The sequence below is a fragment of the Pteropus vampyrus genome, unplaced genomic scaffold (genome assembly GCF_000151845.1).
Source record: "Pteropus vampyrus isolate Shadow unplaced genomic scaffold, Pvam_2.0 Scaffold4, whole genome shotgun sequence".
In the NCBI taxonomy this organism is placed as follows: Eukaryota; Metazoa; Chordata; class Mammalia; order Chiroptera; family Pteropodidae; genus Pteropus; species Pteropus vampyrus.
Window position 1 is genome coordinate 4,082,326 of NW_011888785.1, and position 72,089 is coordinate 4,154,414.

A 72,089-nucleotide genomic window follows, 5' to 3' on the forward strand; every position below is an offset into this window, starting at 1 on the left:
ATTAAAATTAATAACCCTTTCCTTACCTTGCTCAGTTTAGACTTGATGAGTTATTGATAGAGAGAAGCTTATCCTAAGCTGGCAGAGAAATCTTGTTATGCTAGCAGGAATGCTTCATTTTATCATACATATGATATATCAGGCATTGGAAGCATAAATTATCTCTCATAAATGTGTGGGTATATGTACGTGGGTATGTGTATTCATATATGTCTGCATATGTACACATAAATATCTGTGATGCATGTATGTATGTGTATATTCACAAACATAGACACAGGCACACAAAGACACACACAGAGTACGCATCTCTACAATGCCCTCAGTGATTCCTATCTCCTGGTTTTCATATACTTGTGTAATCAATCCCCTCTCCTTGGACTTATGAAAACACATCCAATGAACAGAATATGACAGAAGAACATGATGTCACTTCTAGAGAGTATAAAATGCATATTATATTATATAAATTTAAATTAAAAATATACAGGAGACCAAAAAGGTACATTTCTCTGGTCAGACTCAGTCCTTCTCAATGGAATTCCTGTTCCCATCACCACGCATAGTAAAAATTTGACAAAATTCCCATCCTGACAATTTCCAGATTAATATTTAAATGTGGAAAGACATATTTATTCTTGGAATATTATCTACATGCAAACACATGTTTAAATGTAAAAATAAATTCAATTCTTATCATAATAGCAAATAATTTAGTTGGAGAATTACTTTAAAAAGATGTTAAAGAAACTACAACTTAATCTAAGTTGTGTTGATTTAAAAAATCATTTCCAAATATTACTCAGCCATAAGAAGAGATGAAATATTGCCATTTGAGACAACATGGATAGACCTCAAGGTAATTATGCTAAGCAAAATAAGCCAGACAGAAAAAGTTGAAAATCACATGATATCACTTATATGTGAGATATAAACCTAAAAGCAACAAATGAACAGGACAAACAAACAGAGACTCATGGACATGGACTATAGACTAGTGGTTACCAGAGGGTAAGGGGTTGGGGGAAGGGAGAGGTAGATGAGGTAAAGGGGGTCAAATATGTGGTGACAGAAAGAAATCTAACTATGAGAGGTGAACACAGTGTAAATATATATATGCCTACTGTTTAAGGGAACAGTTGAAACATTGGATTTTGTTAATCAATGGCACCATAAAAATAGTAAATAAATAAAAATTTAAAAAATTATTTTCTAGAATAAATACTATCTCAACTCCTAGCATTAAGGGTAGGCATGTGATCCATGCCATACTAAGCAGAATAATTCCTCCTAGATGTTTCAAATTTAAACTAAGGGGAAAGGAGAGGTCCATTCCTTGTGATGAAGCTGTGTGATCTAAGGTGCAAAATTATAACTTTGTGCCGCCTTAATATCTGAAACTGGGAGGGCCTCAAATGACCTAACTGCACGTTCCTCTCCCTACTCTGCTTCCACAGATAAGCACCCCTCCTTATCGAACAGACCAAATATAACTGATGCTTATCCCTGAGTAACAGGTTTAAATTCCCTGCCAGCCCACAGAATTATTCAAACAATCCAAGCACATCCTTGTGTAGGAACCAAGGCACCCCACCCTCTTATTACTACAAAGCCTGCCTCCGACTGCTCTTGGCTGTTCCTTCCAAAAGCCGCTGGATGTTCACTCTGTTCCAGAATGTAATCTTTACGGGGTCCTGCATGGCATGCAGTGTCTTCCTTTACCAAGCTGAGACTATAGGTGACTAATAAACTGTTGCCAATCTTATCTTTCCAACGTGAGGTGTCATGAATTCAGTCATCCCCATAAGCCTATGGTGGAAATTCCTTCCTTACCAATGGGGTGAAGAGGAGGTGATTAAAACCAACTATGATATAAACTGAGTGCTGCCAGGAATGTTTCTAGTGGCGTAAAGGAGCTGGGCTGAGAGCACAAAGCCATCACATAGAGTCATAGAATTAGGAGAGAAAAAGAGAGGAGACCTTAGGACTTAGAGTTACTATCTCCAATCACCACTGGGGTTCTGCCTTTCCTACATTTTTTCCTCCAATTCCACTTTTTATTTCTACTAGTTTGATTAGGGTTTCTTTCAATGACATTCAGGAGTTTGAATAAATGCAGGCAACAAGAGAAAGGAGCGGACAGAAGGAAAAAAATGAAAGGAAAGTTGTATATAGTCATTTGGAATAACAGTTACTTCAGCATTTGTGAAATCAATGGTATTTGGTTGCCTTTTATTTGAATTGACTAATTAATAGCCTTTTATTTAGTAAGTACATAATTATGTGACTTACATATTCCTTTTAGGATGAGAGAGTAGAAAATAGGTATAGAAAGCTAGTAGAAGTTTGAGATGAAAAACTGAAGATATAAAAGGCACATTTTGTAGTAGGACAAGGAAGACATCACTTAAAAATTACCCCTATGAAGATCAAGTATTAAGAAATTAAAATATTACCCATAAAGTAGTATTTATGTTTAAAAGCACTAAAATTCTTTTTGAAGGTCTGTAGTTTTTCTGTCTAGAAAATGAGAGGGTCTTAAAGTTTATGTGCTGATGATCTTTGAAAAAATTTTTTATTGAGGTGCAATTCACATAACAAAAATTAACCTGGTAAAGTGTACAATTCAGTGGCTTTTAGTACACTGACAATGTTTTGCAAACATTACCTATATCTAGTTTTAAAACACTTTCATCACCCCTAAACAAGACCCCATGACCATTTGTTCCCCTTTCATCCCTTCCCCCAGCCCCTGATAATCATGAATCTGCTTTCCATGTCTATGGATTTACCTGGTCTGGATATTTTGTATAAATGGAACCATACAATATGTGACCTTTTATGTCTAGCTTCTGCTGAGTGAACTCAGCAGAATGTTTTTGAGGCTCATACATGTTTTAGCATGTATCAGTAACTTACTCCTTTTTAAGGCTGAATAATATTCCATTGTATGGATATGCCACATTTTGTTTATTTATGCATCCGTTGATGAACCCTTGGGTTGTTTCTATCTTCCAGCTATTGAGAATAGTGCCGCTATGTGCATTTACTGAGAAGATCTTTGTCTGAACACTCGTTTTCAATACTTTTAGGTATATGCATAAGATTTGAGTTACTGGGTCATATGGTAATTGTATTTTAACTTTTTGAGGAGCCACCAAACTGTTTTCTACAGCGACTGCTCCATTTTACCTTCACTAGCAATGTATGAGGAGTTAAATTTCTCTACTTCTTTCCAACTCTCTTTATGATTTCAATTTGCATTTCCCTAATGACTAATGATTGAGCATCTTTTCATGTGCTTGTTGGCTATTTAAATATCTTTCTTGGAGAAATGACTGGTTACAACTTTTGCCCATTTTAAAATTATTTTGTTTGTTTTTTGGTTGTTGAGCTGTAAGAGTTCTGTATACATTCTGAATATTAAACCTTTGCCAGATACATGATTTGCAAATACTTTATCCCATTTTCTAGGTTGTCTTTATAAGCTATTGATTTCCTACAGATTGTTTACTTCTTCTCCAGTTAATGCTAATTAGAATTTATCCGACAGGTATCCTTTTTTCTACCTTATCCACATAATGAGAACTTTGGTTAAAGAGCCAGTGAATTAGAATAGGGCCTGTATTAGAATAGGTGAGGACCTAAACTTAACTGGACCTCACAACCCTAGCCACAACTACGTGTCAATCACACAAGCAGGCCAATCAGAATCTTTCCTTTACTATCTTATCACTAAGCTGTTAGTGTAGGACTCTAGAAGCTGCCATCAGCCATGTTTCTTCCTATATAGAAAGTGCATCTACAGTAGAAAGAAATAAAACTAACATACAGAGCAAAAGAATATCAAGTCTAATAGTATTTGAGTCTTGGTTCCAGCTAGCTCCACACTTGCAATTTGTGAAACTGTAATTTGGCTATGCAAGTCAATAATATACTTCCCTTTTGGTTTAAGCTAGTTTGCATTAGATTTCTCTACTATAAATCAACAGTCTGATCAAGTCAGTCGATGTGGTAAAATTATCTTGAGGGTATACCTCAAAATATCATGGCATTTTCAAATATACATGTCATTTCTTGGGTTTACATCCAGCCCACACTAACTCCAATTTTCACTGTAACACTTACCCAGAGCCTGTGTCTATTGACCTCCCTGTCTGTCCTCCTACTTCCAAATCAAGAACTAATAGGAAAATCTGAAATTATTTCTAGTAGAATTCCCTCTCTCATTCCCACTCTCTCAAACTTTACATTAAAATTATTAGACAGCAACCAAGAGCTTAAAGTACAGCTGCCTTTTGTGAATGAATTAAACATCATAACCCTGTTTGCATTTTCTATCAGTAACTGGAATGAATGTTATAAAAAGAGCATTTACTAAAAGTAATGTGTTGTGTAATTTAATGTATGCTAAATGCAGGTGGTCTCAAAACTATTTTCCCACATTCCTACTTTTGCTCATAAACTTTTAAAGTACTGTCACTAAAGTGTGAGTACCATTTGACAAAAGGAAGTCAGTTGAGCCCTTTACACGATATTATTTTAAGTGATCTTTTCTATATTTTCCAAGTCACTTTGTGTAGTTAGTTAATCCACCTACCTATTGTAATATTAGGTGGTGAAAAATGTCATGCATCCTGTCTTTGGTGTAATTACATACATTCCTTTTCAATTTCCTTCTGTTGACTTTTGTTATATTTTGTATCATAGCTTTAGTAACTAGGATGCCTTTTGGGTGAAGAAAATCCCTTATTTCCGATCTTTGTCATTTACAAATTAATGACTCAAAAGTATTACATGTTTGCTCCTCTATTTGTTTATCTTGGTGTGGCCCATGCCGAAAATTATTTCTACTATCAAAATTATTCTGTTCTTTGACATGATCTCTTGGTATTTTTTTGGTTCTGTTTTCTCTAAAGGTTCAGGGATTGCATGTCGGAAGTCCCTTGACAAGAAAATTTACCAAGAACATTATTGGATTGGTAAACTTGACAGTTTCTTCGCTAAGAAATATTATAGTTTCCATAGCTTAACTTCTTCCTACCCTACAGCTATTTTTTCTCCACCTCATTCTTTTTTTCAAATACTACTCTTATTTGAATAAACTATTTTTTTTATTCACTTCATTTTGTTACTTAGATATGGATCACACCTCAACTGCATAGTTATGGTAACATAAATCCACACTTTGTATTAAGAACATTTAAGAAACTTCAGTTAACTGTGGAATGACCCTGAGGCTCTTTGTGAAGTTCTACATAGGAGAGACATATTGGGAAACCATAAAGTCTGGACTTTCCTAGGGCAGCTTCTAATCCCTGGCTCATATATTATTTATCTATAAATGATCTTGGTTGCTGCCCTCAAGAACCCAGAGTATATGTCCCTCTGATTCATCATGTACAGAATTACTAGCAGACTAATCGGCAATGATAGGTGCTTTGGAGTAAAAGTACTGTTATCAGGCTATTTTTCATTATAATGTCAGGACACTAAACTCTTCTTGTTTAAACAGTAAAGAAATGTCTTGCTTCCACTAACAAGAATCCAAAGGGAGAGCAGTTCCAGTCTCCACAGGGCCAGGGCCAGAGCTCAAGATCTCTGCTGGTTTCAGATCCACAGGACAGCAGTAGCAGTTCCAGGTTTCATACTCTGACATCACTATTGAGAGGACGGAGAGGGCCTGCCTTCCATTGTCACCTTCTTACCAGAGGAGAAATCTTTCCTGAAACCTTTCCCTGAATGCTTTCCTTCATGTATCCATGGCCAGAATGGTCATATGCCCCCAAAACCACCACTGGCAAGGAAACTCGTACTGCTATGATTGGTAGACAGTCAGATCCACTCCGACGTGCTGAGCTAGGCTGCCCCGCCAGGTGGACGCTCCTTCACTCCGAAGGCGAGCAGCCCACACATGTTTGCCTGTACTCCCACTTGGATGCCCGCCTTCCATGAGGACATGTTCCTCACCTGCTTGAACTCTGACGTTGCACCCAGTTGTCCTCCCACCTCCAACCCCCATGGGCTGCTCCGGCAAAGTGCTGAGGCCCTGATTCCCCAGTACACACCACTCCAAGCATGGACCCCTTCTGCATCCACTCATCTGACATTCATGCCCTCCTTTACGCCACTGAGACTGATTGCTTCCCCAGCAGTGGTCTGTTCCATCACGAGTTAAAACCTTGCTCAGATGCAACTTTTATAACAGTCTATTTAAAGGAGCAAGTTGATACCCAAATAGCTATGTACAAAGTTAAAAAAAAAAATAAAAGCTATGTGAGATTTTTTTTTCCATTCATATACAAAAAAGGGGAGTCATCAGAACAGAAAGCTGTGATGGTACATGCACACTGCTGCTATGGTACATACAGCTAGTAAGTGTGGTTTCATAAATGAAAAAATATATTTATATAACTATTCTTCCATCCCATCAGCAGTATTTCAAGTTACAGACACAGAGAATAGCGATTTCAAATGACATTTTAACTTTTAAAACTGTGTAGTGATACTTATGAAGTGCAAATGTAAAAATAAGAATCTGGCCCTGTTTAGCAAGAAATACATTTAAAATAGAATCAGAGCTTTGCAAGAGTTAATGTCATGGTACTTCTGATCAGTCCCTACCACAAATGAATCACTCGCGCCACCAGAAGGCAATTTAGAGTGACATAACCTTTTATGTTGCTGAATTAGCTACTAGATTTCCATAGCAGGCTCATTTTGCAGATGACAAGACTGAGGCACCGAGAGTTCAGTAACTAGTCCAGGGTCACACAGCTGGTAAGAGAGGGAGGCAGGACCCACCCCCCATGCCCTTATGCTCTTTAGTGTGTGCTGATCTGGGAGAAATAAACACATGACTGCAGCATTATCTTTAGCAGGAGAAAACTAAGGAATAAGTGTAAAGGAGAAAGGATTTATCAATCCTTATCCATGTGTCCTGTGGAAATTAAATAGCTGTTAAAGAATGATGTGATAAGAGTCACATTTACTGACAAGGAAAGATATTTAATTGATCACACAATGTTTGCTGTAAAAACTGAGTCAAGATCACCTATAGATTATAAAGAGAGTGTTCATATAAACCTACAAATGCCCAAAACAGTACTGGAAAGATTCCAGGAGAACTGTCCACAGTGTCATTCTGGTGAGGAGAGTAGAATTTGAGATTTGAGATGAGGAATCTTAGGGAATGGAGGAAAGTTGACAGTACAGAAAGGGAAGAAGGTCAGCCAGGCCAGCTGAGAGAGAGGAATGCTCAAGAGGATGGAGTTGGATCCTAAAGACCAGAGAGGGGGGCCTCCCCTGTCTCAGCTCCCTGCAGGGAAGGCAGCTGCCCAGGCAAGCTCCTGGGCGTGGTCAGGCATACCTAGGCCAAGGGCACTTACTTGGGTCCCTCACGTTTTCAGGTTTAACAGGCATCTTCTGCCTCCCAGCCCACCCCAGGTAAATACTGGATGGAGCTCTGGTCCATGGAGAGTCCTTTCCTAGAAGGAAAAGGTCAGAGGGGTCCAAGAGACCCAGGGATCCCTTCTGGAGCTTCCTCTGGAGGCTGATCAGCCCTCAGTCATGAATGATCTACTCAGAACATCCTGACCTGGTTTCTGTTTAACTCCCTTCAGAAATTCAAGAACCTCCATCATGTTTTAGGAAAGATGCTGATGCTGGAGGTGCACACAGGAATGAGAGTCAGTTCTTGGCCCGAGGAGCTGAGTGGCCAGGGTTAATCTGCCAGTCCACTGCCTTTGAAACTTGTGTCATCCCATTTGAGAGGCCATGTTTCCTTTCTGACAATGAGTGAGGCCCAACATCCAGAATGCTGAGCTAACTGGTTATGCCCAGGAGACTTGAAACCTTTCTGTCATAATGGCTTCTTCTATTTTATGCCAGCCATCATATGACATTACCTGTCATCATATAAGTAAAATGGCCTTACCTGTGGGACTCAAACTGTACGATGGCCAATCCTGTCCCCATACAGCCCGGACTCTAGGCCCAGGATTAGAGGGAAGACACAGCCTGGCCACCCGGGCAGCTCTCTCTAACTGGTCCCAGGTCCTGAGGGTCTTGGGAGAGTCCTGGGTCCTAGGAAAGGGGAAGGTCCCCTGGCCTGGACCTAGTGTAGGAGGGGAGAGGGCCCCAGGGCTCCTCCTAAGATGGCATGGCAGTTATGTTCACATGGTTTTTATTTCTTGGCAAATTCACCACTGGGTTTCAGAGGGATTGAGCATTTTCCTAAACCAATCTGGCTGTTTAGCAAATAGTGAAGACTTTTTGAGTGAAATTTGTGACCTATGAAAGTTAGGAACTTGATGAAATTAAAATGGGAATAGTTTTATGGAGAAACAAGTTCAACTGGAATTTTGACTGGTTTTCATTAAATTTATAGATTAATTTAGGGAAAATTCAGATGAATATAAATGATTAAGACATTTAGTATACGTTACTCTATTTATTGAGATCAATATCTCAGAGGCCAAGACCACTTTCTTTGCCTTCTTCCTTTTTATCTTAAGGCTGACTTGGCTATTTGTGGTTAAATATGTGATATTGGGCATAGTCGATGACAGGTTTGTACTTGATCTGAATTGAGATAAGGCTTCTGGGACAATCTGAGGAAGTGGTGACAGCATCATTCCAATACAGTAGGTGAATCACTTGACTATGGAAGTTTCTTACTTGGCGATTAAAAACAGACTTCTAGTGAAATTGCTTCTACATTTATTCTTCTTGAATAATACACGACGGTTATCTTACAATTTATTTAGGCAAACAATATTGTTCGTTTATGAGAAAAATACCCAAGCAGTTGAATGCTTCGTAAACAGGCTCATCTTAAGGAGAAGGTAACCTGAGTTCACCAAGATATTGTACCTCAGTATTGTCCTTTCAGGGTGTGTTATGTGTAAACGGGTTATACATTAAAGTTGCATAAAGGCACTCTGTAGGCTGGTTCAGCATTCTTTTCCTTTCTCCTCCTAACATCTGATTTTTACCCCCACGTTCTCTTCTTTTCTCATTTTTTCCTTTGCCTTCTGCATTTCTTAGGCCCCCTGCCTATCAGGACCACTGCTACCACAAGACCAGCAGCAGACAGTTCTTACCCCAGCCCCTGCTCATTTATTCCATTTCTTCAACACCAGCCTTTATTGCCACTGGTGTCTATTCTCTAATCTCAAATCCTTGCCTTTGTCAGGAGGCCTTTCCTAAACTGTGTGACCTCCTTTCGCTGCTGCCTCCACGAGACCCCCTGCGGAGCCTGAAGCTGCAGTCAGATCTCTCTGGGACTCCTTTCTGTGACTTACCCAGTGAAGTTTTGTTTAGCGTTCCCAAGAAATGAGTCACTGAGCCCTCTCTGTTTGGGGAAAGCTCCTGCTTGCCTAAAGGGGCTGACAGAGTGGCTCAACGCTCCCCGAACCAAAGTCTACAAACTCCACTTGAGAGTTTCATTGTTTCCTCAACTTGATCCCCTTGATTTGGATCCAATATACCATCTCCTTGTTTCATCTGTTCCAGCTGAAGGCAGACTCGGCCAGAAATCTGTCTGGGCACGATTCTCTTGCCGCTCTCTTTCTGTGTCAAGTAGTGGGGAAGTGGCCGGGTTTCAGGTTGTAAGGTTGGTGGTATTCTGCCTGTTTATTCTGCCTGTTTCTCACCTTCCTCTGCTCCTCTGTCTGCTATTTTTCTTCATCCCCCCTCCCGCCCCATTAAACAGAGACTCTCAACTTAATGCTGGGGGGTGGGCTGGAAGGGAGGACAGAACATCTCAGAAATCTCTGGAGATGGGAAATAGTTTAAAAACACCTTTTCATTATTATAAGATCTTTGTATATTTTTAAAGTTAACAACTAAAGATTTTGCTCTTTTTAAAAGTTGTGCTCAAGTGACCTCATACTGGTTAACTGCAAAATTATTTAAAGATAAATTATTTTTCTCAAAACAGGGCTAATTCTGTTACTGTTCAGTGTCAAATTCCTTACTGGGTTTACATTTATTATAAAATAGATTATGAAATACTTAATGTGATATTAAAAGATACCTCCCTTATATACAATATGACTTCAACATAATTTTTCAACATATTCCTATGTACTGACTTAATTTTTTAAGTATAACATATTTTAAAGCTAACAAACTGTTGTCCCCCTATTCATTATCATGTGTCTTCCTTTATCATCACCACTCCCAATGACATATTTTCTATTCTTTTTAAACTTCTTTTAATAAAAAAAATCAAATATATGTATACGTTGGAAAGAAATCTTGCTAATCTTGCTTTATCTCTCCATGTATTTTTTTCTAGAGTATTTCAAAACAAATCTCAAATATCATATCATTTCACCTTTGGCATATAAGAAATAAGGACTTTAAGAAATTTAAATATAACCACAATGTTATTTAAAATAAAAATTTTAGTAATTGCTGTATATCATCTAAAATTCATTCCATGTTCAAGTTTCCACAATTGTCTTAAAAATGTATTTTTACCACTGATTTCTTTCATGCAGGATCCAAGCAAGGTCCACAATTTGTATTTGGTTAATGTGTTTCTTATGTCTCTTCAATCTACTTCCACTTACCACCTTCCCCCACTTTAATATCTCTTAGTTGTGGAATGAACCAGCTAACTGGCCCTGTATAATGATAATGCCCTTTCTTCTGCATCTGTTTGCTTGCTTCCTCATGGTACTATTTATATTGTGCTTCTATCTCCTGTATTTTTTTGTAAATTGGGAGTTAGAGCTTATCAGAGGTTGATTTGGATTCCAGTATATATATATTTTTTGTCCTAGGAGGAATATTTTCTAGATGGTACTATAGAAGAATACTTATTACATCTTTCAGGAAACCTACAAAGTCTTCTGCCCTACCTTTGGTGATACTAAGATTAGTGAGTGGATTAGGAGTTTCCAGCCTGATTATCCCATTATTACATTCCCTACCCACCTTTCACCTAAAGGTTTAGCAGTCTTTGATGTTTCTCTAGTTCCTTTATTTCATTAGGGGCTGCAAAATGGGGACTTTTCTTCCAGACTCTATATTTATTAGCTGTAATTCTATAAATCACTTCCTCTCATCAATGATTTATTTATCGAGAAATATAGTCTATACAGAAAAAACAATGACAACAACAAATGCCTTATTTTTCTCAATTTATTGATCCATTTTCAGAACAGTGGATTGGTATTAGAAATCTCCAACGATGACCAATGGAGTTTTGTTTAAGTTTTATTATAAACTCATGGATTTTCACATGTTCAATCATGTATTGTAGTCATCACTATTTTTTTTAAATCTACTATTACTACAATTCAAATCACAGAATATAAAGGTTTTCCAAATTTATTTGTCTGGTGGGGACACACAGATGACACAGCAGAAATTCTCAAGGTGACCTGTGTGTCACACTGTGGGGAGGAGGGAAAGATAGCTGTTTTATATTCATTAAAATTGGTCTGGGTATATGGTAAAAGATTTATGGTGAGGTTATAGTAAGAGTTTGTGGATATATAGGTTTTTATGGTTAAATTCTTTGAACTTGGCTATAAGTTTGAAATTTTTTACAACTAACAAAATAAAGAAGCTAGATTTTAGAAATTAAGACTCACTGAGATAGACAAATGGGATATATCATACTAAAAAGCTTCTGCACAGCAATAGGAACCATGAACAAAATGAAAAGACAACCTACCGAATTGGAGAAAATGGTTACAAATCATGTATACAAGAAGAGGTTAATACCCAAAATATATAAAGAACTCAATAGCAAAGAAAACCCCAAACAATCCAATTAAAAATGGGCAGAAGAACTGAACAGACATGTGTCCAAAGAAGACAGACAGAGGGCTAACCGAAAAGGTGCTCAATGTCACTAATCATCAGGGAAATGGAAATCAAAACCATGATGAGATACTACCTCACTGGAATGGCTGCCATCAAAAAGACAGAGATAACAAATGCCAGCGAGGATATGAAGAAAAATAACTTTGGGCACTATTGGGGGAATATAAATTGATGCAGCCACTATGGAAAACAGTATGGAGGTTCCTCGAAAAATTAAAAATAGAAGAACTACCATATGACAGTATTTTTTTTTTTTTCTTTCACTCAGGAAAAAAAAAATAGTAAATAGGTGAGGTAATGGGTATGTTAATTAACTTGGTGGGGAGAACCCTTTCAAAATGTATACTTATATCAAATCATAATGATGTCTACTTTAAATATCTTATAACTTTAGTTGTCCTCAATATAGCTGTCCTCAGGTATACAAAGCTGGTGAAAAAAAAAGACTCACTGAGTGAACACGTTAAAAGTTATAGCACCAGACAGGGAAAAAAGGAGTTAAAAAGTTTCTAGATTTTGAGTATAAAAAATTATGTATATTATATCTCTCCATTAGTTCAATAACATTTTTAACAGTGGCACTTTGACATCCACAATTTCTGTTGACCTGTGATATGTGACATTTTTCTCAAATTAAATCAAGATTATTTAGCTATGTAGGGATAAAAGAATCTTGATTTGTTTGAGAAACAGATTTGGAGACGTTATGATGAACTTTAATGGAAAACACACTTGTATAGAAGCCGGGGCATAAGGTTGAAATTGATCATCACATTGTTTGTTTAGAAAAGAAAACATAACATTCAAAGAATATGTTGGAAGCATTGGATTTCTTCACATGAGAACACACACATTGAAAATGACGAGGCTTGGATAAAGCCGATATTACAGACCACTTTTTCCTTTACTTAAAAGTGTTGAACTTAAAAATATGCATATTATTGGATATATTAAAGATCAGAATATTTTTGCATGTGGAATGCTTTTTGGGAAATGATGCAAAATGATAGATTTTTTAAAATTAATAATAGTAATGACCAGACATTGAAAAGAATTTTACAAGTGGAAGAATAAAATGACAGACAATTCACAGCAAGCCAAATATGTAGATTTTAGGCAGCAGCCTTATCGTTGCTCGCCTGGGTGGTCCCCCATTTCCCAGAAGAGGGGATCACTGAGCTTCATAATGGAGTCATGAGTACTCGGCTCCCAAGGGGCCTTTGTGTGTGGGGAGGGTGAAGGGAGGGGAAATAACTTTTTAAAAAGTCAAAGAAAGGGGTCAAAAAATCATAGGAGAAACTTTGAGAGTTATACAAACTAACCCATTTACCCCCAAGAAAAACCACACCTAAATTCTTCCAGACAGATTAGAATCTTTCCTATTTCCAAAGACCTCCTGAGGAGTTTCCACTTCCTCACTTTAGTATTTAACAGACTTCCTTCTCAAGAACACCAGTCTCTTGCCTATGTGAAATCTTTCATAATACTGCCAAGACTCTTATTTGTTCTTACAATATCCTCTGCAGGGAAGGAGGACAGCTGAGTGAATTGGCTTCAGGCACTCTGTGTCCCTCTTTCACCCTTGGCCTTGTTTTCTCTACACTTATAGTTTCCATTACTTAAAGGTAGGGATTGCAGGAGCCTTTAGGGGTCAAGCCAGTAATATATAACTTGTAGAATGTAAGCCTGTAGGGAGTGGTGGCAAAGTGGAGAACCAATGCTCCTCTAAAGGAATTTAATTACATATTCATTTATGCAGTGTGGGCCAAGCCAGATATGACTTTGGGGTGAATTCTGCTTGAGAGCTGGCCACTTACATCCTTGCTTTAGGCCCTTCCTAAAAGGATAGGACATGATAAGTTGTATTTGCTTGTGTCTACAAATGAAAAACCAAGGCTTAGTTTAGCTGTGCTGAAAGAGGGTACTTGAGATGTAATAAATGCTTATTATTATTTTAAGCCACTAAGTTTTAGAGGTGATTTGTTGGGCAGCAATAGATGACATGGCAAACAGAGGTGTGTATCCACAACTGCCCGCATTTATCACTTAGAAGGAGTAGAATAATCAATCCTGGTGACTCGTTGCTCTAAGTTTCTTTTAAAAAAGGTTTTTCAGCTTTATTGATACAATTAACATATACCATTGTGTAATGTTAAGGTGTGGCACAAGATTTGATATACGTATGTACATGGTGAAACAATTACCACAGTAACGTTAGTTAATACATCCATCACCTCCTATGTCCTCTCTGTTTCTTTGGCAATGGGAAAGGCGATGTAGTGTTCTTCCTCAGATACGTGGAGCGCAGAATAATGTAGAAAACAGTATGATTTTATATGGACATATGTCATATTTTTTTTCCATCCCACACTGGCTTTTAATGATCATTCAACAATCGCTAATATTAATTGAACTTTTACTATGTGGCAAGACTATGCTAAGAGCTCTCTACCTGAGTTATCTTCATAATATCCCTAGGAAGTAGCTGTTTTATTTTGCCAGCTTACTGCAAGACAACGCTAAAGAACTGATGAAATGAGCCGATGTCCAAGTACCTGTGATCTGAAAAAATGCTACAAAATTTTCCTGTTCCCAAATATCTCTACAAATCAGTTATCACAGTTATTTCAATTTCATACATGTTCAATTTCATACATGTGCCTCTCCCTGTGAAAGCTACTGTGTAGCAACTGCCCATGAAACAAGGTCTCCAAGATCTACCACTGCAGAGACCCCAGGTGACCAAGGGCACTAGCTCCCATTATGTGACATCCATACTTGTCTGCACTGAGACCACACTTCCCATGAGCTGTTCCTGGTCGATGACTGAGTGTAGCAGAGTCACTAATGCAGAGTGCAGGACTCCTGTGAAGGACGACTCCCTAATAGCCCTGAAAGTTCTTAAAACTGCACTGCAGTCTAAGACTCTTCGACCCATCCTTTTTCCTTGCCTCTCTCATTTACCGGTGGTCTGACCTGCATCACAGTCAGCTCCCGCTGTCCCCCGGTCCCTCCCATGCATGCCTGTACTAGCCTCTCCTCCTTTCCCTTCTCTCTCCCTGCTCCTTCACTCCCACTTCCTGTGATTGCCCTTCAAATAAATCTAAGTCTTGGGATCCTCATTTGGGGAAATCTAAATTAAGATAACATTTTTATGGAGAGAGACAAGTATAAGCAATCCCTTTCCCCCAAATAATTTCAAGTACCCAGAAATCTGAAAAATTAGTTTGCAGCAATAAATGATTCCCTAATTACACGAAGACATAAATTTAGATGCTAAGTAAATAAAAAATTGGGCAATTTACATTTTATGAAGGGACATTTTGCTTATTTGACTATAAACAAAATAAACCACTTGCTCCTATTGATTTACAGTAAAAAATTTTTTATGTTGAAATCAGTAACCCAGTAGTATATATGAAGTGAGTAACTAGAGCTAATCAAATCTGTTTCCTAGTATATTGCTTTAAAGGCAATAAAAGTTTTGTTTAAAGAAGTAATAAAAACATAATTTGTATAAGAATGTCTGCAGTGGATTTGGGAAGTTTGTGATTATTAGTTTTCAAGTACTTCTGTTCATCAGTATAAATATTGTGATACTTTTTAAGAGTTACATTCATTTTTGGCAGTGTTTAGCATTTTGTCAACCACAGATTTCAAGTACTTTTAGAGTGTGCAAGGTTCTGCATAAAACAATCAATCATCCCTGTTTGACTGTTTGGCAGAGGCGGCCAATGACTTGTTCTGTCATGAACTGAATTCATATATATATTCATAAAGCACAGAGAAACACCTCATTGTTTCAAATTGTTTTGTTATTTTAGAATAAATCATAAAGACACCATCCCACCCATAGTTGGTAAAAAAAAAAATTTGTCCTATGATCCTTACCTTTGTGGTTTGTAGTGTTTTAACTTGCAGAATTTAGCCCACATTACATGTTATCTTTTTACAGTAAGTTGCAACTATTTTTTTTAAAAAGTAGCATGTTTCTGTTACCTTGTATCAGCAAAAACTGGAAACATCTAAAAACTGAAATGACATCTCTCCTAAATTTGAGTGATTTAATTATCACAGACTGAGGGATTCCTGGCAGAATAAATTTCATACAGGTAGGTATTGTTAAAGCTCCCACATTCCATCAATCTCAACCTTTTTAGTCTCTCATCGATTTGTGTGGAACCTTCCAAGAATCAGTTGTAATTGCCAAATTTTGTATCCTGCAAGAATGTCTATGAAAACATCAATAAGAATGATAATAGCACAAGCATCATGAAAACAACTTACTGAGAAAGCTATTTTAACTCCTCCGATAAATGAAAAAAGAAGTGAATATTTATATTTAAAGCCATCCAAATTTCTCACTTTGTCTGCCTTTCCTAATCAGTCTAATCATATCCTGCTAAAATCTTATAAAATCAGAGGAAATAAAATCCAGAGACAACAAATTCTAGAGACATAAAAGCCATTTGAACATTTTGATCACCACCAACATGGTTCTTAGAAAAGACAGTTTACTGGATCTTGCCTAAGAATAATGTTTTCAGCACCAAGACTTGATTCAAACACTTACTGTCCTGGATTCTAACAATGGCTATTTGTTTAGGTGGCACAGTGCCTATTTAGAACTTAGTTAAATTCTTGCCATAGGGAACAACAATATTTAAAAGGACAAATGGTAATATAAATGTGGCTCCATACAGGGTTGGAGTCAGACTGCTTGGGTCTGAGTCCTGGCCCTTAGAAGTATTACCCAGTGAAACTCAGCCAACTTATTTGATTTTTAACCCTAGATTTTCTCCTCTGTATCATATAGAGAATAGTGTTTAGCTCACTATTATGAGAATATGTGCTGGGCATTGAGTAAGAACCTATTAATATTAATGTTATTACTACTACTATTACTATTATTATCAGTTGGTGTGCTTAGTCACAAAGAATAGAACCCACCCCAGCTAGATTAAAGAGAAGAGGAACCTTAAAGGAGACCAGGTGGCTCACAGATTCTGGAGGTAGGAGGGACAGTGAATCACACTTGAAAATGACATAAAAAGGGCAATGCCTAATTCATATTGTGGAGGTCGCTGAGGGACACACACTCTGGAGCTCACACAGAGCCTACAAAAATTGTGGGGATTAGCGCAAAATGAAAACATAGGGCTGCTTGTTCAGAAAGTAAGCAAATTTCCACTAAAGACATTAAAATATAGAGCTCTTGCTTTCTTTTCTGCCGTCTCGCAACTTGACCTGATGTTCTTTATTTGCTATTTCGTGTTGTTCTAAGTCAACGAAAACTAAAATTTGAATATTTTAGTATGAATTTTTCATTCACCTTTCTGTTGTACGATGGTGATCTAAAATGCAAATCATAAGACCACTTGACTTACATGCAGAATTACTGAAATTACCACAATTCGTGTGTCATAGTTTGTACGTGCACATGCTTCATTTTTACCAGAAACATAGAGACACTGCACAAAACTAACTCGACTATTTTTATTTCACTTCTTGATATATACGCATTCTACCAACAGTCTCTGCCTGGGGCATACTGATGTGTAAGGAAGAATTGAAAAGAAAAGGAGATATGGCTTGCCCTGACTTCCTTTCCTACTATGTCATCATTTTCAGTGCGAGATGGGCTACTACAGCGGAATAAAAAGAATAAGAAAAAACTACAATAATGTTCTTTGCTTGTTTGTGTTTCTTAGAATGACAATCCTTTTTTTTTTTTTTCTGTGTTGGAAGCAAGTTCTAGTTCAAATGGGAAAGTGTGGCCTCTCAGGGCTATCGGTGTCCCCAACCTCCTCTCCTATTGCTTTGCAGTAGACGTTAATGTGTTTATTTTGAACTCTCTTTGAGCCTTACTGAACTCCCACACATCATGTGTCTACAGGAATGCTCATGGGTCAGTAAACGTTACATACAAATGGGGGTAAGAAACTGGGGCGGACATGCATACTGTGCAAATTATTACATTTAGTATAATCTGGCTGGGCTATGCCTTGGAAGATTTTATTTTTATCTGAGAAGGGCATATATTTTACTGTCTAGATATTCTAAGAAAGTAAATGCTAGTGTCAGAAAATGCATATACATAAGGAAACACACATATAAGCTATATGAGGCTTAAGCAGAAGAAACCTGTATACAAATTCATCATTGTCCTGTTAAGTGCAAAGAACCAAAGGACAGAAGTCATCTGGTATAACATGTTGCATGATCATGACCCAGAACTAAAAAAAAAAAAAAAAAAAAAAAAAATCCCTATCGGAAAATTGTTCAGGAGCCTAAGCCATTTGTGTTATCCTATAAAGTCAACTTAATAGAGAGATATGCTTTGTCACTAAGTTCCCAAGGACGTTCTCTAGTGATCTGTCATCAATATACACCCTGAATACACACTGATGACTTGAACTAGTATCAAGAAAATGTCCCCTCAATTAATGAGGATTAAATATATAAATTTATCATGATAGACAGGGTGTCTTGTATTCTTGAAGTCATTTTCAAACTCATTTTTTTCCATTTTAACTTTGTATCATTCCTTCAAGAAAAATTTGCTCTTTAACTTTTAAGACAGGTTAATTTTGGTGTGTAACATTTTTCATTCTATCAGATGCATTACTCAAATAAATTATGTGAAAAATTTCTTGGCTATTAGTTTGTTGAAATATTAATCTTCATTTTGTTTTATTTCGACATTGTAAGACTAAAGGCCTTACATTCTGAATCCTATAACAAAATGTTAAATGAAGTCAGAAATACACGAGTATTAGTTATAATATTTAAAACTCTATCTTATGAAGTAATTTGCCTCAATTCTTTACTTGGTTTTGGGGCTCCGATTTTCCTCAGCTCTAAGTCCCTGCCCAGGCCACCTCTGGCCTTGCAGGGTCTTGGGTGCTAATCAAGGGGTCCTAAAGAGCTTAGAGCTAATTTTCTATACCGACGTGGAAACACATAAAGACATTGTTAAGAAAAGTAAGTTCCAAAATAATGAATAAAGTATAAACCCATTAGGTTAACCAGCATAAAAAATAATTGTATATATATTTGGTTTGCATACATGCAAACTCATGTGAGGGTCTATGTATGCATATGAATGTTTAAATTAATAGAAAGCACGTTGTAAGGATATATGGAAAATTGTTAATAGTAGTTACCTCTGGAGAAGGGCAAGCATTTGGAAGGGAGTGAGGTGAAGGTGAAATTTAACTTTTTAGTTCATATACTTCTTTTTGTTTAAATGCTATATAAGTAATATGCACTTAGAAATTATTCATGAAGTTTTTATACACACAGATGCTTCTGGACTTACAATGGGGATATATCCCGCTAAACTCATCATAAGTTGAAAATATTTTAAGTCAAATATACATTCAATGCACCTAAACTGCTGAACATTATAGCTTAGCCTATCTTACCTTAAACGTTCTCTATAATCACATTAGCCTCCAGGTAGGCAAAATCATTTAGTGCAAAGCCTATTTTATATTAAAGTGTTGAATATTTCATGTAATTTATTATGCATATTGCTTCCACATTATTATAAAAGTTGAAAAATGGTAAATCAAACTATTGTAGGGTAAGGACTGTCTTTATGTATATGTGTGTGTGCGTATGTGTAGGAAAAAAGGAAGTTTGGTGGAAAAAAATGTAGATAATGTTTTAAATATTCATACTTTGTAAGTGAATTCAGGAGAGTTACAATTAAAAATGATTTATAGTAAATATAACATTATTCATAAATTAATTAATAACATTATGGAACATAAAGAAGATATAATGAAAGACTTCTATTTATAATAGAGAAATAAATAAGAGCAACAAATACAAGAGAACAAGGAAAAACCTAAAAAAGAAATCTATAAATCCTATATGAAGAGAGGTTTGTAAGGAATATGTAGGAAGACTTGAATAAATTTAGAGAAATCATGTGTTTCTAAATGGAAAACTGAGTATTGAGAGTCAGTTTTTCCCAATTAATTAATAAGTTTTGTATTATTGCAATCAAATTTGTTGCAGGTTGAGTTCTCCAGAGAAAGAGATTGAGATGGAATTCAGAGTATAAGACATTCATCAGGGATTGATGTTTGAGAAAAGAAGGGGAAAGTAACAGGATGGAAAATGGGAGAACTGAGATGCAGATGCAGCAAAGCCTCAGCCAACCTTCTGGGAACTGGTTGCCCCATGGAGTCATCCCAGGGCAGCTGAGATGACTGATTTTTTTATTATAATTTCTCCCAGTTACCTGATGGATGTGGCCTCTGGAAGAGCTAGACCCTGAAGAAGCTGACAGCTGGAAGTTGTCTATGCAGTCCTCACCGCTGGGCAGCAAGCCTTTCCTTGGAAGGGCATCTGGGTGACGTATCTCTGTGTCTGCTTCATTTTTGTGAGAACTAGGCAAAGTGATTTTTAAAGTTCAACAGGAAGAATGAGCAAACAAGAAGAGTCAACAAATTTTTGAAAAAGAATAATGACATGGGATTTGCTCTGTCAGTTATTAAAACATAGTTTAAAAGCTTCAGTAAGGCCTGGTAGTACTGTCATAGGAATAAACTGAAAGCTCAGTGACACAGCTCTGAACAGCAAAAACAACTTCTTGTACACGTAAATATTTAGTGCATAATTGTGAGGCAAAAGTTTGATTTTGTTTTGTTTTGAGATACTTGGAAGATTAAGGCAATGATATCATTCATGAATACCAGGGTACTATCTGTTCTTACAGCCCACCCTCATGTGGCTGTGGTTTCACTGATAACTAGGTTTGTTAAAAAAAAAAAATTTAGTGTTAATAAAAGTGCCCATAAATGGAAGCAATTAGATTGTTGATGTAAATTCTTTCAACATAAGGATATTTAAGACTCATGGTAAAGCTGTTTACTCACGTTGGCTGTTTACTCTGCTGTGACAAGCCTCTATGTGCAGTGTCACCTGTGAGTCCAGTTAGGAAACCAACAAAAAGCATCCACAAATAATGCATCTGCTCCTACCTGTGGATATAATTATCGCATGTGTGAAGAAGAGTAGGAATATGAGGATTAGTCTCTTCTTGTTAATCTATAACTCTCCTAAAACTCTGAAATTTTAAGAGACAAAATCAGTGAGAAAAGATTAAATGTTCAGTAGACTTTATTTAAAAATTTATTTATTTAAAAATTATTTTGGAAAAAAACACAAAAGATCACTACATTACACCCTATCTCAAAAAATCTTTATGAGAAAATTAATCATAAAGAACTAAAATGTGTATATACATTTATATGACCCTAGTGATAGGAGAAGCCTTTATAAGCATGAAGGTATAGTCAGAAACCATATTAAAATAAATGAATTATATATGTGATTATATATACCCATGCCCACACACAGACATAGATAAACCTTACATGTAAAAAGCATGTATGACTTAGCCTCAAAACAGACTTAATACAAAAATCCATGTGTGGGTTGTTTATTTGAGAATGTGATCCCAGACAGCAGGAGTGAGTTATAGGAGGAGGGAAATAGATTAGCAGAAAAAGTCAATACAGGGATACATTATCCAGTTGGCAACCCTCTGGGCATTGGGTTACTCTATCCCCAGAGATGTCCTGAGAAGACTCAGAATATCCACTTGAAGGCATAAGGAAGAGGCTCCATTGCCCCTCCCCCCATCCACTGACCTTATTAGTCAAAGGTAGCAGTAACCAAAGAGTGTCGATTCTCCAACATTTTCAGGTTGCAAAAATGAGTACAAGCGAGATCCTGAAAGTATCCTACTGTGAGGTCAGAGACAGCCCACAGCACGAAGAAAGTGGTTTGAGACAAGGTCTTCAGGTAAATGCTCTCACGTTGCACCTGAAGGTAGCTGGGTAAAGCCAGCAGGGAAGTGGACACTGCAACAATGGCTGGAATACGAGGGGAGTCTAGAGGACTTGAAGTGGACACAAGAGCTGCTTAATACAACAAACAAATAAAACCACCAGCATAATCAAATGGCAAATCAAACTGAAAGCATACTTTCTATTTATGATAAAGCATTAATAACTTTATAGGTAAAGATCTTACAAATACATAAAAAGAATAAAGAGGCAAATAATAAAGAAAGAAAAAAATCTAATGATAAACATGAAAAATGATTTCATTAACAGTCTTAGAGATGAAACAATGAGGATATACAACAATCAAGGAATCATCTTCTGTATTATAGTTTCAGAACTCACAACTACATAAAAATATGGAATAAATAATTTGCAGAAAAAACAAATGGCCAATTAATAAATGTAAAAAGAAACAAACGCAATAATGAGTAAAGAAATTAAAATATATAGCATTTTTTATCAATTAAATTTCTGAGATCTCAAAAATTATCAATACAAAATGTTGATAAGAATGGGACTTAACACACTGCAGGTTGAGTTTGTATATGAAGTTCTGGAAACAAGTTGGCATCAGGTATCAAACATCATGGGATCCATTCTAAGGAAATAATGAAAATACAAATATTTATACACAAAGATGTTTGCTTCAGTATATTTAAATTATCAGCGAATTAGAGACAACTGAAAAGTGTCTATTTGATACATAAATACAGACATAAACATTAAAGATGAAATATTAGAACTTTCCAAGTGAAGTCAGGGATAGTACAAGACTCACTGTTATAAACTGACATTGGAACAGAGTTTCAGCCAGAAGAATAAATAACGATATATGATGGAAACAAAAATTTTAAACATTGAAAAGAGAAGAAGAAAAGTTATTATTGGCAGATGATATGATTACCAAAAATATTGAGATAATCAACAAAAAAAGTTTTAAACAGTATTAGTACTGTGGTCATTACAAAATCAATGATCAAATTCTATAGCTTTTCAATAAACATTTAGAAAACGTGATGTAAGAAAAAAAATCTCATTTCAACAGCTAGCTAAAATCTAAAATACCTATTATTAAAGTTAAGAAATATATAGACATAAAGAAAACTACAAAACTTGACTAAAGGACAAAAATAGATGGACTACATTGACAAAATATTGGATAGAGAGTAAATATTTTAAAGAATTCAGTTAAACACTTTCTACTATTAATTCAATATCATATCAATAAAATTATTAGTGATGCACTTACATGATAACAGTAGTTCCCTCTCAGTGTGTAAGGGTGATTTTTAAATTTACTTATTCCTTAAATATTTCTGAGTCGTCCCATCACAAAGATGTTATTTCCTTTGAAAAGTTACCATTTTCAGTGGAACAGAACTTTGGCCCATTCCTAGATTACATGGGAATTCTGAAAAGATTTTAAGTTCTGGTTCAGTTTACTAACATCTGGTCTAAAACCACTGCTGAATAATTTCCATTATTATTTCCAAACAAAAGATGTTTACCCTCTAGGATTCTGGCAGTGATGGAATATCTATCTGTAAAGAGAGGGGACTGAGCTCTCTGTGATAACTTTCTTGTAAATAATAATAGTTACTTTGTGACACATCAAGCAAAGAATAATAATGCTATTAAGGGGACGATTATACATTCATTCATTTATCAACTTAGTCAAGAAATATGGAGCACCAACTTTGTCTCAGATATATTCTAGGTGTGTGGGAGCCAAGAGTGGACAAAATAAAGGCCCTCTCCTTAAGGAGCTTACATTCTGGTGGTGCGGGTGGGAGATAAAAAAGGTGAGCAAAGTAAAATGTGAATGGTGATGAGGGCTATTTTAATTCAAGATGACTGTGAAAATCTTTCAGTGATGGTGGCATTTGAGCAAATCTGGGGAGGAATGTTCCGGGTAGAGGGTTACTGCTAGTGTGAAGGCCCTGGGACAATAATGGAAACTAGAGACAGGAAGGAGCTCAGGGTGGCTGGGTCAGATTGAGAAGACAGAAAAGTTGGAGGAGGTGGGGACAAATAGGTAGCAAGGAACCAGATCTCTCACAGTCTTTAGATCATTATAAGGTGTCGGAAAGCAACTAGAGAGTTATGAGCAAAGCAGTGGTGCCCACAGGATACTAGTAGATATGAGTTCAGAAGCTGTGTAATTGTCCAAGTGAGAGAAGGTGGTGGCTTGGATCAAGGTAGTAGTTGAGATGGTGTGAAGTGATTGGACTCTGAACATAATTTTAGGGAAGAGCTGATAGCATTTGATGGTAGACTTAAAACACACGTGCTAGAAAAAGAGCCATTAAGGAATTTTTTTGACCAAATCAGTTGGATATGGTATTCAATTCATAATAGTGGAAGATTTATAAAAATTCCATGCATTTCATTGTATTAGTTTCAGAACAAGACAAATTAACACGAGTAACTGATGCAACATTATTAGGATGAACAAGGTGAATAAAACAATAATTTGTCAAAAACTTAAAAAAAAAAGGAGGCAGGAGGAAACTTTTGGAGTTGATGGATAAGCTTATAGTCTTGATTGTGTTGATGGTTTCATAGGTGTGTACGCAAACTCATCATGTTGAATACGTTACATATACACGGCTTTTTATAAGTCAATCATTCCTCCATAGAGTGTATTTTTTTTTAAAGAAAGAAAATAATTTGTCTGTTTTGGAAGAAATAGAATGCTCTGGAAATATCCTAACTCTATCCTCCAGCCCCTGTTTCACCCCCGATGGGAGAGCGATGATTTAGGCAGCAAAAGGATTGTTTCCAAAACACCTCCTTTCCTTTCTTCCTCTTCTTAACTTCTTCTCCCTCCGGCTCTCCAGTCCTCTTATTTTTCTTTCTTCCCTGTCCTTTTTCACATTTCTTCTTTAGTTTTTCTTTCTTTATCATCGTCCTGACACGCAGAAGTGATGGTTCAACCCTTAGCTTTTTGCACAGCAGTTTCCTGTTCCCAGATTTTCTCCTTTGTCCCCCATTTGATTTGAGATATGCTCACTCCGTCCTAAAGATTTTTGGACTTAACTTTCCTCTACAATCCCTCTAAATTATCTACGCAAAATCTCAAGATGACCATGTCACTTATTTGTTCAAAATTCGTCTAAGTGTCCACAATGAATTTAGAAGAAAATTCAAACTCCTTAGAAGGGCGAAATATAGTTTTTCACCCTTTTTCAGGGCTTATTTCTCCCACCACATTTCTAGCTACTTCATGGGAAGAATTTTAAGGCTATCAAGACATATTTAGCTTCTAAAATTTGCCATGCTTTCTTTCACTGCCAGACCTGAGTGCACGTGCTGTTTCTTCCGTCTAGGACACCCCAGCACACTTGCTTTTATCATCTGTCTACGTCTATTTATCCTTCAGGCTCTGTTCAGAATTCACCTCCACTGGGAATCATTCTGGTGTCCACTAGTGGCTTTGAGCCCCATTTCTTTTTCTCTATTCTACCTGCTCTGACTTACAGCCCTATGTTGTAATTATCTTTTTAACTGACTGACTGTCTCCACCTTATGCAGCGAATTTCGGGGAGGTAGCTTAGTTCTATCACTGCAGGGCAAGCCACAATCTCTAGTATATAACAAGCACTCAATATATGTTAGTTAAAGCAGTGAATAAACAATGGGGAACAAAAAAAGCATATTAAAAATCCCACAGAGAAAAGAAAAACATTCCTTTGGCATCGATAAGGAAAAATCAGTTTTTAGGTCGAACATGGGGAGGTTGGGTGATAAAGATGAGGATTTAAAGACGCAAATTCTTGAAAGGCTGTAGGCCTTGTTTTGAATCATATGATGATTTCACTGGATCAAAGAGTGGTTTGGCAAGCAGTTGTTAAGGAACCCTGAAACTGTGCCAACATTTCTGAGCTGATCTGCTTGAGAGTGAATAAATTTTAAGGAACTATAATTATCATGTGCATTAGCCACCTATATAATTGGAAAGGTAAAATAGCACTGAAACAGTGCTGTAAATGACAACATTTATGTGCTTAAGGGTTGTCTTTAAAGGCTCAATCTTACGAAGATTTGATCTGTAGGGATCCAAGCCTTTCAAGTGCTTCAGCCTGGGACTTGTATGGTATTTGGAGACAGTCACCCTAGGGCGTGGCTGTGCACAGTTGTATTTTGTTTTGCTCAACTTCTGAGGCTAGCCAGATTCCCAGGACTACCAAGTATGGCAACAAAACTAGCAGAACATTTAGATGGTCACTAAACAGCTTGCAATGTCCTGGCAGGGTTGAACTTTCCCCAGTCTGTTTTAAGTTCTTCTTTGGCTGTTTGTCAGTGGAGTCTTGCCTCCCCAAGCACTTGGGCCAGCGGCCCCAAAGTGCTATATAAACATGCTGGAGAATTAGGCCTGAAGACAATCTAAACTGTTAGTTGACATAATAAAATTCTAAGCCATAAGACATTTTAAGGATCCTCTTTGTCGTTCTTCGTTGAAAGCAGTTTTAATCAATGTTATTTAATCAGAGAATAATGGTTAAATTGTTTCCATGAGATGTTTAATTGACTTAATCTTTTGCCAACCTTAAGCCAGGCTAAAGCCTTCAATAAAGATTGCAAAAGTACCAACTGAAGGTAAAAGCAATGGCAAACAAAAACTAATGGTCACAATGCAGGCATGGCTTTTCCATAAATGATTTTTTTCTCTTCAAAATAAACTATTAAATCTTCTCTCTTCATATTATGTGTTTCAAACTATGTTTGATACCAGTGTGGAATCAAAGTGATATAATAAATCCTTAACAACTGAAACCTATAGAAAAGGCATGGTTTATTTTTTTGAAATTGTATTTTAAAAGAATAAATGGGTATCACAGAATTCCACATGTAAAAGAACACTGTTTCCAACAGGAATTTTCTCTGAGCAATGAAAAGGAATTATCTTCTTATGGATAAAAAGCCTCCAAAATTAAAGTATAACTTTAAATATATCAAGAAATATATGGAAAATATCTTGGTATCTTGGAAATTATAAACATTGATAAAGATGATATAAATTCTGGTCTAGAAGCTTAGAGTACGAAAAATATATACTCCATTTCCTTCTAATTTTAAATCAGTTTCATTTAGAACTCTGGCCCTCATTTTCCTTTCCTTCCTTCCCGTGCCCCTCATCAAGGCATTGTAGTTTCTTCCTTAAGTCCATGGTACTGGGGAGGTTCCTTCAGGAACTGGTCATCAGCAATCAATCCCTACTGGTTACGACTGAGCTACCCATGTCTGGTCTACCAGCTCCCTTCAGGTCTAGAAGTGCTGGAATTCCATATCCTACTGGAATCTTTAATGAATGTGCTTATCATGCCTTTTTACAGCCTAGCAGCCTGTCTGGAACACTGTCAGGGAGTAGGGGTTGGCTTCTGGTCTTTCATGAAGCACACAGACTCAATCCTACTCTTTCACTTCTAATTCTACCCCCTCCTCAACTACCCAAATGAAGGAAAAGGGGAGGATAGGGACCTTAAAACATAACTGTTCAAAACAAATATCCTGCCACATTTAGGAGAGAGTCTAAAAACAATCTAAAAATCCATTAATAAAGAACTGGTTAAATAGTTTGTGTCATATCCACACAACCCCCTCCAATGAAAAAATTGAAAAGAATGAGGGAAATCAGTACATTCTGACATAGAAAATGTGCAAGATAGATCATTAAGAACAAAATGTAATTTTGTCCAGTCTGTATGAAAAATTTAAAAATATATACGTGCATGCACACACACATACTCATACACCTAAATGTGCTTGTAAATGCAGAAAATGTTGAAAAACATCATGAAACTCCTAACTGTGATCATTTCTGGAGAAGAGGTTTGGAGGAGGGATGGGAAGAGGTGAACTTTACCCTTCTATTTAGTGTACTATTAACACTTTTTACTAAATGCATATGTTATTTTCTTAATTTTATAACCTCAGTTTTTAAAAAGGTAGCTGTCCGATGATGTGAATCATTTTTGTATTTGTTCAATAAATTTTTAATAAGCTTAAGTATTATTAAAGAATCATGTTAATTTTTCTTGTTAATGCCTGAGAACATTAAGAAGGGTACTTGTTCAGAAAATTTGAAACTTAAAAGCAGCATTCTCTTGAGAGCTTCATAAATTGTCTATCCAGAAAATCTGCATATATTTTTTACTCTATTGTTTTAATGCTTTATTTTATTGCATTTTAAATTATTTTACTGATCTTAAATTCATTTTTCCATATGTAAGGGCTGGAAATGTAAATCACATGATTTATGGACATTAAACTAACTGTCTTTATATTATTTTAAATCGTAGTACAAAATTTTCAGAGATCCTTCTCCCACATGTTCAGAAAAGCTTCTTTTTACCCCAAATGTCTTTTTCCTTGTTTCTCATTGTTTGACTAATTAAGTCTATATATTAAAGAATGACTTCAAAGAGCAGAATTTTGAATTATGAAAAGAACCTTTACAGGAATAAAGGCGTAAAGGCATTAATTCAAATGGTGAGCATGAAAAACGACTAGGGAAGCATAAAATAGAAGTAGGAAAGTGGCAAGAAATGAGGGTAGCTGGCTCATGAAAGTGTTTGCTCGTTCTGCAAGTAAAAGAAACGACTGACATTTTAAAATGAGATGTTCATTTTTTAAAAGATCATTCTGTATCTTACTGTGGAGAATGCATTTTAGAGTGATGAGAATGGAAGGCAAGAGATCAGTTAAGAAGTTATGATGGCAGTTCAGACCAATAAAGATGACAACTTGAACTAAGCCAGTGATTACATGGGTAATAAAAGAAGAGAGATGTTGGGAGATGTTTATTATTTACGGTTTCACATAAAATGTAGGGCTTACATTTTTTAAAACTGTACAAATATATTTACAGAATAGTTCATACTAGAGAATTACTGAAAGAGGGAGTTATATTTTAAAAATCTCGAGGCACAATTAGATGACAGTAGGTACGTAAAGGCTTAGTGCTATTTGACAAAAGTTTTCTTAACCAAGTTCTATTGCTACAAGGTCATAAGAAAGGATGGTAGTGAAACGGCTGTTAGTCGCTAGACAGATTTCTTGAGCTCTGTTTCCAGTTGTCTCTTAGACACATTCTCTTGAATTCCCACCAGTATCTGACCTCAGTCTAAACTCATTACTGAATTCTAAACTTGGCCAACCTTAGTCCTTCTGACACCTCAGTCTCTCTAGTCACCCATCTTTAAAACTTTATTTTCACCTTTACCTTCATTTTCAATCACCTGCCAACCAACCTCCACTGTATCTCTAAGCTCTGTCCTAGCCTTTTCTCTCCCCTTCATGTGCAGGATCTTACTATTTTCCACCTGAACTTTTGCAATAATGTCCCCCTTCCCTGTGTTCCAGGATAAAACACACCTAAATCACACACTGCAGTTAGACTCAGTGGCCTGAACCATGGTGTTGATCTTGTCCTTCCCCTATTTAAAATCTGTCAGGCTAGTGGAAATTTCATTTAATAGAATTACTTTGGAAAACTCTTTGCTATTATCCACTCAGGTTGAACATGCACACATCCTATATCCCATCCATTTCAGAAGTAGGCATATATCCAACAAAAATGTACGCCCACATACATCAAAAAACAGGTATGAGAATATTTATGGCAGCATTATTCATAACAGCTAAAAGCTGGAATTAATTCAGTCTATACTGGATAAATTCTGGGTGTCCATGCAATGCAATAGTACACAACAATGAAAAAAGTCTTTTTTATATCAAATTCTAAGGCAAAACAAAAAACTGGCATCAAAAATCAGAACACTAGTTTTTTTTTAGGGAAGAGAAAGGAAGTGGTTACTAAAAAGGACAGGAAGGGAACTTTTGGATACTGGAAATTTTCTATCCCTTTACCTGGATATAAGTTACATGGCGTTTTCACTTTGTGAAAATAAAAATAAACACACACATACACACATAGACATCCTTCAGTGGCTCTTCCACATGTTGAAATTGTGTACAAATTTCTGAAACCTACAAAGCAGAATTGTAGTCAACAATCTGCTCCAATTTACTGATCAATGTAGTCAAACTTGTTTTCTATGTTCCCTATCACAGTCCCTTCACTCCAGCTGTGTGGTTGCTGTGGGATCCCCCCATCTTCCACCTGTAAGTAACTTAGAAGCAAAGTACTTCACTAAAAATAGAAGAATTGAAAATAAAAATTTCTGTAATAACAACTTTCCAGAAAAGACTTTGGCGTTGTTGGTCCAAATCCTCTGCTAAATTCTTTTTGTTCTCCAGTTTTCTGACATACCAGGGAACCGTAAACTGTCAAGTCTCTACTGGTGATATAAGGCCATAACCAAGTTAGGCTTGGAGATGAAGCCTGCTGGTACTTGAATAAGAGGCTCTTCAGGAAAGAGTGAAGCAAGACTGTGTGTTGCCAAGGCTGAGAGTCTGACTGGGCTGTGGGATGATCCTGAGGCTGGTGGACAACAATCAAAAACCACAGCGATCAAAGTATTTTGCTAAATCTGGGTCAACACTGATATCTGAGAGACCCAGATATGGCCTCCTAAATTCCTAGTGAATGACAATATCCCTGTAGGTAATAATTGTTTTGGCCATTGCTGTGGAACAAAGCGTTAATCAGTCACTAGGGGACACTGAGGGCATCTAGTTCCCTAGGGAAAAATACATGAAGGAAAAGGAAATTGGTTCGGGTTTTGGCCAGTTGGGCTGAGCTTTAGGGCAAAGCTTCTATGTGATTGTGCAAACTGAAAGAATCTGGAGCAAAGTTCCAGTTAAACAGATTAGGCAACTGTAATGGAAACTGTGGGGACAGGCCACAGGAGGGCACATGTGTAATCTAGTATAGTACATCTCAAACATTCCCTAGTGTAAGAAGGATGTGAAGAGATTGTTAAAACACATGTTCCTAGGTTCCACCCCAAGGGGTTCTGACTCAGGTCTGGGGTCAGGCCCAGAATTTGCAGATCTAACAAGCTCCCAGGTAAAACATGATTTAGAACAACTATCAGGCTTGTGGAACAAAACAAATTCCAGCTCCCACGCACCACTGGGAGCAGGATATGCCGCCAGCTTTGGTCCAGTTTGGTTTAGGGACATGTGTGGGCTGAATACATACAGCTAGGACATCAATTTCTACCACACAAGGTAGCAAATGCCAGTAGAAAGGACAACTGACTACTGTCTCTAGTTTGGGTAATCAGGTGGAGGCCCTGTCCCCACTGTCCTAACCTGCTCCCTTGAGCTTGCAAGTGAGGTTTTCCTTCACAGCAGCTTTCCTGGCAGCTTAGAAAGTTTCCTGGAGAATTTACCTAAACCAGTAGTTTCTAAAACCAGGACGATTTTGCGCACCCGGGGACATTTACTTGTCACAACTGGGGGAAGGAGGTGCTATTGACGTCTTGTGGGTAGAACTCAGGGATGCTGCTAAATGTTCTATAACGTGCAAGACACCTCCCACCACAATTATCTGGCCCGAGATGTCAACAGCGCTGAGATTGAGGAGCTTTATCTAGAAATATATCAACTGAATTTGGAATTTCCACTTGGGTTTTATATCAGGTTACTTAGGGCATTATAAACAGTGTTATCTAAATTAATGTTATGCTAAGGCAGATTATAATAAAAGGAACATTTATTCTACAAATAAAATCAAAAAGTGTTAAAAAAATAAAAATAAAGAGACAACTAATAAAGGTGGTGAGAGAAAGAAGAACAAGGGCCGGGGGGAACCTTAAGAGGGATTCTAAGCAGAGCATTTGATAAAGGGAAGAGGGCAGGCACCAAGTCCCATTCAGCTTTGCAGTCCTTGGACTACAGCTTTGGCAAATACTGGGCCCAACACATGTTGATACAAAATGAATGAAAAATGTTAGCCTATCTTCTTTTTAAGGATTTTTATGCATGAAGATTCTATATAATTTTTTTTTCCCTTCTAAATCAATGATGGTTAATTACTTTTCCAGTTACCAAGTTCTACCTTATTAACTGGAACTCTTTGAAAATAGTTTGAACCTATAGAGAACCAGATATAGCTCACTGTTGCATTCAATAAACACATTTCGTTTATATTTTTTCCCCAGTATTCTAATTCTTTCTCTGTCAAAAATGAAAAACAATCAGTCAGGTTATTTTTTTAATGGAATTTACACATTATTTTTTATTTAATCAGGTTAAACAATCGCTTTTCTCTCAACTTTTTTCTTCTCTACCTTTAATAGGGTGATTGTATTTGTTTGAGACTTCTCTAATATTTACAAACTCGTTTTTCGATTCAAAGTCTCTAATGAGAAACACTACTTTTAGACTCATATTCAATGATTATTTTTTCCACATTTCTTCTGGGCCAGGTTTTGCACTGACACTTTCATATTCTTTATTCTTCTGTGAGGTAGGTGATTTTGGTTATATTTTACAGATAAAGGACTGACTTAGAGAGTTTCAGAGAATCTATGCAACTTCATAAAGATTGTAAATGTTAGAAATAAGATTCAAATTCACATTTTCTAATTCTGATGCCAGGAGATGCATAATAGACAATATGACTCGGAGTGCTAAAATAAATTTCCAGCTTTTGCATATCAGACCAATAGTAGTAATTTTAATATCGTTATTTGGTTATTAATAATATGACCCACTGATGACTTAGCTAAGGACTGAAAAACAGGTTTCGAATCTTGCCCAAAGAACAAAAGTTACACAATGGTTCTACATCTGATGCTTTCGAGACTCTAGCATTATTCAGAAAATTGCTGGCTTAATTACTATATCTTCATTTGTAAACAGATATTATTATATTAATTATCTGTGCCTATGTAACAAATTATATTAATTATCTGTGGCTGTGTAACAAATTGAGTTAAAATAGTATTATCTCATCGTTCCTGTGGGTGCCTATGGCTTAAAGTCTTATATAAGGTTGAAGTTAGGGCATAAGCCAGGGCTGCAGTCTCATCTGAAGGATTGACTGTGGAGAGATTGGCTTTCAGACTCACTCATGTGCTTCTTGATAGCATTCAGATCCTCATGAGCTGTTTGACTGAGGCCTCAATTCCTTGTTGGTGAGAGACATCAGTTCCTAGCCACTTGGGCCTCTTCATAGGAAAGCTTACATCATGGCAGCTGACTTCTACCAAAGCAAGTGAGAGAACTAGATCAGGCAAGCAAGATGGAAGTCACAGTCTATTGGTAACCTAATCATAGAAGTCACATCTCAGCACTTTACTATATTATATTCATTAGAAGTTAGTTGCTAGGTCCAACCCACACTCAAGGGGAGAAGATTGCTTCAAAGGTGTGAATCCCATGAGGAGAGAATTATCAGGGGCCATATTGCCTACAAAAATATTAACCAATATTTTTATACATGAGAGGATAGTTTTTTATATATTTCTTAAATAATTAACTTATCCACTTATTCAACAATATTCATAAAATAAAAGTAGTTCTCTATCATAAGATATTCTAAGCCATCAGGCAACTAGTCACTCTGGTACATATGGATGGGGTGCTGACTCCAGATCTGAGCGGGTAGAAGGCAAGAGAAGTTTTCTTAATTCCAGTGCCATCAAAAATGAGACCTGAAGGAAAAATAGGTATTGGCCAATGAAGAAGGGAATGAGGAAGGAGTGAGAGAAGGCTGCCTCAAACAGAAGGAGAAACATGTATACACAGAGGCCTGGAGATGAGAAAGAACATAGCTTGCTGAGGGGAATACTTCTTTAATCGAGTATGATATTAAACATCTGTACCTATAATCTTGTCAGAGTATTATAGTTTGTGATGATTCTTAATGAAGTAGCTTTAAACTGGTCAGAATCTGTTAAATATTAAATTTATGATTGTTTCTATTTTATCAAAGTGGTTTCTAATTTGGTCTTGCCAGATATATTGGGCCTAAGAATTCAGCATTGTTCCTCTCCACATGTACCAACTACATTGCCTTCATTCCTAATTTTGCTTCTGCCCAAGGTGATATCCTAAGGCTGAACCTACAGAATATTAGATGCAGAGCAGATTTAACAATTATGAGTTATTTTGGTCAATCTGATTAGACTAACCTAATAATTAAACTGCAAATTAAAATATCTCCTCCTGGTACAAAAAGAGAAATAGTAGTAGGGAAGAAATTAGGTTATTTCAACCCTCTTACTTCCTTTAGGCATTGGATCTATTGGTTAATGGTTAATATTAACATATTTCATGTAATTCATGTCAATTTTTCTGATAAGCACGATAAGAAATTCTTCATAGTATTTTAGAAGGATGCCTGACATATAATATCCATGTGCACCTAATAAAATAATGTGTTATTTTCTAGGAATAAATGTTAGAATAAATGGCTACATATAACCTTCAGATAGAGATCTGAACATTATTAGGCAATACGTATGTATGCAGTAAATTAAATTTTTTACTCTAGTTTTTTAAATTTTTGATTATGTAGAAGTTTGAACATACACAGAGTAAACAATAGAACATCCATTATCCAGCCCCAACAACCAACAACCCATAACCAATCTTGCCCCACTCTCAATTTAACCACCTTCCCCTATGTTGTTTTTGAAATTTATTCCAAACATAATATCATTTTATGTAGAAATAGTCTGGTACATATCTCTATATAAGAAGCAGTCGTTTTTAAACAAAACTACAGTACCATTTTACTCTTAAATAAAAGAACAATAATTCCTTAGTATTATTAAATAATCTTTTGTTCTTAATTTTACTTTATTTTTGTAGTAAAATAGATAGATAATTAGTAGTTCTCAGCTGGGGGTGATTTTAGCTCATGAAGACATTTAGCAATGTCTACATTAATTGTTATAACTGGGGTGGAGGGGGAAGGAGGTTGCTACTGGCATCTAGTGGGTAGAAGCCAGGTATGCTGCAAAACACACAGAACAGTACCCCATAACAAAGAATTATCTATTCCAAAATGTCAATAGTGTCTCTGTGGAGAAACCTAGATAGACAGATAGACAGACAGACAGACAGATATAAATAGTATGTATAACAGACAAAGGTTTATAAAGAAGAGAGCTATAAAATATCCATGCTATAAGGTCATTTTAGTAGTCATAAAAGGGCAAAAATGGATTTAAAATTGGAAAGATGATTCAGAATATATAATTATTCCAATCAATATGTTCCATAAATCAGATGGAATGTCATGATTTTTTTTTTTTTTTTTAAATAGGGATGAGTGGCCGAGTATTAATAATTGGAACATCTGTTCCAGGTGTGGATAAAGAAGTTCATAAAAGTATAATGTTTCTTACACGGGAAGCAGAGTCAAATGATTAAGAAATACAGGTAGAACACTAGCAAAAATTATTTTAAATTTGCCAAACAATAATCTGTCAAAAATGGCTTTCTTTCATATAAAATGATGCTATATATGTTAATGCTGGTGACATATTTTTAAGAAGAAAATTGATATTAGTTACTTTAATGCAGACAGAGCTATGCTCATTATTCTCTTCAGAGAACCCTTGGCAATAATTTACCTAGCAGCACAGCAGTTGATGCAGATCAAAGCTGTATTATTTAAGTGTGTCCAGGGGGCAGATTCTAGCTTACTGTTTCACACTTTAAAGAAAAAGAATATACTGGTTTGTTTCTTGAGAAACAAAATATGTTTAAACTAGGTGCTTCATGCAAGTCCTATAATATTTAAACTCGCATGAATTCTTCCTATTACCTGGGATGGACCCCCTTCTTAACCCAAATACTCTAAAATCTGAAGGGAATACAGAACAACTATGGGTATGTAAATCTCTTTAAATGAACAGCAGCATATTTTCGTTGAAATTAAACCTGAATGCAATCTAGATTCAGGAAAGGAAATGGCAGAGAGAGAGAGGATTAAAAAAAAAAGAGGCAGTCTGTAGTTGCTATAGAATGTGCCTGGCTTTTAGCTCACAGACAGCTAATGAAGTCCAACTTTGAAATTTCAGGCAATTTGTATACCAAGCTCCTCCTTTTCTGTAGTCTTCTTTTCCATTGGCAAAATTCTTTTGCAGGGTCATGTAGGGATCCCACCCCTTCTCTGTGTTTTCACTCTGAAGCTCTACACAACTTTACACCTGAATGAACGCCAAACCTCAGGGATATATAAAGGGGACCTTGAGGAGGAATTTCACAGTTACAGTGCAGAAGCAGAGGGAAAGGAATTAACCAGCTCTCCAGACAAGCAAATCCTCTACTCACCATGCTTCCTCCTGCCATTCATTTCTATCTCATTCCCCTTGCATGCATCCTAATGAAAAGCTGTTTGGCTTTTAAAAATGATGCCACAGAAATCCTTTATTCACATGTGGTTAAACCTGTTCCAGCACACCCCAGCAGCAACAGCACGATGAATCAAGCCAGAAATGGAGGCAGGCATTTCAGTAACACTGGACTGGATCGGAACAGTAAGTGTGTTTTACTTGTATGGATTTTGTCTTTTAGTTTTTGGTAGCATTAGCTCACATTCCTGTAGAATCGTTTCATTGCTAACTAACCTGAACTATATATATTTTGCTAAACAAACTGGGAGTAATCTGATGCATGTGTATATTGGCATTCTTCCCTATAAAGTTAACATAACTAAAACAGTGATTTGATAATGCAAGCACAGACTTAAGTTTTATCAAACATCCAAAGAGAAAATGTTTCCAGGAATTAAACTGTTGCTTCTTTAAATCATGCACAATGGGAATTTTTAAAAAGTGTTGTTCTGGATAGTAGAAATTCAGATCGTTTTCTGTTTATTTCAGGACATGTGCAATTCCGGTAAAGTACATAAAGGTAACTAACCAAAGAATGTATAAGAAATCATGAGAGGAAAAAAAAGCTTCCTTTCATCATGAATTTCTAAAATAGTGAAATAGTTGCAAGTTTTGATGATGAACAATGTAAAAGAAGGATAAAACCGAAAATGTTGGAGAATCATATTTTTCTGAGCTAATTCTTTATTAATCACATCAAAATTTAAGTAACTGTGTATTTCTGTGAAAGACTGGAGAACTGTTATAACTGTAAAGATTGAAATAATAACAGTGTGATAATACATTGTATAGCGAGCATTTTTCTCCTTTTCTGTTTGCTTAATCGATACACTTATTGGCCACTAGGTTAGAGGGATTCAAATTTCTTTTCCTAACTTTTGCTTCACTCCTTTCCTTTAGAAGAACTCACATGCTAATAATCAGGTTTTAAGAGAGACACAGAGAAACAGTGAACAGAAAATCTTACACAAATCTTTGGCTCCTCTTCCTCAACTCTATTTAACTGCAAAAAGTAGTTTTGACCTATGACTGCTGATGTCTTTCTAAGAAAACCAAGATGTTTTAACTTTCATGAAGATGGTTGCTTTTATGTACACAGGAAATATCTGATTATTATTAGATTACTGAGCAATGTGGTGGGTATTCATTGTCAATGAACTGTCACTGCAAAAATGCCTATGCTCTATACATACAAGAACAAAAAGCTAGACAAGTCAAAATTGTCTCTGGCTGTTTCCAGGTGCATTCCTAAGCCAGCTGCAGGAAGGTGAGCTGGAACAGAATCAGACAGGGGAACGTACTGACCAGCCAGCTAGTTCACCCTTGAATTTTAATCCCACACTCTACAGCTATATGGATATGTGTATAGACACACATTTTTCATAGCTATCATATCTCTTTAAGCTATATCTCTCACCTCAGAAGTACTGGAGCATAGAGGTGAAGTAAAACTCCTAATTCATTATCTACTTCAAGTTAGCTTTCACTGTTCTATGCAAGACCACTCCAATGTCCCTGATAAGTTTTAACTTTCTAAATTTTAGCAGTTATACTTTTAAACATTTTTTTCCCCTGGCTAACAAGACTTGCTTTCTTTTCAAGCTTGTTATAAGCAATTCTCCTCAAGTTTAGATAACAAAGCAATAGAAAAGAAAACTCAAATATGAGTTTTCGTTATATGCCTGTTACATAAGGCATATAACAAGAAACAGCCAATTAGAGAACATACTTATCTAATTCAAATAACTAAACAAAAAGTTTGCCATGACCAATATTCAGAAAATGAACACCGTGGTTCCTTTTGCAGTTGTAAATCAGACATGTTAGGCATTTTTCTGCCATAAAATTCATGGAAATGTAGCCAAGTTGTTATGGCAACCATACGTTCCTGATTTAGGGGCTTTTATATTCTTTACATTTTGAGTTGCAGTGACATTTTGCATTTTAAACATTTTAATCTTTGTGTTTTTAAGAGATAGCTTGGGAATTTATGTTTAAAATGTAGTTATTAAGTTTGATATGCAAAATGCCAGACTTTGTACACATATGTATGTATGATTTTTTATAGCTAGATTTTATAACTGAAACAAAATATTAATTAAGACAGTTTATGTATTATACATAATATTTAAATACTTTCCACATTTTCTCAACAGACTTTTTATAAAAACCTAATTAAGAGCACTTGCAAACATTAATAAATATGACCTGTGAGAAAAGGAATGTTAAGATATACTCTTTTTTAGCTCACTGAAGAATGAATATTTACACATAAATGTAAGAGCTGCTTAACCTTTATTGGGGAGTAAAACTAAGAAAGTGGGATTTTCAAATACTCCAGTAAGCAATTAGCTAATGTCATACATGAAAAAAAAAATCAGGCCTAATTTACTTTATTCCAAAAAAGCTGTAGCCATGTAAACTGGTAATTTTCATGAAAGTGTCTCTACAACCATTCAGGCAGATTTTTGCACTGTGAAAATAAAATAGGAATTCACTTTCTATTTGACCATTTGCTATCATTTGCATATTATTTTTCTCATTGCAGATTACTTGAAGAAAACAATGTCCATTTGCTTTTTGCCTCTGATGCACTTTCTTTTTTGTTTCCTCCAGCTCGGGTTCAGGTGGGTTGCCGGGAACTGCGTTCCACCAAATATATTTCTGATGGCCAGTGCACCAGCATCAGCCCTCTGAAGGAGCTGGTATGTGCTGGTGAGTGCTTGCCCCTTCCTGTGCTCCCCAACTGGATCGGTGGAGGCTATGGAGCAAAGTACTGGAGCAGGAGGAGCTCCCAGGAGTGGAGGTGTGTCAATGACAAAACACGTACCCAGAGAATCCAGCTGCAGTGCCAAGATGGCAGCACACGTACCTACAAGATCACCATGGTCACTGCCTGCAAGTGCAAGAGGTACACTCGGCAGCACAATGAGTCCAGTCATAACTTCGAGAGCATGTCGCCTGCCAAGCCAGCCCAGCATCACAGAGAGAGGAAAAGAGCCAGCAAATCCAGCAAGCACAGCATGAGTTAGAACTCAGACTCTCAAAAACTGTACTAACTAGTAACCATCTGCTTTACAGATTTGATAGCTTGGAAGACTCAAGCCTGCCATTGCTATTTTCTTACTTGAAAATATACACTTTCTGCTTTGATCAAATCCAGCAAGCTGTCCTAAGTATCAGGACCTTCTTCGGGAATAGCTTTCCTTTTCAAGTTTTTCGAAATGTATACATATCCATGAGTGCAATTTGCATTTAAATTCTACGCATCCTGTAGTATAATTCTCCATGTTTCTTGAAAGACTGGTGATACTATATACATACTGTATGCTGAATCATTACTTTTTAAAACAGAAAAGGGCTTCTCAATTACCCTTCACTTCCTAACCAATCCCCACCAACAAAACCCCTTCAAAACTGAAGAGTTAAAATTTTTGCCATGAATCTTTCCAATTACACTTCAGAAAGGTGCTTTTTGGGTAATCTTCATGGGTACAGTTTAGCGGCCATGAGTGATCTTCCTTTGAAAGAGTGAAAGACTTGTGACATTTCACTTCAAAAATAAGCCCTGTAGCTTTTTACAGTCTCATTGTATGAAATTATACCCTGCATGCTGAACTTCGCTTGGAATGGAATGCCAGAAATGCATGGCAGCAGCTAATAAGTAAAGCTGATTAACTATTTATTTGTCAATGTTATTATTTAATGAGCTTTCACATGTGATTTTTTTCAAAATGTCAAATTTTTTTTATGTTATGAAGCTTTTTCATGTACCTAAATATTTTCCTGTATGATTTGTGATTGATCTAGAAATATAAGAAAACCTGTTGTAGATATGTAAAATAAATATTTTAGTCTTATTACACATATGTTTGGTCATAAACTTTATCAATAGTATGGATCTTTTAAAATCAATAAGATGCTTTGTAAAGCTAAAATATAAAATATTTTGTTTAATCTGTGCAATCAGAAGGTGATTTGACCTTCGATTCTATCAGTTTCTTTTTAAAAAATAAACACTATTAAAAGTTATTGTCCTTGCCTCTAACATGTATAAAAATATACATGTTTATGAAAATTACAGAATAAATGTGTCGTAGTAATTGATTTTTTTGATAAGGCACTTTTGAGTATTGCCAGAAAGTTCTATAGTACGAGAGGAAAGAGAGAAAGGCAGACCATCTCTCCAGTAAATGAGATGATTAAAAAGGTTGGGTGGCAATTTGGCAATGAGCTGTATTAAGAATATCATTTTTATATACACCTGAAAATGCCAAGTCTGCTGCCTATTATAATCACCTGTGAGAGAACTTATGAGACCCAATGCCCAGGCTGCCATCCAAATTACATCATAATTTCTGGGGGTAGAATTCAGATATTGGCAGTTTTTAAAGTTTTCCAGGTGATTCCAATGTATAGCTCAGTTTAGGAAAGAAACTGGAAAAATCACTATCATATGTTGGGGAACTTTGAATATTATTGCATGGACCCCAAACCAAAAATAAAACAAAAACATCTAAGAAAACAAAAACTAATTTTTCAGTGTTTTTCAAATTTGGCTGTTGTCATATTAAGCAACATAATTACAGTCTTGAACCAGATTATACAGTTAAATGATTGATGTGTCGATTTAATTAAATGATCGATCCCATCACTTCAAATGAAGAAAACCAAAGAGGCTTGGTTATGTATTGATAAGATCTTCTGGGTTTTCTCATTTTGGATCCTGAGCATGAAGGTGTTCTTAGTACATTTTTGTACTAGATTGTTTTTGTAATTATGAGTCTAAAAGTCACATATATATTACCTATAGCATACTAAGTTAAATAAGAACATTAATACTGTACCTTTCTTATAAGAGGTAGGAGTCTCAACATATATAAAGACAAAAAAAAAACTCTCTAGATTTTATAATAATGCTAATTATTTGTATCATCAAATAAAGTAACAATTTAGTCAACTATTGATTTATCTTCCAATCTTAATAACTAAGATCTTAATCTATTTCATATTATATCATCATATGAATACATGGGATATGTATAGTAATTATAGGTTGAATATACCAAAAATTTATTTTTCCATATGTATATTTTACTTGTTCATTATTGCTCAATATGGGATATTTATATAACATAGAAAACAAAGACATTTTAGTCATTTATTCCTTCTCAATATGATAGCACCTTCTACAGAAGGCCTTAGAGATGATCTCAAAAATTAGTGTGTCCTAAGATCTGAGGCATAAAAAAGATTTGACCTGACAATGGCTTTTCACCATCAAGAAGACTATATTGTTGTCTTTTGCTAATAAAACATTGAAACAAAAGTTTTGGTGATAATAAAATGCTAAAATCATCACTGATTGCTAACAGTTTATTAGTAAATGAACTTACTAGGACAAAATAAAATGGAATTTTAAAAAAGCATATAAATAAGACCTCTTTAGTCTCTGCTAAGTCAAGAATTGGATCTATTTCTCATGGTCACATTCAATGTACTCATCTATTTCAGGTTACATTACATTGGTGATGCATTTATTGCATGGCATTTAACATCAAATAACAGGAAAAGGTCAGCATCAATAAGAAAGGCCTAGGAAAAATTCGGGCTCTCAGCGAAGAAAAAATTAAAAGAAAACAGAAAGAGTAGTTTTGTAGTTATTATTTAAAAATGCTAAAATGCACTTGCATCTGAATTGATCATATTTATTTATTTTTTTCAGTTAACTCACATGTTCCAATCTGATTAAACTCTGCATAATTTTATTGTTGTCACTTAGTAACTATCATTTCAAAATGGTGAATTGTGATCATTTTAGCAATCTGACCTCTAGTTCATAGTCATAATATTTATAAAGAATTTGTTTATCAAATTTATTTTGAGCATTATGAATAAAGGACTTTTTCAAGTGGCTTGATAGATGATAGATAGATAAATAGACAGATAAATAGACATTAATATTTATAGATATATTAGAATACAGGTGGATGTCGATAACAAGAAAAATTAATAGTGTGTATAAAAACAAATAATACATATAGTGTGCTATACATAAGCAAAACATGGACATGGAGCCTATAGAAATATCTATTCATAAAAAATAATATTACAAATCATTTATATTTACTCATTTAGCTAGTTACAAATAACTACTAATTGGCAATAGTTCGTTAGCCTTGTTATTTTACTGAGTATTTTTGAAAAGCAAGAAAAAAAATTTTTTAATAAAAAAACTGAATCTTAATCCATTATAACCCTATATCAAACTAGTAAGGTTTTACCAGATTTTGCTGTATTCTTCACTCTATTCTACTAGAATGATTTCTTTTTATTATGTAACATGATCTATTCAGCATGATATTTACTTTAACAGATAGTAGAATAGTTATACTCGGCAGTTATGAGTGGAAAGAATAATATTTTGCTGAAGCAAAACCAGAGAATTTCCAAATTGCTGACTAAAATTAAAGCCTTTGAAGATGTAAATTTAGTATGTTGCAATATTTTTTATTTTTTGCAATCACCATGAAATTAATTCAAAATCTAATTCATTATTTTTGGAATTAAAGTATCATTTGGATTACACTTAACTCTTGGAAATGTTTCTTGCATTAAATTTGACAATTCACTGCACATCCTAAATTCAGCATTTCTATGCTTCTTATAGTCATACAGTTCTAATAAAAATGAAATACATATCAAATCTTTCATGGAATCTTTGCAGAAATTCTGAAGGAATTCAGTGGGAAAATGTCTTAGGATCCTTGGTGCTAGAGCACATTCTCTTGTTAGAATGTTTCCTTCTCTTAAGGGCAGATAGAGATGATTTCCATCTTGTTTCATTGGAGCTTATTAAAATACAGCTCTAGGTTGAATTGAAGTAAGTCTACATTTGAGAAGTAAGTAGACATTTGGCCGCTAGAAATCTCCGTTACAGCCACAAAGAGAGCCATAGCCATACAAGAATGGATGTCCCCAAAAACATTCTCCTAGTCAGTATCATTTTCAATTTTATTGATTTGCCCATCATTACTGACTCCTGAGTTAACATGGCATCTGCTGCCTTTGCCTGCATATTTTGCAAATTGTCTGGAAGAGCTATAGGGTAACAACTACTGTAGAAATCCCAGTGGGAAGATGTTTCAACTTCCAGATTCAAGAACTGATTAAATTGAATTAATGCCAAGCTGACTGCATAATTATTTCCAGTGCAAATTAGACAGTGATAGTTTATCATCTGCATTGGCAGACCTGCTGAAGGATTTATTTTCTGTTACAGATAAAGAATGAAACAGTTTGGGAGATTTATAAAGGAATTTAAATATTTTCTATTGAATTTTAGTAACTGCAAACCAAGAGTTACCTTGTAATATTGATTTCATTTTTTAGTGGTGGGATTAGGTGCTTTAATTTGAGACAGAATGTCTAAACTGACATTGTCTGTGATACAGACTTATTCAGCCAAAGTTCATTACCATTAAAGCTGAACAAGAGTTTGATAACTTATTATTAAAACATAAGCATCATATTTTTCAGTAGGAATATATTCTTTTTGAAATTTATTGTCATTAAAGTTACATAAATTTAAAAATCTTACATGTTATAAAATTGGCAAATATTTCACTGAATGATCGTTTGAGTTCTTTTAGTCATTGAGGTGTTAACCTAAATTTGGTATTCAAAGACAAAGTGAAACAATGATCCCAGCAGTCCAGTAACCAGGATATTTTAACAATCATTTACAATTTTTAATCAGCACTATATTTTATGTTAAATAGTTGACAATTTTTATTAAGTGGAACTTTCTGTATATTTGTTTCTTTTGTTTGCTCTCTTACTTTTCATTTGTGATTTACATATTATAAAATATTTCCTTTGTGTATGTGTGGTTTGTTTTTTTTACTTCTTCAAGCTTAGAAAGTTTAAACAACAACAACAACAAAATAACAAATAAACCCAACTCTTTCTTGCCACAGATTTCCTTATTATAAACCAAGGACAAAAAATGCCAAATGTATTTAATAACCTAACGAAGAGTTGTCATTTTGCCTGTTTGTTGACATTATCTTTCCTAAGAGTTGATTCTTTTTGTCTACTTTGTATACTAATTAAGAAAAATTTTACAGTTAATCTGTGACTTAGTTTGACATAATAAAATAATATTAAAGTTTTCAATTTTTTTAATGTAGCAATTTTATGCAAGTGACTTCAAGACTTGCGAACTTGGAAATAAGAACTGAGCTATAGTTTAGACTGAACTGCTACTAATTAGTTGGGTGAACTTACACTGAAAACCTTTTCTACTCTACTCCTTTCTACACTGGTGTCTTATGCTTCCTAAGGCTCAATTACATGATCCATACAGTAAGGGAATTGAACTAGATAGTGACTAAAGTGTCTTCCAGACTAAAATATTCATGTTTTGTTATGCCAAACAATATGGCCATATTTTGTCACACTAACTCCCACCAAGGCAGATTTGACTAATGTTACTATCTACTTCTGATAATGTTTTCAGTTTTCTCAATTGTGAAATTTTTAGATCAAGATTTTGGTCAGATTTATTATGAAATGGCCATATTCAATAATAACCAATACCTGGTCAAGGAAGACAATATAAGATGAAATTAAAACCCAGCTCCAGGAAGGCTGAGACTGTAGCCTGTTACAGGGCATTTCCCACATTTTGTCCAAACCTGAGGAAACATCAGGAAGATGTTAAGGACCAGTGAAAAGGTATTAGAAGTTTTCTCCATAAAAGAAAACCTTTTCTACTCTACTCCTTTCTACAGAAAATAATATAAAAAACCAGCTGTAACCTATAATGAGAATTGGGTTTTATTAAAAAGTAATGATGTTATGCTTTTGTTGAAAGTTCTCATTTTGAAAATCATACACATTGTCATATAAGTGGGATAGTGATATTTCTAATCAAAATATTTTATGACATTTGAAATTCGTTCATTAATTTATTCATTCATTTAGTAATGTTGAAAATACAATCTGTGTCTGTTAGGTTCTAAGAATACATTGGTGAACAAATAGTGATCTAATTAAGAAAATAAATGTCCTACTGCTAAATGCAAAATTACAAAAAAAATCTCATTTTTGAGCAAGCTTCATAGGGTATCACTGAAATGATCTATTATCTAAATTGTACTATCTAGACATAAAATAGGAAATTATGTATTTCAGAAGGGAATGTTAATATTGACACAAAAATTTGATGTAGACTATTATAAACAATAAAAGCATAATGGAAACTGAATAGAGACATGAAAACAAACGAAACTAGACCACTTTATTACACCATTTACAAAGATAAATTCAAAATAGATTAAAGACTTAAATATAAGGCCTGAAACCATGAAAATCCTAGGAAAAAACATAGGCAGTAAACTCTTTAACATTGATCTTAGCAATATTTTTTGGATTGATCTTCCTGGGCAATGGCAACAAAAGCAAAAATAAACAAATGGAAGTATATCAACCTAAAAACTTTTGCACAGCAGAGGAAACCATCCACAAAACGAAAAGACAACCTACTGAATGAGAGATGATATTCTTGAATGATACATCCAATAAGGGGTTGATATCCAAAATATAAGGAACTTATACAACTCAATAACAAAAGAATAAGCATTCCAATAAAAAAACAGAGGACCTGAAGAGACATTTCTCCAAAGAATACATGCAGATGGCCAACAGACACATGAATGATGCTTAACATCACTAATCATCAGAGAAATGCAAATTAAAACCACAGTGCGATATTACCTCACACCTGTCAGAGTGGCCATCATCAACAAATCAACAAACAACAAGTATGGGCAAGGATGTGGAGAAAAGAGAACTCTCAAGCACTATGGGTGGGATTGTAAATTGGTGCAGCCACTATGGAAAACAGTATGGAGTTTCCTCAGGAAATTAAAATTAGAACTAACTGCCAATATGATCCAGCAATTCCACTTCTGGGCGTTATCTGAAGAAATCCAAAACATTAATTAGAAAAGATATATGGTTCCTATATTCATTCAGGCATTATTTACAACAGCGAACATATTAAAGCAACCTAAGTGCCCATCAACAGATGATAAGAAGAGGTGGTACACATATACAATGGAATATTACTTGACCATAAAAAATAATGAAATCTTAGCATTTGTGACAACATGGATGAACCTGGAAGGTAATAAATAAGTCAGACAGAGCAATACCATATGGTCTCATATGTGGAATCTAAAGCACAAATACCATATGGTCTCATATGTGGAATCTAAAGGACAAAATAAACAAACAAAGCAGAAACAAACTCATAGATGCAGGAGAAAAGCTGATGGTTTCCAGATAGGAGTGTGGGGTGAAAAAGGTGAAGAGAATAAGAGGTATAAACTTCTACTTATAAAATAAACAAATTATGTGGATAGAATATACAGCATCGAGAATATAGTCAAGAATATTATAATAACTTTGTATGATGACAGATGGTTACTAGACCTAACATGGTGATCACGTCATAAAGAATATAGAATCTCTATGTTGTATACCTAAAACTAATATGATATTGTATTTTAGTTTTAAAAATTAAAAAAAATAAAAATATACTGGAAAAAATTATTCTGCCTTTATTTTTAAGCAGATATAATCTTAGCACTAACTTGCACAAAAGAATCTATTTTCTTGTATAAAGTTGTTAGAAATTTCATAGAGATATTTCTGTTTAATTATTTAAATATTTTTGTGCTTACAAGTTGCTTTTTTCAGTCTTCTTCTAAACATTGCTATTAAACGTAAAAGTTCCTATTTCCTGTAGTTTCCACATATTAAGTAAAAACACTTTATTGCTGATGATTGCATGAATAAAGGAAATAGCTGTAGACAACTTCAGCAAACAAGCAAACAAAATATGTAGAGATTTGTTAATCTAAGACACTAAATATTTCTTGAATATATTTCTTGTAAATATTTCTTGTAATATTTATATAGATATTTTAAAATAATTATATACCTCTGGAAAATGCCATTTAACTAATTTGCTCTTGAGAGGAGCATATAATAATTAGATGATCAGCCTGGCTATATATGGCAAGGTCTCAGTAAAGCAATCTCCAAAAATATGGAGAATTTTATAAATTACGCCAGATGATTGCAGTGATATCATGCAAACCATGCTGATTTTGCATAACTTTAGTTGGTTCTCAGTCATTACCATATGTTTAAGGGTAATAACTTTTTTAAAAGACAAATTGTATTTGTGTAAGTGTATATTATATACCCATTTCTTAACTCATATATTGGTGGCGGGGTGGAGGGTGGGGTGGAAAATCCAAGAGAATGCTTCCAACAGATATTGGAGCTGGAACAAAGCTCTTTTTTGATCATTGTGTTCTTTTGGAATTAAGACATTTATGATTCAGTGATATTATTAAACTGAAATAGGTGTGGTTCCTGGACATTCTGGGTTCAGGATTTTTCATTGTGTTTTATTATCTCTTTTATTACCAGTAGTAATGCTAAGCATGTTCAATGGGAAAATGACCACAATACCAGAGCAGCTGTATGCTGGGCTGAAATGAAAACCTGGAAAAGGCTGATGACAGGGGAAAAAGGCTTGTAAGGACACACAAGCAACACCATAGCATAGCTTTGGAATGAGTTCTGAAAAGCCACAGTCTCTTGGGACTGCTGCCCGGAATAGGAATCTTCAAACACTGTGTAATTTTCAGGCTATCAGTTCTACCGCTCTCATTTCCTGGTGCAAACAACAAACAAACAAACAAACAAACAAACAAACAATCCTCTCTCCAGCTTTTTTTGTAACTACTGATACCTAATCTTCTACCACTGGAAGATCATTATTTAACATTTTCTTTTTTTTTTTTTTTAATTTCTCTCAAATATAAACATCTTTGGAAGAGAAAACACATCAAAATAAAGTTTACAACCTCATCTCCTACTAGGACCAACAGGTTGGGAGTGTGGCAAGGGAAAATGGTGTAGACTATAGCAAAAAAGTTGCACATAAAAGAGGGCTGATTCAAATCTGCTCCCACACATAGCAGCAAAATTTCACCAAAATATCCAAATGTTTTATATGAATTTTCCTAACTTTTAAATACTATCAGTAGATTAAAAAATCCTATATGTGACAAAGTATATATACCTGCCCATTTATTGGGTCAGTTTAAGCTGGTTTATGGGTCATATGGGGTACTTAAAGGATCTCTCAGTCAGGAGTTAGGAGACCTTAATTCTAATCTCAAGTCTGCTACTTCTAAATAGCTTTGGGAAATATAGCTAAATTGTAAACTTCCTGAGATCTGAGTTGACATCTCTGCATTAGTTAGCATCCCAAAAGGAAACATAACACACTCAGAATTGGTTAAGGAGAATTTATTTACCCCAATTATAAAAGTCTGGGAGGGGTACAGGGAAAACACAGGTCATAGTACAGGAGCCCAGGGCCAGCAACAGCAACCATGTTGTAATCACAGACTCTAAGAAAAGAGAGAAGGATGAGGTTATCTGAGCCTGGAAGGTAAAAGCATATTTTGAGAGGAGCAGTGGCTATGGTCAATCTGAGGAGTCAGTCAGAGGAACCAAAAAAGTCAATGAGCCAGGGAATAAATACCCTTGTCATTCTTCTGGATCCTTCCTTCTTCTGATTGATCTCCTGCCAGGGATCTCCATTGGCTGACTCTATTGGAGGCCATAGGATTAGGAGCTGATGAATCTAATCCACATTGGTCAGCCTAGGGCAAAGGGCAAGATGAGGAATAAGGTTGGACATGGGGAGCTAAATATAAGCTGCCTGGCCCCATCCCCTTCTGCACAATTTTCTTCACAATATTTGGAACCACGTATTGCATTGAAGAGCCATTGAATCATCACAGAATCTCTCTCCTTTTCAATTTATAAAATGTAGATATTAAGATGCTCTTCGAGGTCCTTTTCAACATTAATCTTCCCATTCCATCATTTTATACTTGAGATGAGAATCTAAAAGAAATATTTGAGAGAAATTCTGAGAGCTTTAGATGCCTTACTTTAAGATTAGGTATCATGTACCTCAAGAAACAAATCAACATATTGAAAACCAAAAAGACACAAAAACAGATAACATTTTTTGAGCAATCTCTCATTTAGCACATGAAAAACAGGGGCATGTTTATTAAAGACTGAGAAAATTTCACTTATTTACATTTTATAGATAGAGTGGGGAATAGGGATTGGGTGTTTGTTTTTGCTATTATTGTTGGTACATGTTTTAATAACCACCATATCATTAAAACATGCAATCATAGTGAATTCACTACAAATCAGTTTCTATTTGGGCATTCGTTTCATGAAAGCCATTCAAGCTTTGAACTAGCATACTGCTTGGAAGAAAAATACATCTAATTTATAAATTCATCACAAATTAACTGAGAATGACTCACCAAATACTATAATGCTCACCAAAAAAAATTATCTAGAATACATATTGAGGAATATGTTAAGCTTATTCCTCAATCTTAGAAAAAAAGCATTTGAATCTGACATGTTTAAGCTTGGCTGCTATTGTAATTTGTGGCAAGAATGAAACTTCAGAACTAGAACTCTAAGGTTTAAAACCTGTAGAGTAAAAGAAGGGTAGCTACATAACTCCTACGTGACTTCAAAATATGTTACCCTTACCCATTTGCATTCTCTCTAGCAGTCATCAGTATAACCCATGGACACTATCATGGTTCCCTATGCAGCTGGTATCTTTACTTGGGACAGTGATGATCATATCACAGTTTCACAGAGTGGGACGGATCCAGGGAATGATGACAGCAGGATGCCAGGACACTTTAAATACACATCAAAGCCAATTTTGAAACTTGGCTTAGGTGTGGAATGATGGGAAACGAAGCACTCAGCTTTCAGAATTTCAAAGACTCACTTTAAGGGGAAAGCACTACATAGATAAAAGATGAGGAGAAAGAATGAACAGCTGTGCCAGGCTTTGCTTAGTGGTTATACTGCTGAGCACAGTCTTCAGATGTACAAAGGATAAGAAGCACTGCCAATTTTACAATTTCTTCTTCACCTACATCTGAATACATAAAAATAACATCTGTAACTGACTAGTTCCCTTTTTCTCTTATTCCACTCCCTTACACTTGAAAAGGCCATATGTTGGGCTTAATCCAGTAGTGGTAATTTGGTACTTGATCCAAATAAATGCTCTAGAATGTTGGAATCCTAGGAATGGGGATACAAAGAAAAGATTAAATGGGGAATCTATTCAAATTTCACTTGTATTTTATCTGGCATATTATTAGGTGGTATTACAAAGCAGTCAAGGTCACAGGTACTGGAGTCGGGATACCTGGGTTTGAATTCTGGTCTTGCCCTTAATAGTTGACTACTTTAAGCAACATGTGCCTTAATTTCCTCATCTGTAAAATGGGGTAACTATATCAACCCTAGAAGAGTTCCTGAGTGTAAGGGCTCATAGTGACTTGTTACTGTTATTATTAACGTTATTGTCTTTCTTAAGATGAGACCAGAGAGTTGGATGGAGGAGAATGTAGACTTGAGGCTTGAGACTCCATCTTTTCTAAGCCCTTGGTCCAGAAAGTAGATCAAGGGTGGGACAGAGAGAAAGAGAGAAAAGAAGAAAAAGTTAGTAAGGGAAGAGAATGCAAGGGAGACGACAAAAGCATCTTTGGAATATATAGTGGACCGATCTTATTTAATGTTAAATAAAAAAAAGCTTTGATACTTTGGTAGTTTTGAAATGGAGCTCACTCTCTCTCTTGCTCTTGCCGTACCCTTCCTTTATCCATTCCTTTTTGAGTCATCCTAAGCTTGCTTTTTTTTGGCTATGTTGTCATTTCCCATTTATTTCACGTATTTGTGACACAAAAAATAATGTAGGAAACTATTTCACACATTCTCCTTCGCCTCTATACTTAGCCTTGACTACTATTGTATTTGCTTACTTTATCCGTATGTCATATCAAGGCTCATCCACCCTCATTCATTTCTTCAACAAAAGGAAGAGAGTAATTTTTCACTTACTTCATTCCTCCTTTTTCATAATTCCAATACAGTATGCCGATCCAACCCTAAATGTTCAGACAATTGCTTTATTCTGTTTTTTCTTTTTATAATTTAGCTTTTAGAATTATGCCTTTAATTTTCTAAAGTTATTCTCTACATTTTTTGAACATGTTCTTCATGAGAAAAAAATGTTTGAGTATCTTTCTCAAATACACAATTTACTTATGTATTATAAATAACCATATTAATGCATTATACACATTATGAAACATTTAGAAATAGGAACAGGATAAAATGATAAAATTGAATGCAAATTTTCTTCCTGTACTCCCATGGATCAATAAAGCTTAAAAAATAATAATAACACAAAAGAAGAACAAGCAGACTTGACTATATTCTCTGAATATAATAAACATCATATAATTTTGGAAAACTTGTGCCAAGATTTTATACTGTTTATTTAAACTACTTCAAAGCATTTCTTGCACATTTCTCAATTCTCTATTCCTATTCTGTGTTATTGATAATTGTGCATTACGAATTATAGTTTCCTTTGAAATCACCACCTGATTAATCTTTCCCTTATTTACTAAGTTCTTTGTCATATATATTTTCTTCTATATGCCAATATGGTTTTATGGTGGTGGGAATCCAGAAGACAATAACATACATAGAAATAATGTAGTTCACACCATTCTAAAAAGCAATGGCAAAATTCCAGGAAAATATGCCTGTTGTATCTGGAAGTATATTATATCCTTGGCCTCGCAAAAAGATATTTAGAAGAAGTATAAATAAAGGCTTTGTTGCTAAAATTCTTTCAACATAGTTTACTGGCATAAAAAATGATGAAACTTTTTATACCAGTATACTCTTAATATGCTTGGCATATTTCTTTTATACCCTTTATATACATTATATTCCTAATTAATGTCTGTATTTAATATGAATATGAAATCTCCATGTCTTTTTTATATTAGAAAAGGTAAGCACTCTAGAAACAGTAGAATTTTCATATATGTAGATGAAAAAAACTTCATTACTTTTATGATTCTATATGATTCTTATAGAAATAAGGTATGACTTGATGGTTTAAAAATAGTAGTTGGTTGTTAATCCCCTTTTTCTCTCCTGTTTTGTGTTTGCTTTCCATAGGTGAAACTACTGTTACATACAAGTTAAAACAGCTCTGATTAGTAAGTTGTTTCTATTAAACATTGGATTAACAATAAAACTCTTTGAAATGGAAACAGAAATAATTTTATTAGATGCCTATCTCATTTGCTGCTGCTATAACCTGAACCACATAATCGACGGTTTAATAACACTAGGTTTTGTGTATATCATTTTCTTTTTCTTCAATTGGACTGAAATTTCTGGGAAAGGTAAAACATGTTTTATACCATTTGTATAGCTCTTGCATAATAGGTTGTTACCTTCTGATGAGAAAGAATTTCTCTTGTTTTTCCAAAACAGAGAATTCCTTAGAGAGAGTTGAGATTAATTGTTGCTGAGACAGGAAGAGGCTATTGAGACCCTCAGACAGCAAGATGGTCAGAAGTGCCACGTCTTATTCTTCCTACCTTGGGAAATGTCACCCAAGCTATGGTAAGGAAGCATGGCTGAAGCTACATGTCCTGTTGATGGTGAGCCTTGTACAATCCCCAATTCCCAGGTGTCTGGGATCCCTCTTGTAGCAGATGAGTACTAAATAGACAGCTGTAAATGAATTAATAAAAACTGAAACATTTGTGAGGTTTTCTGGAAAGGCAGTTCAATGCAAAGATTGGATCCAGTATTTGTCATGGATTTATGGAAAGTCCATTCCATGAGGATGGTGTTTTCCTTAAAGATTTTTTTTTTCTGATTCTTTTTAGGCTCATTATTTTGACTCAATGTCACATTCCCAATTCTCTATCATATTTCTTGATTCTGTAATTCAGTTCTTTATGGAGGTAAAAATCAGCATCCCAAGCAGGTTTTTGAGGCTCAGACAGATGACTAATTACAGTGTACATACACTACCCTTAACACAAAGAATCATTGTCTAATAAAACAGAAAAATTTCAACAATGTAGATGAAACAAAGTAGGTTTTGTTCAAGTCTAACTGACGCGTGCTCTCTTTGATATGGTTTTCTATATCAGAATAGGGTTAGTTGAGGCAGGCAGTTTTATTATGACAGTTTTATTCCCTCTTTCTTGGTCCTAAGTTCCTTTTAAGGATGTTTACTATAAATTGTTTTCAGGCTATATCCAAAAAGTTGTCAATGTTAGCGTATTTTTTAACTTCATGAAACTTAAGAGAGCTTAGACAACCCTTCACTTTATCCCTTACTTACATTGTTTTATTTCTTGAAAAAGTTGTCATTATGAGGCCTGAGATTTAATAGGCCCTAGCAATGGCCTAAGTAAGTAAATATTTTATTCTCACAGAAGAGTCTAGGATATTTCTGGAAAGACAAAACATGGCACATAAAATGTGTTAGTAATAAGTTTAGATGGATGGAAAGGATCCCAAAGGTGGATTCCTGATCTATAAGACATTATAAAAGTCATTTTGGGGACAGGAGTTTACCCTGTGGCCTCATTTCTCTGACAGATCTAAAGGGAGTTGTTGATTTTTCAGTTTGTTTAGCTTTTTACTTGTTGTTAGGACAAAGTGTGACTTCTAAGCTCTTATATGCCTAATTGCAGTCCTGTTTTAAAGACTCTTTACATCTTTAACTTGGATTAGCCTCTTATTTACCAACAGGTTGCCCTTGCTGTGGCACCTGCACCTTTTACCACCCTCTGGCAAATGTGGTCATTGTCAACCTGTACTTATGTAATGACACGTATCAGTTACCTATCTCTTTGATACCACTGCACTATGACAATGACATTTCAGTGGTATACTGTAACAAGCACTTATTTAGATCACATATTTAATGGTTTTCTGGGGGAAGGATGATCAATTGATCTATACGGGGTTTAGAATAGCCTGGTTGATCTCAGCTGGACTCATTTATATAACTGGAGGTTAACTGGAACTCAGATAATCTAGGCTAGGCTCTGTTCCACATGTCTCTCAACTTCCTGTGGGAACTCATGGGTATCTCATGGTCACAGGAGAGGCTCAAGAGAGAAAGCTTAGTAGCACAGGTGCTTTTCAATCTTTTGGCCACTTGTATTCCCTAACATTCCATTTTCCAAAGAAAGTTACATGACTGAATTTAAAGTCAAATAGTGGGTTAAAAATTTGAAGTCATTAGTAGAATCTACTATACATATCTTCATCCAAATTGAGTCTATGTCCCAGACCTTGAAACACTGAAATGATTTAATCCTCTTCAGAGTATTGGCAATCACAGAGTAGAAACATATTAAATATCGAATTGAATTTCTCTCAATTTTTATTGTATTCACTATAAAGTATCTATTCTTTAGATGAAAGAAAGCCTTATTATCCTTCAACATGGTCTTATTCATTAGGTGCATTTGGTAAAAAGAAATAAACAAATAAAATGTCCATCCAAAAAACCACCAATCTTGAGAACTCATTCTGATCATATCATGTAAAAAAAAGAGCAAATCTTATCCCAAATATAAAATCTAAGCAATTTAAATAGCAATGAAAATTTATTCTATTTAAGTAATGAAAAAAAGGTTTTTTGGGGGTGGTCACAGTAAAAATATGAATGTTACACCAATATAAAACTCTGTCCTGTTCTTGGTAAAACACATTATACAAATGAAATAATCATTCAACTCGAAGTTTTAAAGAGAAAAAAAGAATATGCAGTTATGAATCCCAAGAATGCTTTCTTAATCCTAGGGCACCTAATCTGATTTCTTTAGGCCTCTGTGTCCATACCTGTATAAAGGGGAGTTGAGAAAGTTGAGACTAAAATGTTTTTCAGTGCTGACATATCCATACTCTGTTATGTTGTCAAATTGATACTGTTTATTCCATTGAGTCAGCTATTTGTGCTAGAAAACAGCATTGAATGGTGAAGTCTCATTTTCAGGAACTGATTATCTAGGAATAGTTTTTGGTAAAATTATGAAGTGGGCTAGAAATTGTTTTCATTTTTTACAAACTTGAAAAAATAAATGAAGTGCTAATAGTTATTTAGATATTTCTAACATATATCAATTAGATTTAGCCAAAAAGTTTTTGAGTACCCACTAGTTGCTAAGCACTGTGACATATGCAGGAGATACAGTGGTGAACAGACCAGATAACACTCCTCACACACTAATGGTAAAAGTTGCAACTGGTTTAACCACTTTGGAATGACCTGACAATTACACTGCTAGATATATATACCACAGAGATACGTACATATGTGCACCAAAAGACATAGATTTGTTGTGAATGTATGTTTATTGTGGCATTATCTGGAATAGTTCCAACTAGAAACTATCCAAATATAAATCAGCAATAGAATGGATAAATTATGGCATCTTCTCATAAGTAACACTGCAGAGAGACATGGATGATTTACAACTACACACAATACAAATCTCATAAACATAGCATTTTTACGGATCTCATAAAAATATGAATCTTATGTTGAACCAAAGAGCCCAGGCATACAACAATACATGCTGTATAATCTTATTTATATTAAGTCCAAGAACAGGCAAAAGAAATCTTGTCTTTTAGAAGTCAGGAAATGTTTCCCACTGGAATTTAACAACTTAGAACGCAGGAGTATTCTGTGGTGCTGCTAGTCTCTGCTAGTCTATTTCTTAAGTTGGACACTTGTTATACAGTTGTGTTCAACTTGTGAAAATTTGTTGACCTCTACACTAAGTATATATGAACTTTCCTGCATGAATTATAACTTGATTAAAAAACTATCTCTCTTCCTAATACAAGTGGCCATGGTTAGTATACAGTTTAGAATGGGAGACAAATAAGCAAATAAGAAAATAGATAAATGGCAATAAGTGCAATGAGGAAGTAAAGAAAGTCCAACAAATATTAATTAAGTATCCATAACAGGAAACACATACTGAAAAAAAATGATCCTTTGTTTGACAGTCAACATATGTAGAACATTTGGCAATTCACAACTGCCACTTGTCTTCCAGTACCAAGGGTACTTGTTGAAAAGGAGGTGCCCCATCTCTAGTGGAGGATGTTGTAGACTGGTCAATTGATCATTGTGATTTTTCAGTAACACACAATTATGCAATGTTCCTTGAATATTCTTGCTTTAAGAACTATAATTATTCTGTCCAACATGCCTATGGTTGCATTCTCCCATTCCACTAGCATATGTTCTCTTTTACATCTCCCCTGCCCCAAAGGAGGTGCTGTCAGTATTTGCAGACTTATAATGGGATGGGTGACGTTAAGAACATCTGGAAAGCTGGTACTTTGGTTTCATTATGGACAAACATAATTTAGATGGATTAATTATTTATTGCTGGCTTAGATCCAGATATTGCATGAATCTTTTTTTCAATTCTCCAAAGTATTTTTTTTCTTGGTTATATTATTAGGCATCTGGAAAATTTATTGCATATATTTAATAGAGTAGAAACTGTCACTTAAAAAAGAATCTCACTGTATTGTAGTAAATGAATATTTATAGAATAAACTCTAAATTAAGTTCTACTTGAGCCCAATTTAGTCATCCATGCAAAAGAAGTTGAATTATGCCAATCTACTATGAAATATCCCTAGCATCCTAGGCTATGAACATGAGTCAGTAGCTAAGGATTCATCATCATTTTTTCCTGTAATTAAGTTGTTAGCAGAAAAATTTTCTATAATTATATCAATTTTAAAAAGCACAAAAAGTGTTTAAAACATGCTGTTAATGTGTAACAGGCTAAGCAACCTCTAAGAAATGTAACCCTGATCGATTAGGAAAAGATTCATCTCCACTTATTCTGTGCTACCAATTTCTTGCCTTGGTAACCAGACCACTACATGTTGCTCACTGTCAGGTTGAAGCATCTGCAAAAGAATCAACTGATCTTGCCAAATTGAATTCTCCAGTCTGGTTAGGAGACAACAGTTTGAAGTCTCCTTTAAAAAGGGCCATTTTAAGTCAACTCTTGATTAGTCTGGATTTAATCATGTAGTTCTTTTTATCCAGGACTTTGCCTCTCCTCATCCCTCACTCCTTGCCTTTTGCCCAGTTCGCTCCTCTTTAATTGACTCACCAAGAGGTGGGTAGGGTGAGAAAAGAGAAAGAAACTTAATTGGTCAGTTGAGCAACTAGAAACAACTCTGGGTCCCTCAGTATTATTACTCTATAAACCTTGTAGAGATAATAGTCAACTGCTTTAGAAAAGTTCTATTTGGAAGAGTGAGAAAAATTACATCTAAATTTTGAGTCTTAGGGAAAGCACATTTAAATAATACCAACCATGTGATTATTTTCTAATCTTTGAGTTCATAATTCAACTTCTGAAAATAAATATAATGATAGAATGGTTAAATTCTAAAATACATTCTATAACCTTCCTGATTTGTGTGAAAAATGATTCCTTGGGTTATAAATTTGGAAAAAGGTGTAATTAGTCCAAAGAAAGGCATATCCTTGAGAATGGATGTGTGTATGTTCAAACATGGTGATTATTTTTTTCCTTTTTCTCAAAAATAAAATATAGTCCTCAGAAAAATTGTTTAGATAGGACTGGGTTTTAATAAAAAGGATGGCCATTATTTATATACATTTAAAACAAACATGCATACACATAAACATAAAAGAGAAATGGTAATGTAATTTGAATATGAGAGGAAGGTTAAAAACTAAAAAATTCAGTGCAAACTCTAGTTTTTTCAATCTTTTCTATAAAGATAGAAATTGGGGAAAACTTTTACTGAATTAAATCAAATCAATGACTGGATAAATACTTCGAATTTTTAATTCAGTATACATATTCTTCATTTCCATGAGTTGATTAATTTATTAATCCAACAAGTATTTATTGAGCACCCAGGCACTGTTGTGGCACTGGTGATGCTGTGGAGGTATAGACTAAGTCCTTACCCACAGAGCTTTCATTATGGGACAAAATGACTAAGAAATACCATTATGGAACAAACTCAAAGGATTATCAATAGAGAATAGAGCACAAAAAATGCCTTGCTGATTAACTGCCAAACTTCCAACACTTCTGTGGGTGGCAGGTTGATTGCCTAGACAGGTATAAATCAAGCACTCTCTTTAGTACATGCTTTGCCTTTTTCCTGATAGAAAGTGCTTGGGGGGACACAAGCTGGTACTGGTTGGAACCCCTCAAACACCACCACCTTTTTGCTCAAAAGTATGGGCAGGTTTGAAAATAAAAGGCCACCATTCCTTAAAAAGCTTTTCTTTCCTTTCTTCTTCCCTCTCTCCCTCCCCACTTCCTTCCTTCCTTTCTTCTGTTTTTTAAGAATTCATTATGGGTAAAGCATTGCATTAGACACGAGAGGGAATGTAACTAAAGCATAAAGCAGGGAAGAATCTTTCCTTTCAGTTAAGTACAATTTACTAGGAGATGATAGACACATAAGAAATAATCACCGATGTTAGCATAGAGTTTTTTTATAGTTCTTGATAAACTTTCATATATATAATTCACAAAAATTTTATTCTGTAAACAACCTTGTGAGGTAGGGTAGGAGAATGATATTATTATGCTTAATTTATGGAAGAAACTAAGCTCAGCAAAGATGAATGACTTTTTCAAAATCACAGGGCCAAGGATACAGCAAGCCTTAAATTGGTTCTTCTCATTTATGATCATTTATATTTTCCATCATATCTTGCTCTTTCTCATAAGAATGTTAATGATATACGGACTTCATTCATTCATTCATTCATTCATTCATATATTTATTGAACATATTCTATTTGCCAGCCACTGTGAAAAGTCCTGGGTGTACACAAATGAACTATTGTCTGCTCCCAAAGTGTTCACACACATTTGAACAGCACTTTATTTCTTACAAAATTCATCTCACAAAAATGATACACATCACTACATCTTTTGCAATGTATCATTATTAGTTTTATTTTGTACATAGATTTCACAACTCACCTAAGATCATAAAGATAGTAGGAGCCCAGGAAGATTCAGTCATTACTTAAATGTTAAAATGAGTAAAGAACTATAGAACATTGGCTCTAAACTTTGTTGGACGTGGATCTCTGTCATTAAAAAATTTTTGAGCATGTACTAGCAATATACATTTTAAATACTTAAAAATAGTATACATACGCTACTATGCTAAAATTAACACATTACAAAACTCACAAAAATTGAATTTTAAAAAGGATGCAAAAGGAAAGCAAAACAAATAGAAATTTTAACATGTACTTCCTACGCCCTAATGGACTGTGTTGCAGACTCTTGAGGGTACACATACCTTTCTTTGGAGATCACTGGTGTAATAGACAATGAATTCTAAACAACTATGAAAAGGGGGACAGTCAATGAGGGTGTGTGGTACAGTGGAATTGGTACTTGCATTGAGTTCTGAGTGTCTGTTAAACCATAAGAGTGAATAATCAGCAATCTAAAAAAATCAGCTCTTGAGATTCCAGGCATAAATGTCTCTAACAAACACTAGGGAGATGCTAGTTTTTCATATTTCTTTCTACCAATTTGTTTCTGGGTTGCACTTTTCAACTTTTTGATAACCTGACAGTCAAAAAGTTTGAATGCTAATGATTATAAACAGGGAAATTTCAAATAATAAATATCTACCACACAAGCACACAAAGGAGAAATACTTAGACATTATTTCATTCAAGTGACAATCATGTAAAACTGAATTAAAAGGGGAGCCTTTGAAATTTAGTAACATTTTATTCAATTTCCAACTATTATTATAATTTGCACTGTTGTAATAACTACACCACTTTTATGAAAACATTTAGTTTCCATTCATGAAGAAGAGATCACTTTCCCTCCCACAATAAACTCTTTAGTTGAGAATCATTTTAATTATTTTTTAACAATTTTCACAAATTCCTCCTTCATGGAAAAACATTTTCCACTTCAAATTTATGGTAATATTGAAATTCAATTTTTTTTAGATGTTAGCTCGATGAATAGTTTTTACCAGGAAGAAAAATAAGCAAAATTTAATTAATCCTTTCTTTGAAGAATCTAAAACATGTAACTTAGGCACATAGAATCATTTTTTAAAATCCCAAACCTAACACACACACTAAAATCCAATACTTCTAAAATTAGTTAACAATAAATAATGAAATAATAAATAAAAGTTTTGTCAGTACCATTGCAATACCCAACTTCAGGTAGCAAAGTTTACGGTATGGTTCTTTAGTAATTTTGCAACATGGTGACCTTGGTCCCTGAGTATTAAGCTAGAACAAGTTATTGAGGACATGAAAGTATGATTTTTATAAGAAGTCTCTGTGTTGTACCAATTGGATATATTTAAGATGTTCAAAAAGCTTTTTCAAAATCCAACAACAAAGACCATTAAAAATTGAGTCAGTATGTAATTTCTGGGAATATTTCATCATTAATAGTGGGCTCAATTTCAATTTATTTATTTATATTATGCATCTATTCAAGAAGAATCATGGTGGCCTATGTCAGAAAATTTTGAAATAGAAGTTTTGAAATAATAGAAAATGTTGAATTCAGGTAATAAAATGAAGAAGTAGCAATATTTGAAGAAACAAATAATTTATACTAGAGGGTAATGAAGTAAGAGCTGACATTCAAGATAAAAAGAAATCTTAATTTCTAAGGCATATTAGTTTTCAATACCTTCTTTACTTAGCTCATCTCATTTTGATCAGGACAGTTTGCTGTAGGAGATATTGCCCACTGTTCACTGAAGAATAGTTTATTTTAATATTTTGTCAAGATTAATCACTGTGAAAGAGCTGAACCTCACTACGAGGAGTACTGAAAACAGGCTGGAAACGCTATCCTGTCCTTCAGAGGCCAGTATAGTTCAGACAGACCTGGCATCATAGCCTGTCACTTCCTCTGGCAAGTCACTAATTTCAGGTTCTGCACTGGTAAAAGGGAGCAATGGTAACCTTTGTCTCACAAAAGCAGTTGTGGATCTGAAAGAATTATTCATATAAGGACATAATACTGTGTCTGACATGGAAGACATGTAATTAGCTACAACTATTCAACAAGTCTGTTACCACAGAGTAAAAGTAGACTTATTCCTTGATTAGTGCTCAACCCAATATGCAATAAGGCCCTCTGTTCACCCTGATGAATTACAAGTGGTTAAACTAGGCCAGGTTTTTCACCTTTGTGTATAACCTAGTATAGTGACCACCAAGAGAGGCTCTTATCAGAATAATCACTTTCAAGCTCTTGCCTCGGATTCCGATGCAGCATATGCACCTCTAGAAACCCCACAGGTGATTTCGATGTGTAGCCTTACTGAGAACTACTAATCTAGGTTATGTGCCAAGAAGGACCTGGACCTGCTTTTTCCTTCCCAATCTGCAGCTTATCAGGGTAAAGCTGCTTTTGCTTTAGTTGCTGTTAGTTCCACTTGCAGTGGAATCAGAATTTGGAATATACTAGCAATGGCAAAAGTCAAAGTCACACTCCCTCTTCAACCTCATCTGATTTTCCTTATCTGTTGACAGTTTCTTTCACTGTTTTTTGGTCTGACATATTAACTTATGCTCTTCAGAGGATTTGGAACTGGAGAGGTCTCCCACAAGATAGGACTCAATCCAGTTCCACTCCAAAGACATGAAGAAACAATTCACAGTTCAGATGTGGCATACATGATTTCAAAAGAGAGGCCAAATTTAGACAAAAGAGATTGTTGAAGCAGAACCCTGTGACTATATGGAAGAAATTAGCAAAATACATTATTTCTTTCCCAGTGTTGCCACCAGGGTTTTATCAAAAGCTGGTAACAGTCACTCACTTGAAAGAAGTTTGTGCATCTCTAGCGGACATTGGGCCCTTTGGCTCCCTTTCCAAGACAGTGTAGGCTTAATGTTAAGAAATCCCAGGTTGGCTGAGTTTGTAACCATACGTGGAGAAAAAAGGCCATATCATTTTGCATATGTGGCTCTTTTTTTAGAATAAATGGCCAAAACAGATTGTAATACTCAGAGCTTACAATTTTCAGTTTGGGGGTGATAGAAGCCATCTTCCACATTGTGCACAGACTTTCAAAGGAATTGTGCTTGTCATTTCTGTTATTGCAAATATTTCCCCATGTTTTTCATTTTATTAAATTTTAAATTAAGGCCATCATGCAAAATAGTTTTAACTCTGATGAAAGTTAAATACAAGTTAACATTTGTGATTGCAATGAAAAAAATAATAATGAAAACCCTCATCACCACCATTTCATTCTCTAATAAAGTGCTAGCTCAACAGTTTGATTCTGAGGAAGGCTTCACTTACAAACCAAAAGGCTGCCACATCTTGGAGATCAGTCCTTCGTCTATCACTTAGACTGTGTAAAAATAGGATCTTTAGTAAACAAACAATATCTTAGGTATAAACTCACTTTGCTAATATTTCAACCCTAGTTTTAGATTTTATAATGGTAAAAAAAGGCGGGGTTTTGGACAGTTGTTGACAGCTCAGTGAATAACCTGTAGAAACAAAGAATTCTAAAGAACAGATAGAGCCATAGAGATCACCCTGCTTTTCTTTGACCTCTTCCTCTCTTGGGAGGAGGCCAGGGAATAACTCTTTGAATCCTCTGCTCTGCTGAGGCCAGGGATAAATGGAGTCTGTATCTTTTGAGTAGATATTGCTAATCTGATTTAAAGACACGAGAATCCTGAAAACAAATGACTGGTGTCTGTGGAAAACTGCAAAGATGGCTGTTAATAATTCCTCCATTCCCTGTAATGCATGCCATTCTTTGCATTAAGGTGTGGAGCCATATCCCCTCCTCTTGAACTTGGGATGGACTTGTGACTTCTTTTGACCAATATAATGAGATAGAAGCAATGCTATGTCAGTTCTGGTCACAGAATTTAGAGGCTTGATGGAATCTACTTTTGCTTTTTTACAATCCAGCCACTATATAAAGAACAGGCTACCTTACTGGAGAAAGATCATGTGGATGAGAACTGAGATGCCCCAGCCAATGGCCAGCACCAAGGCCCCAGATTTATGAATGAGTTCCATGTTGGATCCTTCTCTAGTCCAACTCCAGTTGAACGACCCCAGTTGAACCCAAATAGAGAGATGAGCTGCTTCATTCAGCCCTTCCCAAATTCCTGATCCACAGAATTATGAGCAATAAAATAGTGTTATTTAACTAAGCTTTGGAATGGCAAAGCTTAGTTATATAGCAACAGACAACTGAAAAAAAGTTGTAAAACAATACAGTTCTTGTTCTCCACACCTTAATCTGATTTAGCAATCATGCAGCACACTTATCTTTGGCCACCCACTCAAAAATAAAGAATAGTAAGTAAATTGTTCTTAAGACTCTCATCAGCCTCACGTGCAAGGTATATTTCTTGACTTATTGCTATTATTTCTAAGCCTTGGGAATTTCCAGGTTTAGACTATTATGCCTTTAGATTATGATTCTGATATTTACTAAAATGGAAATGTTTTAAACAACTGTTAGTTGGTATTTCCAAGGATAAATGAGATGGTTAGATTTTTATCACTTTGAGAGGCAGGTGTAGTAGGGGCAGTAGGGCCTTAGTGTCATAACTTGAACAGTCCCAAATCTTAGCAGCAGCATCCGATGAGCATGGGAAGTCAGTCAAGGTCAGGTTATAGAACATCCCAGGGAGACCCAGGCATCAGAATTCATAGGACTGACACTTAAAGGCAGTCAAGGGGTAACATTTGTTTTTATGTGATTAATGCTTTCAAAGAAGTTATTTAGCCACTTAGTAAGAGCTTAGCCCTCTGGTGACTCAAGCCCAGACAGTCAAACAGGGGTTCTATTCTAAATATGCCAAAGAGATGTAGAATTCCAAGCAGAAGCCAATCATAATACATAGGTCAATAGGAGTCGAGTTCAGGAAGGTTGCTAGGAGGTGGGTACATCCATGAATGGTGAGGCAATTCTAGGCAAGGAGACAAACTCAACATGCAGTCCTCATACAAGAAAGAGCTGCCTGTCCTGATCAGGAGGACTGGCAGGGTTAAGTCCACAGATGAAAGCCACAGGTGAACTCCTGGCAGCAGAGCTGATACTGAGACATTCAATTCAGGAGATAGTGGTGAGAAATAAAAATGGGCTAGGAAGGCAAGAAGTCAGGAGGGCCAAAGACAAACATAATGAAATTTGAAATTTGCTCCGGATCAGTGTTGGTTAGTTTTGTACACAGTTTTGTTATTGTACTATAGCAGTTAATAGTCACAGATTTTTATAAAGTTAAGAGAGAATAATTGTTAAGGAAAGATTTGATAAAAAGAGGTGTTCTTCTTTTACTTATTAATCTTTCATAAAGGTCTTGAGTTCTTCTAAAGAATAAAAGACTCAGAAACGTAGAAGAAATATGAAGTTGGGGTGAGGAGGGTCAGTGCAAACTTAAATTCAAACCAACTTTTTGGGTGAGGAGAATAAAGTATTCTGATTTTTCTGCAGGCAAAGTGTAAATTGATTTTCATGCATTTAGGTTTATATTTATTGGCATATCTAACATTCTTTCATTTATTCGTTCATTTTTTTTTTTTTTACTTATGTCTTAAGCCAATTAGTGGTAGCCATGGTCACAAATAGAAGTACTTAATTTCTATTTAACTTATTTCTGTTCACATACAGCATAAAAACACAGTGACCTCATTTCTTTCTCTTTGCAATCTGCCACAATTTACTTCTACATGAAACATTGTCTTTCTGTCATCACTAAGTGCTTCTTGTCCAGACCAGTTTATTTTTCTCCTAACCAGATTATACAGCATCTGCCTGTTTCTTCGCCTTCTCCTTTTCCTCTTCCCTCACCCCTCCCCATCGTCGTTCCTCCTCCTTCTCCCCTCCCCTCCCCTTCCTCCTCTTTTAATTTTGGCTAGCCCAGTAAGTGCCCCATGCTAGAGAGCAAAAAAATCACTTAAAAAACACAAAAATTAAAAGCTTGTTTATGTCCTCATATCTTCATATCACTGAAGAGACTATATTGTCAGTGTCTCACTCTTCTCTCTCTCCCTTCATTCATACTACTTTTGTCTCTCTGTACCTCCAGCCCGCCACGGTCCCTTTTGATAGACTTATGATCCAGATTTGGTACCCTTCTGGGTAAGGCATTATAAAGCAATGATGACCCCTGTTCAGACTCTAGTGGACAGCTCTCCTCCTATATTAATTCTGTGACTGGCAGTGGGGTGCTGGCGGCAGTGATTGTGGTCATAATGCCATGTTCCAATGTTCACATTCTTCTCTTATTCCTCAGATAACAGACATGACTTCGAATTCTCTGAGAGCATTTACTTCTTAAAGCTTAGTTGGTTTTCTTTTTCTTCTTTAAATCTTGCTTTAGTAATGAGTTGCAATTCGAATGGATAGGAATAGCTGCTGCCAGTATCTTTCTTTGCAGGATTGCAAATCTTCCTTCTTTTTTTTTTAGCTGTTGCCCTTCTTTGATGATTTGTATGTTCTTCCCTTCCACAAATTACGAAAACTGGCCATGACCAAGACTAACTATTTGTTTTCTAAAAAAGTATTTTAGAGATTCACGTCTCCGACATCCCTTACGCACAGAGGTCATTCCCCTCCTTTAGTTTCTGGGATTCAGTTTCTTTTAGTTTCTCAATGGGATTGCACCCTTTAGTTCCATGCATATGCTCAGGGCAGAGTTCCAGGCAACAATTTCAATTCTGTTTAAGTGGTAGTCACGAACATGGTGGCTCTCAGACAATGTCTTTTAAGGGACAGGTCTGTCGGAATGATTCAGTTCTCCATTTCTCTAGCATCTTTCTTCCCCCCTAGCACTTGTGTTTCCCTCCTTATAAATTAACAAGAAAATAAAACACATTGTTTTAATGGATTTCTTATACAATTTTTATATGGCACGTTTAACATATTACATGCATTTTGCTTTAGATCTTAAAATTAAATGCATTGAGTGTAAAGTGAATTTGGGCAGAACTCTTTAATTCAGTGTTTACTTAAGTCTGGCCCACACTTACATTAAAATCATCTAAGGAAGCCCATTAAAAATGCAGACTTCTAGGCCTCCTCCAGATGTACAGATGACAGATGACAGAAATCAAAATTTCTGTCAGATATGAGACATGATATAATATGGCATTGAAATGAAAGAGAAAATAAAAATAAAAAAATAAAAATATATACAAATAAACAAACAAACAAAATTTCTGTCAGAAGGTTCCAGTAATATTTTCTAAGATTATATGATTTATAATATATAAATAATTACATTATAAAAATATGGGTAAGGAATACCGTATATATTAACATGTTCCCAAGTGGTTTTTATGAAAAATTAATCTTCGGTAGCATGAATGATGTCAAATTTATCATTCAGTCCTAAGGCTAAATAGACACCAGTGTTTCCCTTGTTAGTATACAGAAAAAACAAAGTAGACAGTTGAGACAGTTGATAATTAACTTTGCAAGAAATACTAAGAAAATGAAAGATAATAATCTTGTCATGTGTTGTTTGGTTTGAATTATCTATAGAAAGACTTCAATTTGGAGTGTCACATTTCTTATGTATAAAAATGAGCTAAAGGTCAGAGGCTAATAGACTGTACCATTTACTTAAGATACATAATGGCAAAATCAGAATTTGAATTCATAGGTTGAAAGAAATGCAGGTCTGGCCCATGGTAGAACAATATTTTCTTTGGCTCAGATTTCAAAAGAGTTAAAGGGTAAACCATCGAGCTGTTCATTAGCATTTGTGAGCAACACCCCAACTAACCTCTAGAAATGCTATTAAAACTATAAGTGTGTTTGGGGATGAGGGGAGGTGGCTGACAGTCGTAATATACTTGAATTAACACTAGAAAAATGAAGCAAACTTAATCTAAAATTCTTTAATAATAATAATAATAATAATAATAATAATAAAATCCCTAAGATAAATCTTCCAAGGTACACTGACATGCAGAAACAAACAGAAAAGGAAGTTTTAAGCCTTTTCAGATATGAAGATGAGAGCCACTTCTATTTATTGAGTATTTCTGTATGCATTAAAAAGTAGACATGCCAAAAGGAGGTTATAAAATTGTAGTATACATTTAACAAAACTATGCTGTAGACATTCCTAGTACAATAGAATATGTTTTATTATTTACAAGATAATTAAAGGGTTTATTAAAAAAACCGTGGGTGCACTGAGATCTACTTACGGGGCTTACATTTAATGAATGGTGTTTTCTCTCTTCAGTCACACAGTGCAGTTCTAACAATGTACAACTTCATTTAGAGATCATAGGCAACTTGTAAATCTGAAGCTCTTCCTGAGCATGAAGCTGTATTAGTTTCTTATTGTTGTCAAAATTACAATAAATTTAGTGGCTTAAAACAGTACATGTTTATTATCTTAGTATTCTGGATGTCCGAAGTCTGAAAATGGGTTGGAGGACTATGTGCTGGAATTTCTAGGTGAAAATCTGTTTCCTTGCCTTATTCAGCTTCTAGAAGCTTCCTGAATTCCTTGGCTCATAGCCCTGTATCACTCAGACCCCTGCTTCTATCCTCACATTTCTTTTTCTAATTTGTACCTCCCTCTTCTAAGGACCATTGGGATTACACTGGATCAACCTGGGTAATACAGAGTACTCTCCTTATCTCAAGAGCTTTAACTTAAATCACACACAGCTGTCCTTTTGTAATGTCAGGTCACATATCCATAGGTTTTTGTTGCTACTGCCTTTGCATGAAAGTCAGCAAGGGCATTTTAAATACAGAAATGCCTTTAACTCTTACTATTGAGAAAATTTAGGTTTCTTAAGCAATCAAAGATCTGATTAAGATGATATACAACACAGAAAACTGTTTCGATAAAACACAGAATCTTTGCTTTCTTGGCAGAAGAATTTTCACAGTTATCAGGAGCAGACCAATAGTATGAAAAAACTTTGTCTTTTTAGCAGATGAAAGAATATTAAGAATATACACTATTGATACTAAAGCTTATTAAAAAAAAAAAACAACCCTTCTAACAAATGCATTCAATCTTATCCAGCTTGATCACACATAAAATTTCTTTCTCAAGATTTCTTTTCACAAACCTTCTACGACTTTCCTTGTTCCTGTTTGTCTCTTATTCTCTTATCCATTCAGAAATAACCAACTTATTTTAGAACCGTTTTCTTTTAATTAGCTCAGAATGTATTTCTATAGCTTATACCTTCTATTACTGAAAATGTATAATTTCCTCCCATATTAATTGGAATTTTTAACTCTTAGAAACCTTAATTCCTAGTGAAAACTAAGAAGTAAGCAATTGTGAATTGTCTGTTACACCAATATTCTTGAGATTAATAAATTATAAATATTCTATAATTTCTAGAAATATTTGCTTTTCACAGAATAGTCTTTCAATGAGGCAAAAGACTTGTTTACTAACAAACCCGAATAGCTTTAGTTTCTCTGTAATCGGAAGCCAAAAGTAATAAGAAGCCAAATGTAGATAAACCTATGTTCAGTAATTAATATTTCATTATTTTATCTTATTTGGAAATGATCTAAATAGTCAATGAATTTCTATCATTTAATTTAATGTAGCAAAACTTTAAAAGTTTCAAGTTATCAAAGAGATTTAGGAAATCATTTTTAAGTACACATAAAACATAATTATTACCAAAGAATTCACCTTAAAAAAAACTTTTCTATGTTTACATCTATTTAATTCACTTGTTCTTAACAATTATGTTTAGATCACCTGTGAAAATTTCATCATACCAAGTTATTTGACCTGCTAACAAATTTTGCAACAGAGATAATATAAACTCATCTGACTAATGAGCCTAGATAAAATAGAAGTATTATACTTGATGATAACTCTGTGAAGACATGCCTGTTTTAATTAAACCAATAAACTTAATTAGCTGACACCAAATATTTCTCCAGACTACGTGAACCTGAAAAGCATTTGGTTAGTTTCTACTATGTTTTTGAGTTTTTTTAATATAAGCATTTGTTTAAGCCAATTAAATGGAGCTCTTTTATAAATTAGCAATACCGTCCGGAGATTAAAAAAAAAAAATACCACACCAACATGTAAACATACAGACAGATGCAAACAGAGACCTCCCACCCTTCATTTAAAAATTTTAGCCATGAGACAGGTAATAAGTTAAGTTCATCTGCTCAGATGACTAAAGCTTTTTTCTTGTTAATATTGTAAAGAGAAGGCAATCTTGGAACCAGAATAGTTTGTGCTTTCAAAAAATCCTTCATTTCCTATTTTTTTCTTCAGTCTTAGTAATTGAAGATAGCTTTGAACTACTTCTAGACTGCATTTCTGGTTTCGCCAAGATTTGTAAGATAAGAACACATGCTCTCAATTTCCCAAAGAATCGGTTATAACTTAAGTGACATCATAAGTTGATCTACCTGTCCAACTACATCACCTCTAATTTGCTCCTTTCCCTCTGGGTACATAGTTTTATTTGAGCTTCGGAGGAGGCACCCCTTCCCACCTTAAGTTCCTATCAATCTCTGAAATCCAGCTGTCAATTTGGCCAAATTGTTTTTATCATAGAGTTATTAAATCCTTTCAAATACCTGTCAGGTTTCAGCTAGGACAACAGTAAATATTTCTGGGAGTATTAAATAGTATCATGGACTCAAATGAACTCAAAAAAGTTATTAACTTCCAGAGTCATTCCCTTTGATAGCAAAAAGAAAGAACTGACAGCTTGCATGTCCCAGGCAAGCAGAAAGCCAAGCCAAACTCTTAGGACACAGGCAACAGCTATCCCTGGGAAAGAAAGAATCAATAACTGATTGCTTGGATTTGGGAAGGAGGAGACAATGTGAAATTTTATTTCCCTTCCTCACTGGGCTCAGGAGGTAATCTATTTACAAAAGATTTCTAAGGATCCTCCTGGGGTTTAAGAAGTTCTCTAATTATGCTTCTTAGATCAGGGAATAAATGATATTAGAGGACAATCCCCTATAAGGGGTAATGTCAGTCTTACAGTTCTTTATTTTTAGGTACTTTTATCTCTTTCATTTTGCATTAGTCTTTTGCAACAAATCCTTCAATGAAGCTATTTTAGAATTTTTTTTTGAAGCCTTATGGAGGCTCTTGCATACCAATTAAATATAGGTATATTATTCTGTATATTTGATTTGGAAGCCCTTGCTTTTAAGTGCATTTTTAAATGACCTCACCTAATTGGAATGCTGCTCATAACTGACATTGTAATTTTAAGTTATAATTTCCTTGAGGGCTGACAGCAGATTGGTAGGACCCAACTGTAAATTGAATTTAGCTCACACTGTTGTCTGGCCATGTTTTGGAGCTTCCAACTTGACAGTTACCAAGCCAAACTTTTAGACATAAAATTTTTAGGTTGTGTTCAGCAAGATTTGCCATTTTTCCCTTTTCTTTTATTTCTTTAAGAATAGGACAATTGTATTTCCAATGTCCTGATTTTTTATAATATCTGCAAATGTCTGAAGGCAAAAAAATGTCTGAAGGAAAGGGTCTGAGCGGACTTTGATTTTCATTATAATTTCTGTCCTTCCATCTTATTAAGGGTATCTTAATAACTAGCTGTTAATGACAATATGTGAGCTCTGTAAAAAATATTTTCTTTCTTTTCAATTTAGAAGTTTTTCCAATTCAAAGGATCTACTGTCTGGCCTTGATTAGTAGGATCTTAACAGTGACTCAAATCAATAAGAATGTATAAATAAATACAAGAGGCATTCTCAAAGGAGAATGCTAAAGGATGCAACCCTCACAAGATACAAGTTAAGTCCCAGAATAAGAAACAGCCATTCCAAAGCACGAGGAATCGTGTGTTTTCCCCTGATTCTGATTCCCTAAGCTTGCATCCGCAGTCTACTCACTCTGCTGCCCGCCAGAAGCATGTGCATCCTCCAACTGGCAGAAAAGAAGAAAGGTAAATACAGGATCCTGTTTTTACCATGTCCGGGCAGGAATGGCTAGACATAGAAAACTCCCTTGAGAGCTTGGTGTGGCTGGACAGAAAGCACAGCACACCCCAGGAAGTGCACCCACTGGATGGTGAGGGCCAGAGAGAAAATATTCTCACCAGTCATTAAGGCTAAGTTCCCAGGACATGTAACAAGCCGAAAGGAGAGACACAAGACAGAGATGGAGAAAGACACAATCAACAAAACCCATGAGTACTTATAAAAAGTAACCAAGAGTCACTAAGCCCAAGAAACTAGTTTCACAAATATGTTCTCCTGCTAATTTAAATTTAATAATAAACAAAAGGGACTCTTACCACTCTGTTTCCACCAAACTGTAGGTAGAGATCTGGGGGTCTGACTTGGCAAAAATTCTTACCTTTTTTGCTGGCTCATGCTAGTGGTTCCAGGATCTTCGTACTGTCGCAGCTTCCAGGTAAGCAGTGCCCAGACAATGAGGTATCCTCCTCACAGCATGCATTTCAAATGCCTGTTGTAGAGAAGATATTCTCATAATGTGGCTGCTATAACTTCATATGAAGTAACGTGGAAACTATATCTTTTACCCGAAATATGCACGATAGGGAACTAATTATTTATATCTATATAAAAAGGGAGAAAAAATTGTTGCTTCTCATAGTGTGATATACAAATGAACAGTTAGTCCTTTTTTCTGTACAAGTCTGTCTGTTAAAAATCGTTAATACATAGTATATAAGATCTAAAGATTCATAGTGAACAGAGCAAAATTAATATATTTGCTCTAAGTACAAAAATAAATCAATAAAATAAGATTTTGGCTAAAGCATATCAAAGTTGAATGGTATATAATGCTTTTTTTCCCAAGACTAAGAAAATGAACACTAGCTTTTAACTCTACTGTTAGATTAAAATGGGTAAAAATACTGGCGTATTGATGTTTCATAACATTTGTCCATCCATCTTTCTCTATCTGAGGTGGAACCAGGATGCCTCTGGAGGTTAATGAAAGATAATCGAGGTGCACATTTCTCTGTCCCATTGTGTGACTTGAATTTAAACCTCTTCCAAATTT

General features: G+C 35.2%; 1 protein-coding gene across 1 annotated transcript; it reads left to right on the forward strand.

Annotated features, from left to right (window-relative positions):
- The first annotated feature begins 35,733 nt into the window (after positions 1–35,733).
- SOSTDC1 (sclerostin domain containing 1) lies at positions 35,734–40,006 on the forward strand. Its single transcript, XM_011362877.1, has 2 exons — positions 35,734–36,118; positions 38,591–40,006. Exons 1-2 carry the CDS (start codon positions 35,914–35,916, stop codon positions 39,004–39,006), a joined length of 621 nt encoding a protein of 206 aa, XP_011361179.1. The 5' UTR covers positions 35,734–35,913; the 3' UTR covers positions 39,007–40,006.
- The last annotated feature ends 32,083 nt before the right edge of the window (positions 40,007–72,089 follow it).

Bases quoted from the DNA above. Each gene is read 5' to 3' on its own strand.
- SOSTDC1 (XM_011362877.1), top strand. From the start codon at position 35,914: ATGCTTCCTCCTGCCATTCATTTCTATCTCATTCCCCTTGCATGCATC. The intron at 36,119-38,590 runs GTAAGTGTGTTT...TGTTTCCTCCAG, and splicing joins CACTGGACTGGATCGGAACA to CTCGGGTTCAGGTGGGTTGC.